This window comes from Bubalus kerabau, chromosome 2 (genome assembly GCF_029407905.1).
Source record: "Bubalus kerabau isolate K-KA32 ecotype Philippines breed swamp buffalo chromosome 2, PCC_UOA_SB_1v2, whole genome shotgun sequence".
Classification (NCBI taxonomy): Eukaryota; Metazoa; Chordata; class Mammalia; order Artiodactyla; family Bovidae; genus Bubalus; species Bubalus kerabau.
Window position 1 is genome coordinate 159,189,706 of NC_073625.1, and position 72,089 is coordinate 159,261,794.

The following is a 72,089-nucleotide window of genomic DNA, read 5'->3' on the forward strand; positions in this document are numbered from 1 at the left end:
GAGAGACAGGGCATGGTGAAGAGAGCGCGCAAATACTGAGCACAACGGAAGAAAGTAGTTGGAACCTAGTAGAGGGGTTAGGGATCCTAGCAGATGGACAGAATCCAGGTTGGGGTAACCTTGGGGCAGAAGCTACTAGTCATTGCCTGGTGTCTATCCACAGGAAATGAGAGTTTCAGGTACCAAAACTGGGTTTAGGGACACAGTGTCAGGCTGTAGAGAAGGTGAACTGCGGTGTAAAGAAAAGAGAATGACAAAAATATGGGAACAGGAATGAGATAAGAAGTTCACATCTGAGAATTAAGACTTAAGATGCAGGAGGAGTTGCAGTTCAGGAAGCAGAACAGTAATCATCACTGAGGCACCTAGTACTGAATATAATCAGCAGAGAAATCTGGGTGGTCTACTCTGAGACACTCATGCTACTTTGTTGAAAGTGAAAGTGTTAGTCCCTCAGTCGTGTCTGACTCTTTGCGACCCGATTCTATCCCACCAGGCTCCTCTGTCCATAGAATTCTCCAGGCAAGAATATTGGAGTGGGTAGCCATTCCCTTCCCATGGGATCTTCCCAACCCTAGGATTGAACTTGTATCTCTTGCATTGAATGCAGATTCTTTACTGTCTGAGGCACCAGGGGAAGTCCAAAGAGGGAAGTTTTAAAACTGAAAGTGTTAGTCACTCAGTCATGTTTGACTCTTTGCAATCCTACGGACTGTAGCCCACCAGGCTCCTCTCTCCATGGGATACTCCAGGCAAGAACATTGGCGTGCATAGCCATTCTCTTCTTCAGGGGATCTTCACAGCCCAGGGATTGAACCAGGTCTTCTTCATTGCAGGCAGATTCTTTACCATCTGAGCCACCACGGAAGCCCTGCCACTCTGTTCCAAAGTGCTAAACCTCACCTGATTGGAGATAGAAGATTGAGGTGCTTAAGAATTCTTCACACATGAGTGGCTCAACACAGAAATTGGGATGAGATGGGACTTATAGAAAAATGGCTCTAATGAAAGCCTTAGGGAAATAGAATCAAGGCATTGGCAATAGTTTAGGGAGTGATGTCACATTTGGAAGATATCTCCTGAGCATGAATTTTTTAAAAGAGTGAAACGAGTTTTTATTTTCAGCTAAAGTTTCTCATTTTATGACATTCATAAACCTTCTTTTTAGTATGAATTGTCTACTACATTATGTAGTGGAATCATGGGGCTTTTCCACCTCCATTCTTTCCAGTTTATAGTTTTTCATTTACAGTATACTACCAACCACATTCCTCATTATATCTTATGGAACTACTTCTTTTAAAACTCTGATTCTTGGTAGTATGTGTGTGTTCAGTCACTCAGTCATGTCCAACTCTTTGTGACCCCATGGACTGTAGTCCGTCAGGCTCACCTGTCCACAAGATCTGCCAGGCAAGAATATCGGAGTGGGTTGCCATATCCTATTCCAGGTGATATTCCTGACCCAAGGATCAAACCCACATGTCCTGCATCTTCTGACTGGCAGGTGGATTCTTTACCACTGCACCACCTGGGGAGCCCTGGTTGCTGGTACACTTCACCTTTTATTTGAGCCCCCTACAGGCATATCTCACTTCCCAGATGGCACAGTGGTAAAGAATCTGCCTACCAATTCAAGAGACACAGGAAATGTGGGTTCAATCCCTGGGTCAGGAAGATCCCCTGGAGGAGGAAATGGCAACCCACTCCAGTATTCTTGCCGGGAAAATTCCATGGACAGAAGAGCCAGGTGGGCTACAGTCCACGGGGTCACAAAGGGTTGGACATAACAGAGTGACTGAGCACACATGCATGCATGCATGTACAGGAGTATCTAAGTGACTATCTTCAATATCAACAATATCATCACCATTCTGTACTCAGACTCTATATTACTCTGAAAGTTGCAATTCTTTAAACAAGGATGAACTTTTGTGTTGCCATTCTTTTTTTTTAATTAATTACTTAATTTTAATTGGAGGCTGATTACTTTACAATATTGTAGTGGTTTTTGCCATACACTCATGAATCAGCCATGAGTATATATGTGTTCCCCATCCTGAACCCCTCTCCCACCTCCCTCCCCATCCCATCCCTCAGGGTCATCCCAGGGCACCAGCCCTGAGCACCCTGTCTCATGCATCAAACCTGGACTGGCGATCTATTTCACATATGATAATATACATGTTTCAATGTTATTCTCTCAAATCATCCCTTGCCTTCTCTTTTTTCTTTTTTACCAAATATACTCTTGGTTAAAATTGGAAATTAGATAACTTCTGTTTTGCTTGAATTATTTCCATACCCAATAAAATTTTGTCACTATTTTTTTTCCAATTATTCATAAAACTTTCTGGGACAGAATGCACTAATAAAAAACATTGTATCTCTATGGTGTTGGAAACCATTGTCGACTGTCTTTCTTCTTGCTGCTCATATTCAGTTGGTCACAAAGAAAGCTCTGTAATTTCTCTTCCTTTCTACTAACACTAACAGTGCCTAACTCCAGCTTTCACCATCACTCACCTGAACATGTCACTCCTGACTAGTTTGCCTGCTTCCAGTTTCTTATATATTTTTTAATCTATCCATATTCTGCTTACCTTTCTAAAACATATATGTCTAAATATTTCCTCTCCTTAAATATCCACTAGCTTCTAATTGTCTACAAGACCAAAAATATACTCTTGGTGTGGCACAAAAACTCCTTAGAGTCTAGCCCTAACCAACTTATTTTTCTGCTGCTTCTTTGATGTGACCTACTTTGGTCACATCAACATACTTGCTGTATCTCAATGTTGGTATGTCATGAACTTATTTTGATAGACTTCTGTCCTTGAGAACTCTTTTTCCTTCTTTTTTTATTACAAAGCCACCAACGTCCAGATCAAATGGTACCTCCTGTGGAAAGTCTGCACGTCCTATCCCTTCTCTCTTCCTACCCTCAGCCAATCAAGTCATCCTTCTTGCTTCCTGGTTCTTTGTATAGATCTCTCTTAGTAACATTCACCCTATCCCATCACATCAGTTATAATTCATACATTCTTTTCTTCCACTCAATCAGCTTCTGAAAACCATGCAACATGTCTTATTAATATTTAAAAACTTAATATTTAAAAGGTGCTTACCACCTGCCAGGTACTCAATATGTATTTATGTTAATAAAATGATTAAAAATAAATTAATTCACATAGAATTTAATGCCATGATTATGATAGTACTAGCCGTTAACCTAGTTCTCATCCATCTTTAAATGAATTGAAGATTTTTACAGAATTTAGGAGTTTTCATGATTTTTCACTGAGACAACAATCTTAACAAAAATATAGAAGCTATCTTCATACATACATATATATATTCAATACATACATATATATACATATATATGTACATACAATTATTCTGCTGAAGATCATTAACAGTCAAACATTATAATAAGCCTCCACTAAAGATTTAAACAGTACTCTGGAATCATTTATATACTTCACTGCATTGTGTAGATTTTTCATGTTGTGTGCCTTTAAGATAACCTTGAATTGGTATGTCCATGGTAACCAGAACCATGTAGAGTCTAAGAAAATGTTACTGATTCTCTCTTTGAATTTCAAGAAGCACTTCTCTGTGATGCTTAAAGCCTAAATTACTAGATTTTCCCTCTTTGAAAGTCTCTTTTAAAGGGATTTTTCTAATATGGAAATTTTTTCTTATAAAACAGCAAAAATTACACAATGGAGATCTTACATTTACAGTGGATAATCTATTAGCTGCAATCACAAGCTTCATATCTTGTTAAAAAATACCTCTCCTAGACTTAGCAAAATTACCACATTTAATTACATTGTAATGTAAAAACAAATATGAAGGGACCTTGATTTAAAAAAGGGCTATGGGATTCTTTTCACAGCCTATCATATAGTCTTTCAAGCTCAAATATGCCAGCCAGAGCAGCAAAGCCTGAAAGAATAAAGGTATGATTTGGAAGGCTCTATAAATAAAAAGTTGAGCATAGTAAAACTGAGACATTCATTCTTTTTACTGATTTTACAGAGGGAAATGGACACTATTTCAAAAGATTTTTATGCATCCATAGATGAGAGCATTGAAGTTTGTTACCAAAGAAAGGATACTCAGAACCAAACCGGACTGTTGTGTATGATATTTACACTTGATACTAGTGAATGCTTAATAAATGTCAAGAACTACTTTTCACCAGGGTTAGGTCAATCCATCCTCACAATAAATATTGGTGGTAAACAGTATTATTATCTCCATTTACAGAAGAAGAAATGGAAGCACAGAGAGGTTAGTAACTCTCCCAGGGTCACATTTCTAGCAGTTAGCAGAACTAGGATTAAAACTTAGGAAGGTGCATTTCCTTTTCTAGGAGATCTTCTGGACCAAGGGATCAAGCCCTTGTCTCCTGCACTGGCAAGCAGATTCTTTACCATAACACAGGGAGCCCAGCCTGGAGCTCTGTGATGACCTAGGGAGTGGGATGGGGGAGAGAGGAGGGAGCCTTTCAAGGGAGGGGATGTATATATAATTATGGTAGATTACTGCTATAAGCAGAAACCAACACAACATTGTAAAGCAATTTTCCTTCAATTAAAAAAAATTAAAAACAAACAAACAAACTATGAAGCCTGCTCCTGATCTCACATTTTATACTTAGGACTGCACTTGCAGGGAATATTCCTGAAGGAGTTTGATGCCATGCTAGACAGAACATAGGTCTGAAACTTAAGGTAAATCTTATTATTCATAGATATGAGGCTCTCTTTTCAGAAGGAAAAAAATGTCAAGCTTTATTTGAAAATTGATAGTAAGGCCAAGTTTTTTGCAATGGAGGATACACTTTATAGACAGAGAAATAATATTTTTATTGATTTCTTGATCACAGCTACTAAGAGAACTGAATAAAATTTTTTGGCCACTAGGGGCCTGGTGGGCTACAGCCCATTGGCAAAGAGTCAGACACGTGGAAAATGCACGCAGCAACACAGCTATTTGAAATAACATATGAATTACGTAATTTCAGTACAGATTTAATTTAAATTTTGATTATTGTGGATTATAGGGTTTTTATGTATGAAGAAATTAAAATTGTAGAAGAAATACACTGAGTATACAAATAAATCTATTCTGGTTTATGTATGTAGCATCAATCCCTTTAAAATTGCACCACTAAAATAGATGACATTTGAACATATTGGCACTGAAAATATGAGACATTTTCCACACATGTGCAAACTCACACACACACAATTATCTGAAAACAAAGTTTCATTCCCCCTACACAAACTGATACATGAAAATCTTATTTACAAAATAGATGAATAACAAGAGTATTTTAGAACTTAGATCTTTTTACTTCTAATCCGTTATATCTTCTATGAAGAAACATTATCAAAACGCATTTATAAAATATTATTGTTATCTGAAGTGATGCATTAAGAAAAAGCATGTTGAGAGCAATGAATGGTTTTTCACATTTTTCCAAGAGGATGCAGACACTGGATGAGTCAGGAACATGTGGAGGAAGACATGGACCTTCCCACAACCTCATGTGAATGTCTTCATGAAAACACAAGAAGATGTAGGCTTGAAGGAGACTCACAATTCAATGACTAGGCTTGGGCCTGTTTCTTATTGTCTGCGGCTTTTCCATAAACTATTTTAGAAGGAAAATGATGTATTTTCCACTTTGCATCCAGCTTATTTCAACTTCTTTGTGAGCACATTTCAAATCAAGTAAGATATGACACTCAGCTTGAGTTACGAACTTCAATAGCCAAGGCTTCCATAAGGGGAAATTGGTAAAAATAGTTATTCTAACTTTTTGGGTTTTATACACAAAAGCATTATAAGGTCATGTAATATCTCAAGATAAGCTCTTAGGAATAAATTCTTACAAAAGTTAACATGTTAGATTTGCTCACACAGAAATAGCTTTTACAATTCCCTGTTAGTTGCATTGTATTCTGTGATAAGAACCACCTCTATCCATAATGGTTAAAGGGCCATTGTAAGAAAAGATGGAAACAGAGAACCTGAAATTTCAACATTGCCCTGAAGGTCAGTGCTCTTTTGTTCTCAGGAGTCTCACAACAGAACTTGTGTGTTTTAATATGAGCTGACTAACATCTATGCATACTCTACCTTTCACATCAAGGTGCAATTGAACTCTTGGTGCAAGAGATAGCAGGATAGATGCCCCCACTCCTCTGCAACTTGACATGCATGAGTAGATGGGGATCTACCAAGGTCATAGAGTTCATATAGGAATATCAAGAACACCAGTTCTGACTGTCTAAACATACTTCTGCTACAAAGAACCTGCAGAGGACACAAGATATGCGAGATGGTGCTATTGCATATAAAGTGTCCATGTGAGCAGAAGAGAAGGTGACTACAAAACCAAATACTGATAAAACCACTGATAAAAGATGCAGGATATTACAGAGCAGGGAAGCACTCTTCAGGGGAACAAAGAAGAGAGGAATGCAATCCAACACAGGTTCAAAATATCAGCTCACGCTTACTCTGATTCTGTTGAGTTCACCTCCTCATTCCCTCAGTCCCTGGCCCCATTTGAAACCCTTCCAACATGGTGATCTCTTTGAGAGGATGACATTAAGATTATGGCCAAACTAACTGAGCAGAAACTAGTCTGGTTGCATTTTAGGTTTTACTACATGAAGCCAATTTATAGAATTATGGTTATATTATACACTTTCCTCTGATGAGCAATCATATGCTGATCTCTCCTGACTGTAATCACATTTGCTGCCTCTATTCCAGATGATTAGTGCTGGCTTTGTAACACAATACAGTGCTGTGATTGTCCTGAAACCACATTCATTATTAATCAAGGATGGTCATATGCCTGGATGACTCTATTCCAAAAGCATAAATAATCTATCAAGATTTGCCAAGGGGTGATTTTGCTTCCTCCATTGTTAGAATTATTTAAGATTTTTTTAGAACCATGCAATTTCCTTCTTTTTTAACAAAAATCATTTATTCTTCCACATGAGCCATCATTTTATAAATAACCTTCCTTTATGGGTAAAAATGGATCTAACTCAGCTTATCTTCTCTCTCTGTACTATTATGTGAAATGTATGTCTCTAAATGATTGAAAAAAATGGAGAAGAGCCTCATTTGTGGGCAGACTGATCAAGAGCTAGTGTACTGCATGTGCTTACATTTTCTACAGAAATGATCCAAGGGCAGATATGAGATTTTGCCCATCATTAGAGTTGTCTTTCTGTTGTAGAGTGAGGCTTTAATATGAGTTAAAGTTTTTTTTAAAAAAAACTTCCTTGGTAAAATAAATTATGGTCTTAAAAGACTGTACTCTTGGAATAACAGACTGAGTCCATATTGTAGGTACAAATGTGGTTTCTGGCAACCATGAGTTGCTTTCCAGGCAAAATTTTCTCCTCCAGAAACTTTGCTATTTGATATTCTCTGCAAGAAAATCCTTTCAGTTAAAAATCTGTAGGCAAAATAATAATAAGGGATCTGAGCTTCTAGGCATTCTAGAATTGTATATTCCTTGAAGGAAAAAAAAATAAAAACAAGAAGAAGGTGTTCTTTAGTTAATGAGTTAAAAGAACATAATAAAACATATGCATAATTTTGCTTAAAAAAATAAAAGCTGAATAAAACCAACTTGTCAAAACTACTTTCAAGTAGAAATGGCATCTGAAGTGAAACTTCTGCTCTATCTGCTCTACAAATCACTTGTAAAAATGCGAATTGTTGCTTTAATTATTGCTTTATCTTGTTAAATTCACCATGTGTTTTCTCAAAAAAGGTTCTTTTCAAGGAAAGATCGAACTCTCTTACCACCTCATGCTCTCCTGAAGTGGCATGGAAACTCAGAAGAATACTAATAATTGTGATAGTAAAAATAATAATATATGATTTATAAAAGGAAAAGTAACTTTCTTCTCTGATAACAGTTAATTCATATATATATATATATATATATATATACACAAACACACATAAATGTTGTCATTGTTCAGCTGCTAAGTCATATCCGCTCTTTGCAACCCCATGGCCTGTGGCACTCCCGGTGTCCCTGTCCTTCACCATCTCCTGGAATTTGCTTAAATTAATGTCTATTATATATAATATTAATATTTAACATTAGTGTTTTTAAAAAGTTCCTTTTCATTGGAGAAATTGAAGAACTGCAGCAAGCCATCCATGAAATAAAAATCTATGTTGAATGATATATATGCTTTAAAATATATGAAACATTATGCGAACCTCTTTTTATTTTTTTAATTGCATTATAGTTACTTGCTTTTATTTTTATTTATTTATTTTATTATTATTATTTTTTTTTTACTTTACAATATTGTATTGGTTTTGCCATACATCAACATGAATCCACCACGGGTGTACATGTGTTCCCTATCCTCAACCCCCGCCCACCTCCCTCCCCATACCATCCCTCTGGGTCATCCCAGCACACCAGCCCCAAGCTTCCTGTATCCTGCATTGAACCTGGACTGGTGATTCATTTCTTATATGATATTATACATGTTTTAATGCCATTCTCCCAAATCACCCCCCACCCCACAGAGTCCAAAAGACTGTTCTATACATTAGTGTATCTTTTGTTGTCTCGTATACAGGGTTGTTGTTACCATCTTTCTAAATTCCATATATATGCATTAGTATACTGTATTGGTGTTTTTCTTTCTGGCTTACTTCACTCTGTATAATAGGCTCCAGTTTCATCACCTCATTAGAACTGATTCAAATGTATTCTTTTTAATGGCTGAGTAATACTCCATTGTGTATATGTACCACTGCTTTCTTATCCATTCATCTGCTGATGGACATCTAGGTTGCTTCCATGTCCTGGCTATTATAAACAGGGCTGTGATGAACATTGGGGTACATGTGTCTCTTTCAATTCTGGTTTCCTTGGTGTGTATGCTCCACAGTGGGATTGCTGGGTCGTATGGCAGTTCTATTTCCAGTATTTTAAGGAATCTCCACACTGTTCTCCATAGTGGCTGTACTAGTTTGCATTCCCACCAACAGTGGAAGAGGGTTCCCTTTTCTCCAGCATTTATTGCTTGTAGACTTCTGGATAGCAGCCATTCTGACAGGTGTGAAATGGTACCTCATTGTGGTTTTGATTGCATTTCTCTGATAATGAGTGATGTTGAGCATCTTTTCATGTGTTTGTTGGCCATATGTATGTCTTCTTTGGAGAAATGTCTATTTAGTTCTTTGGCCCATTTTTTGATTGGGTCGTTTATTTTTCTGGAATTGAGCTGCAGGAGTTGCTTGTATATTTTTGAGATTAGTTGTTTGTCAGTTGCTTCATTTGCTATTATTTTCTCCCATTCTGAAGGCTATCTTTTCACCTTGCTTATAGTTTCCTTTGTTGTGCAGAAGCTTTTAATTTTAATTAGGTCCCATTTGTTTATTTTTGCTTTCATTTCCAATATTCTGGGAGATGGGTCATAGAGGATCCTGCTGTGATGTATGTCGGAGAGTGTTTTGCCTATGTTCTCCTCTAAGACAAACCTCTTTTTAAATGATGGCATTGCTCTTTATAACTGAAAGTTAGTCTAGCAATTTGAGAAGCCTTATTCATAAGACTTAACATTCACCAGCCTTCCAATCTCAACAACAGTAAAATAATTTCTGCTTTTGCTGAAATTAAAATACTAACTTCTGTAATCTCTTACAAAAAGGATTCTTACATATTTGAAGGACAAATAAAATATTGGATCTGCCAGATCCCACCTCAATTCACATCTTTCCTGGACTATTCATTTGATTTTATAGGCCAATAATGTGGCTTCCTTTAGTCTCTGGTTTTGTACTCTTTTCAGGAAGTAGAGGCTACCATCTATGAGCTCAAATGGGAAAGGTCACCAGGTAAAGCAAAGGTTAGAATGTCACCCATCTGTATCTGACTGTGTTATCATATAGCACCTGCCTATAAGATTTGGCAGTTACTTATCAACTATACCAGCCTCATTTCTCTAACTGCTTACAGTTAGTGTTCACCAAAGGGCATCAGATAAGGAATTAGATGCCAAGTCACTGGTAATTAAAGAATATATTGAACTTAGTTCCCTAAATAGAGTCCTCTGAAAAACCTTTTAACCAGATTTCATTTGAGCTGCAAACCTGAAGACTTTCACTAGGAATTGTCCCAGCCCCACCTTCGCACAGACTGGCTTAGAGTTATACAGGTGCCACTCCAAATGCTAGCAAGTGGGGATGCAAGACAATGAGCTACTTCCTGGACTTCAGGTCCTGGAGCGCGCTGGATGGACTGCAATGCATCTGTGGCAAGGTCATGAGCAGGTAGGTTTTATCTAGCTGGATAGGTAGGAAACAAGGTCAAGATGCTATAACCTTGTCTTTGTTTCTTTATATTTCACTGATTGGACAGGCCCTCTTAGGTTGGATGGATAGATAAATAAATAAAAGAACGGGCCCAGAATAAATGCCAGTTCCTTGATAGCTATTCTTTGTTTACACACCCTTCATCCATATTTAAACTTACAAACTGAAACAGAAACAACATGTTTCTACCTACCTAATGCAATTATTTCTTATATAAGACACCCTCACCATCTATTAAAAAAGAAAAGACCCCCAAATCCCATAAGTTTCTGTTTTCATTTTGAAGTAATGCTCATTCTTCTTCCAGTAAAGCCACACTCCTTCTTCGATATTTTTCAACTAAATATTATAGATTCACAACTATCAGTGAATCTAATTTGGGAAAGATTAGTTAATAGGTATAAATATCATTATAATAAAGCAAGAGAAACATATGATAGCTACTCTAATAGTCATTTTTGCATTTGAAGGTTGCAGGTGGTAGCTATAACCTTGTCTTTTAATATTGATTCAATGTTCTCTTTTCTCTCTGCCAGCCTCCAGGTGGACCTGGACCTGTCTCTTTATGACTCATACCTTCATTGTTAAAGGAACTTAGCTCTTAATTGTATTGTTATAATTCTCACTTAATTGGGTATAGAAGTACTAAAAGGCACTCCTGTAATGCTAGTTTCTAGAACTAGATTCATTTTCATTTTCACTCATTGATGATAATGATAATGAGAGAAGTCATGAACATTTCTACCCTTGGTTCTACATCCATGACTTTTGGCTAAGAAACACTGCATACTGGTAACAGCTGAAAGTACATATTGCATCTAATAGGAAAGGACCCCATCCTCAAAGATGTTATCCAACTGACTCCATACTTAAGCTTTTAAGAGGGCATTTCCTCATGCCATCAGACCATTTATTGCTGTATGACAAGGTAAATGGTAAGACAGGAAATCCTTTCTTAAAGTGTAGACTACTCTGTGACAATTAAGGCATTTAAAAATCTATGGATTATTATAAAATTTATATGTACAGGCCATAAAGTAGAAGAAAACAAGTTTGAAAAATAGAATAAATGCCTACTATACAGTTATGGTAATCAAAGCAGTGTAGTATGGATGAAAGGATAGATACATAGGTAAATGAAACAGAATAAAGAATCCAGAAACAGACCTGCACACATATAGCCAACTGATTTCTGACAAGAGTGCCAAAGCAATTCAATGGAAGAAGAACATACTTTTCAAGAAATGATACGGAACAACTGGACATATATAGGCGTGCATACACACACACACACACACACACACACATACACACACACACACACACAGTTAACTTCAACCTAAACATTATATCTTTTATAAAAATTACAAAAAATAGATCACAGGTTAAATGTACAAGGAAAACTATAAAAGTTTTAGAAAAAATAACACAGGGGGAAAACCCTTGGGATCTAGGTCTAAGCAAAGAGTTTGTGGAGTTGATAGCAAAAGCATGAACCATAAAAGGAAAAATTGATCACTGGACTTAATCAAAATGAAAACCTTTTTCTTTGTGAAACATCCTATAGAAGGTATAAAGATAAAAATTTTATTCTGGAGAAAATATTTGCAAACCACACGTCTGACAAAGGACTATTATTTAGAACTCTCAAAACACTGCAATTTTAAAAAGAAACCAATTATAAAATGGACAAAAAACATGAATAGCTATTTCACTCAAGAGAATACACAAATAATAAGTAGGTACATGAAAATATACTCAACACAATTAGCTGTTAGAGAAATAGCTAATACAGAATAAAACCTCAATGAGATATCGCTATACATCTATCAGAATGGCTAATATAAAAAGCAGTGATAAAACTAGATGCTGAGGAGAATGGAGAGAAACTAGGCCATAATTTTCCTGGTGGAATGGAAAATGATTCAGCCATAATGGAAAAGAGCTGGCAGTTTCCTATAAAATTAAACATTCAATTTCCATATGACCTAACAATTACACTCTTGAGCGTTTATCCCAGAGAAATGAAAACTTAAATTCACACAGTGTATACAGGAAAACTCATAGTTCCAAACTGGAAGCAATCCACATGTCTTTCAATAGGCAAATGGTTAAACAGACTGTGATGCATTCATACCACAGACTATTACACAGCAGCAAAAAGGAAAGAATTATTGATACATGCAACATGGATAAAATGCCAGGGAATTATACTGAGTGGAAAGAGCTAATCCCAAAGGTCATATGATATTTTATTTCATTACATTTTTGAAATAAAATTATAGAAATGGAGAAGAGGTGAGTGATTACCTGGAGTCAAGGATGGGAGTATGAAAGAGAGGTGAGTGTGGCTATAAAAGGGCAACATAAGGGATCCTTGTGCTGATGAGATATTCTGTACCTTGACTGTATCAATGTCAATATCCTACTGATGGCAAGAGCATAACAAGCTGGAAAAGCAAATCTATACCTAGATAAATATATCTAAGTATATCTTCTATTTGGTTCTAGGGGAGCCAAACTGCCAAGAGCAATTTCACCTCTCCTTGAAATAGGTGTATAATACAGTCAACCTACATCAGACAGCTATGCAGTCAACCTACATCAGAAGCTGGCTGGTACTCCTGGGGCAAGGGTACCACACTGTAGGCTCAATAGTCGACTCTACTGTTGACAGACTACATATTCTGTGCACATGTTACTCAAGTTAGCCTTGGTGAAGAGAAACTCCTATTGTCAAGGTCATGCATAATCTCTGTCTCTCCATGTGGATTCTTTTGAGTTCGCTAAGCAAGTATTGGAGTTTATAAGCAACCACTGACTCTCATCCATGTCCTCTTGTACACCTGATTGTTGAGAAGTTCCTCTGCAGTGGGTGCTCTTTGCCATCCTTCCTTCTTTCTGCTACCATATAACATTTTTTAAAGCTTCTGTGTGTCATTTTTTTTTTTTGAGTCACTTTCATAGTTCATCCAAATGGGAATTCTTTTATTTTTATTTTGTTTTTTTACTTAACCTGACATTCTCAACTTTTAATTAGGAAACCTTACTCATTCACATTCTAGTGAACCAGCAAAAGCAAATAAATGTAATAACAAGAAACATGCTAATGTGGTTTGTATACCAATTATGTCCAAAAATAGCATCTTTGCCAGTAAATTAGGAGAAGGCAATGGCACCCCACTCCAGTACTCTTGCCTGGCAAATCCCATGGACGGAGGAGCCTGGAAGGCTGCAGTCCATGGGGTTGCTAAGAGTCGGGCATGACAGAGAGACTTCACTTTCACTTTTCACTTTCATGCATTGGAGAAGGAAATGGCAACCCACTCCAGTGTTCTTGCCTGGAGAATCCCAGGGACAGGGGAGCCTGGTGGGCTGCCGTCTATGGGGTCGCACAGAGTTGAACACGACTGCAGCAACTTAGCAGCAGCAGCAGCAGCCAGTAAATTATGCCTAAAAGTTTATAATTTCATGTCCATAGTATGCCTTAATATAAAGCTATTGGAAAAAATGTTACTAGAGTAGTTGTCTAGTCTTGAATCACAAAATATAGTTACTATATTGTATAAATAATATGTTCCAGGCATTAAAATTAATGCAAGGAAAACATAGCTTCATTTTTGCTTTCTCTTTGGAGTTTTCTAATAACATTTATTTTTACCTTAAATAATGATTCAGAGAGTAGATACAACGGTATCACCAAACTCACTTTATGAACATAAATAATGAGATAAATAAGCAGTTGGATATTTATGTCTGAGGCTGAGTGAGGTCTGGGCTGAAACTTAATAGGGGAAGTGATAAGCATAAAATGGTATTTAAAGTTATGAAACTGAAGAGGATCCCATAGGAAAGGGTGTAAGCCAAAAAAGGGAAGTCAAAGAACTAAGCCTTGAGGTGTTGTAAAATTTCAGTGTCAAGTTGTTCAAAAGCAACAGGGAAAGGAATCTGAGACAGGGCATCTAGACAGATGGTCAAATTAGTCTCCTGGAAGGCACGTGCAGAAAATGTTTAAAGGAGAAGAGATCAACTGTGTGATGTCTTATAAAGTGAAGCCTAAAAATTAATGAGTGGATCTACCAATGTGCAAGACATGACTTCATGACAGCAAGAAACCTTGCCATCCTCCCTTCCAAACAACTTCCCAAAAGAGCCATAGACAGCAGCTGGACTATCCATATGTCCATCATTCAATGGAATCTAGTCACTTAGATTAAATGACAAATAGAGATGTAATAGTGAAAATGAAAATAACAACTCTGTATTGAGTATTTACTCTGGCAGTGTTAGGCATTTAGAAGGTATCAACTTGGTTAACAAAGAGGTTACCAGCTATTGATTTGCAGTTGAAGAAACTGCCTGTGGGTTTGCCTATGAGGAAACTGAGGTCCAGAGAAATTAAATGATTTCTCTGTTAATAAACGGTAGAGGCAAACTTGAATCTAAATTTTCTTGATCTCAAAGTTTATGCCTTCTTCTCTACCATAATTAAATATTGACAGAGATATGCATCTAGTTACATGTATGTCATTATAATAATAACTCAAAAAAAAGAGGATGAAAAGATAAAAATCTGGAGGGAAAATTTTTTTGCTAGAAGTGTCAAAGCCACCTGGGAAACCTGTCTTCAAACCAGATAGTGCTGGCTACTAAACAACTTGGATGTTTTGAAGAAAAAAAAATAACTGCATTTATAACTAGCTCAGATATCTTTCCATGACATCATTAGGAGAACTGTCCCAGTTAATTAAAGGAAAACAAGCTTGTTTCCATAAATATACACATACTGACACAAACTTCTAGGATTATTAAGGATGCTAGATATTCTCCAATCATTGTCAGAAATCAAACTTCTATAAATAAATCAGCATGCATTTCTCTACCCAGGACCTACCTGCACCAGGATGGAACTGGGTTCACTGTCATTTAACAATCTCTCTTTCTTTCTGTGTCTGTCTCTTTCTACCTAACATTTATAATATTTCATATTCTCTCTCAAAGTATATTTAAAATTTAAACATATATTTATAGGGAGAATATGGTAAGAATATATTGCTGAGAGAGTTTATTGCTGAGAGAGATTCAGCAATAAAAGCTGTTTTGCTACTGTTTTGCTACTGCTATTTCCCAGCTACTGCTGGGAATCTTACTCACAGGTGCATTAGTTATTTTCTTATTCTAATCTTGCTACCAATTCACTGGGATTAGTATTTTGACAGGTTTGCTTTGTTTTTATTTGCAGTAACTTGCTGTAGAAAGTTTACTGTTTAATAATAAATATAATCTCACTCATGAACAAATCAAACTGATAAAAATATCTGATCAGAGTATTTTATTTCAACTGCAAATTCTATGCATTGTTAAAATGCATATGGATGATATGGATATGACTGACTGGTCTTTCTTTTCAATAAATCAAGTCATCTCTTGATTTATTATTTATATGAGTTGCTTCCAGTAAGCAGTCACTTAGTGCTACTGCAGATACAAAACTAAAGAAAATATGAAATGAACATATAAACTGTAGGAATTCACATCTGACCACATCAATTAATTATTTCACAGAAGAAAATGTTCATGGCTTTTATATAAAATATTTCAATAATATAAAAAGCCAAAGAAAGTGATTTTAGATTATAATGGTAAATTTGATGCTGGCATTGTTTCTAAAATAAAGAAAAACATGAACTAACTTTTGATTAATTACATAAAACAACTTTAACAGATATTTCATGTATTTATTCAGCAGATATGTATTTGGATTCTACTATGGAGAAGGCAATGGTACCCCACTCCAGTACTATTGCCTGGAAAATCCCATGGATGGAGGAGCCTGGTAGGCTGCAGTCCATGGGGTCGCTAAGAGTCGGACACAACTGAGTGACTTCCCTTTCACTTTCCACTTTCATGCATTGGAGAAGGAAATGGCAACCCACTCCAGTGTGCTTGCCTGGAGAATCCCATGGACGGAGAAGCTTGGTAGGCTGCAGTCCATGGGGTCGCACAGAGTCAGACACGACTGAAGCGACTTAGCAGCAGCAGCAGCAGCAGCAGCATGGACCAGGACTATACTAGGCACTAAGAGTGCAGCAGAAAAAAAAAGAAAAAGAACAAGAAAACCCCACACACTTGTGGAGGTTTAATTTCCCAAACAGCCTGTACCTGCAGTACTATTATCTCTGTTTTCCAGATAAGAAAACTGAAGCATAGAGAAATTAATCAGTTTGGCTAAGTTTGCACATCTAGTTAGGGGGCAAGTAGAAATTTGATTCTAAAGTTCCCCAATATTCTCTCTGTTTTCCACTGTGCTACATTAAACATGCTCCTCATTACATATCAACTGCCTAAAATTAACAAAAGATTTATAGATCTGCTTTTTAACTCTCCAGAATAAGCCACAAATTTAACACAATATCAATAAAAATGACATTAGCATTTCTTGAGTTAGACAAATTGATTATAAAATTTAGAAAGAAAGTAAACAATCAAGAATAGCCAGGAAATCCCTAAATAATACATACAATGTGAGCCAACTAGCCATACCAGCATCAAAAACATTACAAAATTTCTACAGTTAAAACAGTAGAGTACTTAGGATTAACTACACCAACAAAAAAGGGCAGAAAATGCAAAAATAAACCTAAATGTACATAGGTCTATCCCATAAAATTAATTACCTTTATGGATATACAACTTATATACCATGAAATTCATCCATTTAAAGTTTTAACTTGTTGTTTTGTAGAATATTCACAGAGTTGAGAAAGAATCACTACATTCTAATTGTAGAACATTTTCTCTCTTCTAAAGGTAACCCTGTACTCATTAGCATTCAGTTACTATTTCCCAACTCATCCCCAAACCCAGGAGACTAGACAAACACTAATTTATTTCCCAGTCTCTATAGACTTGCCTTTTCTAGACATTTTTCATGACATTATCCAATAAGTGGTCTTTTATAATGGGCCTCTTTCACTTAGCATACTGTTTTCAAAATTCATCCATGCCATAGCATGTATCAGTACTTCATTTTTTAAATTGTTGGACAGCTTTATATCATTTGCTATCCATTCATCACTTCTTGAACATTTGAATTGTTTTCATTTTTGGCTATTATGGAGAGCACATCTATGAAAATTCACGATGAGATTTTGTAAATACTTATATTTACAAAATACACTTTGTATTTTACATACATACACACACACACACACACTTCAGTTCAGTTCAGTTCAGTCACCCAGTTGTGTCCGACTCTGCGACCCCATGAATCACAGCACGCCAGGCCACCCTGTTCATCACCAACTCCTGGAGTTCACCCAAACTTATGTCCATCGAGTCAGTGATGCCATCCAGCCATCTCATCCTCTGTCGTCCCCTTCTCCTCCTGCTCCCAATCCCTCCCAGAATCAGAGTCTTTTCCAATGAGTCAACTCTTCTCACGGGGTGGCCAAAGTATTGGAGTTTCAGCTTTAGCATCATTCCCTCCAAAGAACACCCAGGACTGATCTCCTTCAGAATGGACTGCTTGGATCTCCTTGCAGTCCAAGGGATCTCAAGAGTCTTCTCCAACACCACACTTCAAAGGCATCAAATTCTTCGGTGCTCAGCTTTCTTTACAGTCCAGCTCTCACATCCATACATGACCACTGGAAAAACCATAGCCTTGACTAGACGGACCTTTGTTGGCAAAGTAGTGTCTCTGCTTTTGAATATGCTATCTAGGTTGGTCATAACTTTCCTTCCAAGGAGTAAGTGTCTTTTAATTTCATGGCTGCAGTCACCATCTGCAGTGATTTTGGAGCCCAGAAGAATAAAGTCTGCCACTGTTTCTACTGTTTCCCCATCTATTTCCCATAAAGTGATGGGACCAGATGCCATGATCTTAGTTTTCTGAATGTTGAGCTTTAGCCAACTTTTTCACTCTCCTCTTCAACTTTCATCAAGAGGCTCTTCAGTTCCTCTTCACTTTCTGCCATAAGGGTGGTGTCATCTGCATATCTGAGGTTATTGATGTTTCTCCTGGCAATCTTAATTCCAGATTGTGTTTCTTCCAGCCCAGTGTTTCTCATAATGTACTCTGCATCTAAGTTAAATAAGCAGGGTGACAATATACAGCCTTGACGTACTCCTTTTCCTATTTGGAACCAGTCTGTTGTTCCATGCCCAGTCTATTTGTTTAAATCTTTAATTTTATTCAGTATTTTGTAGTTTTTAGTATACAAGCCTTGCACTTAAGTCAATTCCTATTTTATTCTCTTTTTTTTTTTGGTATTAGAAATGGGATACTTTCATAAATTCATTTTCATTTTTTATATATATATTTTAAAAGTTTTTATTTGGAGGACAATTGTTTTACAATGTTATGTTGGTTTCAGTGATACAAGGTGAATCAGCCATAAATATACATAGGTGCCCTCCATCTTGATCCTCCCTCCCACTCTCCGCCCTATCCCACCTTCTAGGTAGTCACAGAGCACTGGTTTGAGCTTCCTGCGTTATACAGCAACTTCCCACTAGTTATATATGGTAATGTACATATTTCAGTGCTACTTTCTCAATTCCTCCCACCCTCTCTTTCCCCTGCTGTGTCCACAAGTCTGTTCTCTATGTCTGCATCTCTATTTCTGCCCTCCAAATAGGTTCATCAGTACCATTTTTCTAGATTACCCATATTTGTGTTAATAATACAATATTTGCTTTTCTCTTTCTGACTTATTTTACTCTGTATAACGGGCTCTAGGTTCATCCACCTCAGTTCAACTGACTCAAATTCGTTCCTTTCTATGGCTAAGTAATATTCCATTGGGCTTCCCAGGAGGCTCAGTGGTAAAGTATCCACCTGCCAATGTAGGAGATGTGGGTTCAATCCTTGGGTCTGGAATAGACCCTGGATAAGGAAATGGCAACCCACTGCAGTATTTTTGCCTGGCAAATCCCACAGACAGAGGACCCTGGCAGGCAATAGTGCATAGGGTCAAAAAAGAGTCAGATATGACTTAGCAATTAAACACCACCAACAACAATATTCCATTGTATATATGTACCACAAACTCTTTATCCATTCATCTGTCGATGGACATCTAGGTTGCTTCCACATCCTGGCTATTGTAAATAGCACTGCAATGAACACTGGGGTACATGTGTCTTTTTAATTATGGTTTTTTCCATGTACATGTCCAGGAGTGGGATTCCTGAGTTATATGATGGTTTTATTTCTATATTTTTAAGCAATCTCCATACTGTCCTCCATAGTGGCTGTATCAATTTACATTTTCACCAGTGGTGCAGGACGGCTCCCTTTCTCCACATCCTCTCCAGCATTTACTGTTTGTAGGTTTTTTTATTATGGCCATCTGACTAATGAGAGGTGATATCTCATTGTAGTTTTCATTTGCATTTCTCTAATAATGAGTGATATTGAAAAATTTTTCATATGTTTATTGGACATCTGTATGTTTTCTTTGGAGAAATGTCTATTTACATCTTCTGTCCATTTTTGATTGGGTTATTTGTTTTTCTGATATTGAGCTGCATCAGGTGCTTATATATTTTGGAGATTAATCCTCTGTCATTTGCTTGATTTTCAATTATCTTCTCCCATTATGAGGGTTGTCTTTTTATCTTGTTTATAGTTTACTTTGCTGTACAAAAGCTTTTAAGTTTAATTAGGTTCAATCTTTAACTTTTTTGTTCTTATTTCCATTACTCTAGAAGGTGGATCAAAAAGAATCTTGCTGCAATTTACAACAAAGAGTGTTCTGACTGTGTTTTCCTTTAAGAGTTTTACAGCTTCTGGCCTTAATTTAGGCCTTTTATCCATTTTGAGTTTATTTTTGTACAGTTTCATTCTTTTACATGTAGCTGTCCAGTTTTCCCAGCACCACTTATTGAAGAGATTATCCTTTCTCCATCATATATTATTGCCTCCTTTGTCAAAGATAAGGTGGCCATAGGTGCATGGGTTTATTTTTGGGTTTTTATCTTGTTCTATTTATCTATACCTTTGTTTTTGTGCCAGTACTATACTGTTTTGATTACTGTAGCCTTGTAGTATAGTCTGAAGTCAGAAAGGTTGCTTCTTCCAGCTCTGATTTTCTTTCTCAAGATTGCTTTGGCTATTTGGGATCTTTTTTGTTTCCATTACAAAATCTTGTAATTTTTTGTTCTAGTTCTGTGAAAAATGTCATTGGTAATTTGATAGGGATTGTATTGAATCTGTAGGTTGGTTTGGGTAGTATAGTCACTTTGACAATATTGATTCTCCCAATCCAAGAACATGATATATCTCTCCATCTGTTCGTGTGATCTTTGATTTCTTTCATTGGCATCTTATATTTTTCTGCATACAGATCTTTTGTCTCCTTCAGTTCAATCACTCAGTCATGTCTGACTCTTTGCAACCCCATGGACTGAAGCACACCAGGCTTCCTCATCCATCACCAACTCCCAGAGCTTGCTCAGACTCATGTCCATCGAGTCAGTGATGCCATCCAACCATCTCATCTTCTGTCGTCTCCTTCTCCTCCCACCTTCAATCTTTCCCAGCATCAAGGTCTTTTCCAATGAGTCAGTTCTTCACATCAGGTGGCCAAAGTATTGGAGTTTCAGCTTCAGCATCAGTCCTTTCAATGAATATTCAGGACTGATTTCCTTTAGGATTGACTTTTGTTTCCTTACGTAGGTTTATTCCTAGGTATTTTATTCTTTATTTTGCAATGGGATTGTTTACTTAATTTTCTTTCTGATTTTTCTTTGTTAGTGTATATAAATGCAAGGGATTTCTGTGTATAGTGTATGCAAGGGATTTTTGTATCCTGTGACTTTACTAAGTTCATTGATTAGCTCTAACAATTTTCTGATTGCATCTTTAGGGCTTTCTATGTATAGTATCATGTTATCTGCAAACAATGAGAGTTATACTTCTTATTTTCCAATCTAGAGTCACTTCTTTTCTTTTTCTTTGATTGCCATGGCTTGGACTTCCAGAACTATGTTGAATAATAGTGGTGAGAGTGGGCGCCCTTGTCTTGTTCCTGATCTTAGAGGAAATTCTTTCAGTTTTTCACCATGGAGAATCATGTCAGATTCTTTAATGCAGTTGTGTAGTGTACAGTTAATTTTTGTATAGTGACCTTGTATTCTGCAACCTTATTGAAATAGCTTATTCATTATGATCTTTCTTTGACTCAGGATTTTCTCTGTGTAAGATCAGGACTTCTGGGAATAGAGATATTTTTACTCCTTTCTTTCCAGTCTGGATACCTTTTATTTCTTTTCTTTTTTTCTTTCTTAATTGCCTTGGCTATAATCTCTAGTATAATGTTAAACAGAAATGTCAAAAATAGATATTCTTGTCTTCTTCTTGATTTGCTAACCTGTTTCTGATTGTTGTCTTTACTCTTTTACCATTCAGTGTCAAGGTAGCTATTTTTTTTATAGAAATCTTTTAGTAGATGAAGTCCCCATATTTTTTAGTTTGTTGAATACTGTTATTATGAAAGAGTGTTACATTTTGTCAAGTGTTTTTTTCCTGCAGCTACTCAGATGGGTTGGAAGAAGCACAAGCTGGAATCAAGATTGCTGGGAGAAATATCAATAACCTCAGATATGCAGATGACACCACTCTTATGGCAGAAAGTGAAGAGGAACTCAAAAGCCTCTTGATGAAAGTGAAAGTGGAGAGTGAAAAAGTTGGCTTAAAGCTCAACATTCAGAAAACTAAGATCATGGCATCCAGTCCCACCACTTCATGGGAAATAGATGGGGAAAGAGTGGAAACAGTGTCAGACTTTATTTTTCTGGGCTCCAAAATCACTGCAGATGGTGACTGCAGCCATGAAATTAAAAGACACTTACTCCTTGGAAGGAAAGTTATGACCAACCTAGATAGCATATTCAAAAGCAGAGACATTACTTTGCCAACAAAGGTCCGTCCAGTCAAGGCTATGGTTTTTCCAGTGGTCATGTATGGATGTGAGTGTTGGACTGTGAAGAAAGCTGAGCGCCGAAGAATTGATGCTTTTGAAGTGTGGTGTTGGAGAAGACTCTTGAGAGTCCCTTGGACTGCAAGGAGATCCAAGCAGTCCATTCTGAAGGAGATCAGCCCTGGGATTTCTTTGGAAGGAATGATGCTAAAGCTGAAGCTCCAGTACTTTGGCCACCTCATGTGAAGAGTTGACTCATTGGAAAAGACTCTGATGCTGGGAGGGATTGGGGGCAGGAGGAGAAAGGGACGACAGAGGATGAGATGGCTGGATGACATCAATGACTCAATGGCATCACTGACTCGATGGATGTGAGTCTGAGTGAACACCAGGAGTTGGTGATGGACAGGGAGGCCTGGCGTGCTGCAGTTCATGGGGTTGCAAAGAGTTGGACATGACTGAGTGACTGAACTGACTGAACTGACTCAGATGGCCATGCAGTTTTGTTCTTTATTAATAAAGTATATTACATTAATCAGTTTTGAAATGGTAATCCAACCTTGTGTTCCTGGGCCATAGTATATAATTCTTTTTGTATCTTGCTTGGTTGGTTTGCTAGTATATTGAGGATTTTTGCAACTATATTTATGAGATATACTGTTCTGTACTTTTCTTCTTTTTGCCTAATTTTGATATCAGGCAAATTGTGAACTTTGAGAATGAGTTGGGAAGCTTTCCCTCCACTTTGAAACTCTTTGAAAGAGTTTGTGAAAGATGAGTAATGATCCTTCTTTAAATGTTTGGTAGAATTCACTAGTCAAGCCATCTGACCTAGGTTTCTCTTTGTAGGATTTTTTTTTTTAATTACTAGCTCAATAGCATTACTTGCTATTTTTTTACTCTTATGATCTGTCCTTGAGTCAGTATCATATTTACATTTTGGGAAATGTAAAGAGAAACTTATTAAATGACACCACAGGAATACATTCAACAAAAATCAAGTGTTGGCAATCCCACTGGACAGATCATTTCCTTTCTTCAACAAATAAATCACAGAAGAAAAAACAAAACAAGAATGTGAGGAGGATAACCAGAGATTATTAGAGACTTAAGAGCCCCGTGTCAATTAGAATTTTGAATCTTATGTAGATCGTGATTCTAACAAGCTACAAAACAAAATGAGACAATCAAGGATATTTTTTAACACTAATAAAATACTGCACATTAGAGGTGTTGCAGGTTTGATTTTAGACCACTGCAATAAAGTAAATATTGCAATTAAGTTAGTTACATGAATTATTTGCTTCAGTGCATATTAAAGTTAGGTTTATGCTATACTCTAGTCTACTAACTGTACAATAACAGTATATATATATATAAAAAACAATAGCAGTATATCTAAAAACTGTACAAAAGTAATATAAACAAAAGGAGTATATCTAATGTATGTACCTCCCTTAAAAATACTTTATTGCCTAAAAAAATGCCAAAACAATTTAAAAAAGCATCAAAGATCACTGATAACAGATCACCATAATAAACATAATAATAATGAACATTTTGAAATATTGCAAGAATTACTAAAATGTTCCCTAGAGACATAAGTGAGCAAATGCTGTTGGGACAATGTCACCAACATAATTACTTGATGCAGAATTGCCACAAACTATCAATTTGTTAAAAACCCACAATATTAGCAAAGCTGAACAAAGTGAAGTGCAATAAAACAAGGTACGCAATAAAACAAGGTATAATTATCTTATAGTGACCTATGTCTTTAAAAGTATTCTTACATTTAGAGATACATACTGAAAATGATAAGATGTGAGGCATATGATTAAAAATGATTCAGGGATAGGGTATGTGCAGGGATAAAGATGAAAAAAATTGTCATAAGTTGATTATTAAAACTGGTGATAAATTCATGGGTTCCTTACATTATTTTGAATTCTTCCATAATATAGAGCTAAAAAATGGGCAATAAATATTTACTAACCACTAATGATGTACTCATCATCATGTTAAGCAGTGTGTAATAATGAAAGAACTATACATCATGATTTCTGACCATAAATTTTTGATCTCATCCAGGTGACAGTATTAAAAGTCATGAAGACTTCTCTGGTGGTACTGTGGATAAGAATCTACCTACCAATGCAGGGATACAGGTTCGATCCCTGGTCCATGCCGCAGAGCAACTAAGCCTGTACACCACAGTTACTGAAGCTCACGTTCTAGAACCCATGAGCTGCAACTACAGAAGCCCACGTTCCTAAAGCCTGCGCTCCACAGCAAGAGAAGCCACACAAGGAGTAGCCTGTGCACCACAGTGAAGAGTAGTCCTTGCTTGCCATAACTAGAGAAAGCCCACATAAAGCAGCACAGGCCCAGAACAGCCAAAAAAAAAATTTTTTTTTCTTTTAAAGTCATGAGACAACAAGTCAAAGGAATTAATAGTTAAAATATTTGGCACATATTATAGGTATCCAGAGAAGAATTAAATTCCTGAGGCCTGGAAGTGTTAGAGGAAATATAGAAGGGAAGAGATTCAAATCAGTATTTTAGAGGATGAGACAATTTTGATCAGATATAAGGAATAGAGAAAAGGCTGGGCAGTTTACGAGATTCTATAAAGGTTAATAAGTAAAAATTTCCTCTTACTATTTTGTTTGGGATATACTTCCCAATGCTTCATCCCTGGGCTCTTAAAAGCAAACTGAAGATATTTGAAGATTTAGGAGTTCTCCTTTGAAATCATCTCTGAATATTAAATTATGCAAATTTCATTGAATATATATAGTCCCTCTGTCATCATATTTTTAAAGGTCATCTGTTGTTCTCTTGCAGAAACATCATCTCTTTCCAGTAAAAACCAAATTGAACCACATATTTCAAATAAAACTAAAGGTAGAAGTCTCTCCCTAAACACACTGCCAAAGAAAATCATTATGCAAATCATCTAGGAGTTGAATATATTTTTACACTCACAGCAGGCAAATGCAAAATTAGCACACAATAGAAGGTAAAGTTTTGATCAATTCAAAGAGAATGCATGTCAAGAGTAACTAATGGTGGCCCCATTACACCTCTCAATAATGTCAGAGAAATATTTCTTCCAATTTTTCAGCTTAAGCATAATTACTCTAACCACTAAGTCAGAGTGGTTATTCTAACTTATTCTCTTGCTAGGAAAACAAACCAACCTATATGCTTACCCCAAATTATCTAGTAGAACAGGTTACAAGATATGAACCTGAGACCACAAGAGGATAACTAATTTACCTAAATCAACAGTAAATAATAAAGTCAGGAATACTAAAAATATAACAGAATGTAAAATGTACTTTATATTATGTATGTTTTCCCTTCTCAAATTACACTTTAATATTCATCTACTTTATCACATACCTTCATCTTACATTTAAGGACTGACTTCATCTGACAGGAAATAGTTTCACTTGATAAACTAGGGCATTTTTCAATCTATTATGAAACTACAACATAGAACATGAGTGGGCCACACATCAATCATGTCATATTTCCTGCTAATAGAATTACAGATTTGTTCAGGTACTGGATGATCATATACTTCTAGGAGGGTTAGATCCCAAGGGTGAATCTCAATTAATTTAGAGCAGTAGTCTCCAATGGAGAAGGCAATGGCACCCCACTCCAGTACTCTTGCCTGGCAAATCCCATGGACGGAGAAGCCTGGTAGGTTGCAGTCCATGGGGTCGCTAAGAGTCGGACACGACTGAGCGACTTCACTTTCACTTTTCACTTTCATGCATTGGAGTAGGACATGGCAACCCACTCCAGTGTTCTTGCCTGGAGAATCCCCAGGGACGGGGGAGCCTGGTGGGCTGCTGTCTATGGGGTCACACAGAGTCAGACACGACTGAACTGACTTAGCAGCAGTCTCCAAGGTGATGTTGCCATATCCAGGGTTACAGATATCAATATCATGAGAATACTTTGAAAACATCAAAATTATTTTCATAAAAGTACTAATGCACTTATTACTTTTTTCACTATGTTGACATATGAATTGATGGTGCAAAAGCAGTGTTGGTTTTTAAAACTGCTAGATCCTCAGCACAAAGCAAGGCAATGGCCCACACTATGCCAGAAACCACTTTATTGTTCACCACTAAAGATCCAGGTAGTAAAAAAAAGAAAAGAGAGCTTCCATGGTAGTCCAGTGGTAAAGAATCCGCTTGCCAATGCAGGAGACACAGGTTTGATCCCTGATCCACCTGCCATGGAGCATCTAGGCCCATGTGCCACAACTGCTGAGCCTGTGCTCTAGAGCTTGGGAATCACAACTATTGAGCCCATGGGAGGCAACTACTGAAGCCCGTGCACTGCAGCAAGAGAAGCCACCACAATGGGAAGCCTGCACACAGCAACTTCTAGAGAGTAGCCTTGCTTTCCTCAACTAGAGGAAAGCCCGCATGGCAACAAAGACAGCACAGCAAAAATAAATACACAAATAAAATTATATTTAAAGAAGAGTTAAAAAGAAAACCCAGTTTCACTTGAGAATTTCCTATATAAGTTCAGTTCAGTCGCTCAGTCGTGTCAGACTCTTTGGAACCCCATGGACTGAAGCATGCCAGGCCTCCCTGTCCATCACCAACTCCCAGAGCTTGCTCAGACTCATGTCCATCGAGTCGGTGATGCCATCCAAACACCTCATCCTCTGTCATCCCCTTCTTCTGCTTTCAACCTTTCCCAGTATCAGGGTCTTTTCCAATGAGTCAGTTCCTTGCATCAGGCAGCCAAAGTATTGGAGTTTCAGCTTCAGCATCAGTCCTTAAAATGAATATTCAGGACCGATTGTCTTTAGAATTGACTGGTTTGATCTTGCAGTCTAAGGGAGTCCAACACCACAGTTCAAAAGCATCAATTCTTTGGTGCTCAGCTTTCTTTATAGTGCAACTCTCACATCCATACATGACTACCAGAAAAATCACAGCTTTGACTAGACGGATGTTTGTCAGCAAAGTAATGCCTCTGCTTTTTAATATGCTGTCTAGGTTGGTCATAGCTTTTCTTTAAGGAGTAAGCATCTTTTAATTTCAGGGCTGCAGTCACCATCTGCAATGATTTTGGAGCCCAAGAAAATAAAGTCTGTCACTATTTCCATTGTTTCCCCATCTGTTTGCCATGAAGTGATGGGACTGGATGCCATAATCTTCTTTTTCTGAATATTGAGTTTTAAGCCAGCTTTTTCACTCTCCTCTTTCACTTTCACTTTCCTATATGATGTAGTTCAAATGATTGATTTTACTAAAGTTTGATTCTTGAATTCCTGGCATTTTTACATTCTTTGTGACAAAATAAACCATTAATATGTAATAAGTTTACTGTTACAAACATAAAGCACTTCTGTGCAATGATTGGTTCAAGGAAAAGCATTTGTATTACTGAATGGAGTATTGAATTAATCACCTTTTTCATGGAACAGCATTTTTACTTGAAAGATGATTCACAAGCAAACTATGGTTTCCAGACATTGGTATTTTGCAGATATTTTCTCAATAATAAATCAACTGGGTCTCTCATTTCAAGGAAATTAGTTGTTAATATTTTTCCATTATAAATTTTGAATTTTCAAGTGAAAATTCAAATTTTGGAAAGCATAGCCTCTGTTGTGAGCATGCACAGCTTCCCAATATGATGAAATCAGTGGTAATACTAAAAATGTGATGACAAGATATTTTGATATTGTATACGGAAATACATCAACATGAGAAGACCTGTATAACCAGAGAGCAAATAATTTATAAATGACCAATTTGACAGGCTAAAAAATCACGCATGTGTAAAATATCCATTCAAAGCACAAAATACACAAATAGGTTTTAATGTAAGGAAATTAATTGATAAAGCCTCAGATTCCACATTACAAATAACCTCTAAGATACTGAAACTTATTTTGTCATATGTAAAAACAATAGCTATAATTATCTGAAAAAGCGATTCAAGTACCCACCCTTTCTAGCTACATATGTCTGTGAGGCTAGGTTTTCTTTATATCCTTCAGTCAAAACATATTACAGAAGTTGAATAGTGGAACAGACATGAGAATTTAGATATTTTCTATTAAACCGTATATTAAAGAGATTTACAAAAATGAACAATAATCCTATGCTTATCATTAAATATATTTTAAAATATAGTTTTTAATATACAGTTTTTTTAATAATATAGTTTTTAATATGTTATCTATCTTAGTATGGAGAAGGCAATGGCACCCCACTCCAGTGTTCTTGCCTGGAAATTCCCATGGATGGAGGAGCCTGGTGGGCTGCCGTCTATGGGGTCACACAGAGTCAGACACGACTGAAGCGACTTGGCAGCAGCAGCAGCATTTTAATATGTAATGGGTTTACTATTATTTTGAGAGCAATTAGTAAATAAATATTTAAAAATTTCTTTTAATTTCTATTATGGTAAATATTGATAGATATACCACATTAACAAAGAATTTAAGAGGAGGTAAAGGAGTCTGAGGGCTTCCCTAGTGTTTCAGTGGTAAAGAATCCACCTGTCAATGCAGGAAATGCAGGTTCGATCCCTGGGTTAGGAAGATCCTCTGGAGAAGGAAATAGCAATCCACTCTAGTATTCTTGTCTGGGAAATCCTATGGACAGTGGAGCCTGGGTTACAGTCCATGGGGTCACAGAAGACTCAGATACAATTTTAATGGCTAAACAACAGCAACAACAAAGGAGTCTGAAGACTAAACCTTTGAGAACCACTGATCTAGAACAATCATGATAATTTCATTACCTTGAAAAGACTGGTCTAGAAATAGGCATATGACTTAATTGCTTGATGAGACTAGATGAAATTTCCTATTTTATAATACTAGGAAGAGATTTTCTTTCATTTTAAAAGGGACACCAAAAAATAAATTCTCCTTCTGATACTTTATATTGTTATATGAGAACCGTGTTTTTGTATTGGTGCTCTTGACCTTGAAAAGACAAGTCTCAGGACAGGAGCCAACAGTAGAGAACAGTGAAGCAGAAAGATTGAAGGATCGTGGGTCCTTGACCTAAATCATTTCTTGACTTCTTTTGTGAGAAAACAAACCCACTAATTGTCCATGACATTTTGAGATTAACCACTTGGGACCTGTGGATACGGTGGGGGAAGGAAAGGGTGGGTCGAATTGAGAAAGTAGCATTGACACATATACACCATCATGTGTAAAACAGATAGCTAGTGGGAAGCTACTATATAACACAGGGCGCCCACCTGGTGCTCTGTGATGACCCAGAGGGGTGGGATGGGGAGAGGGGAAGAAGGTTCAAGAGGGGAAAGATTATATATATATATATATATATATAATTAGGACTGATTCCCATTGTACAACAAGAAACCAATACAACATTGTAAGGCAATTTCCCTCCAATTAAAAATTAAAAAAAAAATTATCCTAAATGACATAGAATGTTTTGTTATGTATCTTATCTAATGTTTCCTTTTGCAACTGCTTATTTATAGTCATTCATTTGGAATATGTTTAACACCTATGCTAATAGCTAAAACAACTATGACTTGAGGGTAAATAAAATGATTTACTTAATAGGTATTTTACATAAATATGCACATTAAGCATTCAGATAAGTAATAAACCTTTTTTAGTTTGATTCTATACTCGTGAAGTTCTTTTCTAATTGTAATTTAGTTTCCATGAAGGTCTGCTTACATGGATAGACTGCAATAGTGTAACACAAGTAAATATGGCTTATATGACATTGAGATTTGTCTGTATAGTCCAAAAATCTTGATATGTATTCCAAATGTACCTTTTTTTGCTTGTGACCTTGGGCTTAATCTCAAATTTAATTTTATGATGATGCAATTTCAGAATTGAGTCTCTATTAAATCTGCATCAATATTTTGACTTTAATATCATAGAGATAAATATGTTAGATAAACTAGTAATAATAGTTGGAGCGTTTTATTTGCCAATTCATGATAATCAGAATTTATCTCACAGAATGTTTATCTAGGAAAGTTTCTCAGCGTTGGCACTATTGAAATTTGGGGCCAGATAAATCTCCTTTGCAGGTAGCTTCTCCCTGTGCCTCTACCTACTAAATGCTAGTAGCAAGTACCCACCACCCCAGGCCCCGATGTAACAACCAAAAATGTCTATAGACGTTATCAAGTGTCCCTTGAGGGGCAAGTTGCTTCCTTCTCCACTCAGAACCATTAGTCTATGAGGCAATCAAAAATTTTTCCTGATTTTGCCTGCCACAGATAGCATAACTCAGAAGCATGATTAGGTTTATTTGCTTTGGCTATCTTTCTTCTATTCCTTATAAGGGATTGCAAAGTTTTCCTATCCTTCCCTCTCCTTTTTGTCCCAGGTTGATGGGACTCATGGCCTTAGGAAAGAGAGTCCTTAATTAGTATTCCCAGGTGGTGCAGTTGTAAAGAAACCCCTGGCAAATGCAGGAGATGCAAGAGATGTAGGTTCGATCCCTGGGTTAGAAAGATTCCCTGGTATAGAAAATGTCAATCCACTAGTATTATTGCCTGGACAATTCCACAGACAGAGGAACCTGGCAGGCCTCAGTCCTGCCAGGGTCACAAAGGGTTGGACGTGACCGAGCACATGCACACACACACAGGAGATAAAGGGGAGGAAGAGAAAATGATTCCTAAGTTTTTTATAGTGGTATTAACTGTTTTTTAAAAAGCATCATTATGGCATGAACTGTTACATCTAAATATAAATGTCAGTAAATAATCACAACTGCTGGTCTACATGTATTACAATTGCGGTGACCCTTATCTATCTTTTGCTCAAAATTATTCCCCCAAGTCCAGCAGTGTTTCCATTCTTGTTAGACATTCAGTATGTATCTAATGAATCCATGAATAAAATTCTCATTACCTTAGCATTACAATGTGTGTGCATGTTCAGTCACTAAGTCGTGTCCAACTATTTTGCAACCCCATGGACTTTTGCAACCCTGCCTGGCTCTTCTGTCCATGGGATTTCCCAGGCAAGAATACTGGAGTAGGTTGCCATTTCCTTCTCCAGGGGATATTCCCGACCCAGGGATTGAACCTGTGTCTCCTGCATTGCAGGCAGATTCTTTACCACTGAGCCACCTGGGAAGCGCTAGCATGACAATAGCAAACCTGCTAATTACTAGCCTGTTAGTTTAAAAGTTATTCTTCTTGGAGGTGGAGATCATTTAACAATAAATACTGAATATTGCCATATAAAAACTTCTACATCAGGTGTCATCATTATCAAAAGATTCAGTCCAAAGGAGGTGATTAGCACCAAACAACAAAATGTTTAGCAATATATTATTGAATTAATAAGGGTAAATGTGAAGTCATATGGGAAAAAAGATAAAGAAAAAAAATGACAAAAACTAGAACATTGTGAGAATGAGGTGGTAACTGGATTGAATCTTTGAAGAGAGGACTTTTACAGTGTAAGGCTTTGCGATTTGAAGACACCTAGGAGAACTTCATTGAGTCTTATACGGGAAGGTATAGCTGCACAATGTTGTCGTGATGAACCCACTGTGATTACATAGAAATTAAACTTCAAGAGTAATCAAGAAATGAACACTGCTTAGAAGCCCAACCAACCAACCTATTAGGAAATAGCATCAAAAGGAATTCCAAATATTTCAATTTAAAGCCTAAAATGGAATCATAAAAATACCAGAAAAAATATAAGCAATTTTATTTCTAATTCTTAGAGTAGGGTCAGTGTTTTAAAAAATGATACAAAGCCTAGAAAGTATAAAAGAAATGAAAGATATGCTTTGTTTTATATATTAAGGTGTTCTTCATGGGAAAGCTACCATAATCAAACTCAACAGAAACAGTGGGAAAAATATTTGAAATACAAATGACTGACAATAAGTCAATTTCCTTCTTACACAAAAAGCTCTTACTAAACTTCCAATTTATCCACATTTTCATCTCTTCCTTCATATCCAATCTGTAAAATCCTCTCAGTCTCATATTGAAGTTATATTCAATTTTTTAAAATATAAATTTATTTATTTTAATTGGAGGTTAATTACTTTATAATATTGTATTGGTTTTGCCATACATCAACATGAATCCGCCACGGGTATACACGTGCTCCCCATCCCGAACCCCCCTCCCTTCTCCCTTCCCGTACCATCCCTCTGGGTCATCCCAGTGCACCAGCCCCAAGCATCCTGTATCCTGCATTGAACCTGGACTGGCAATTCGTTTCTTATATGATATTATACATGTTTCAATGCCATTCTCCCAAATCATCCCACCCTCATAAAATCTGACCACTTGTCACTACCCTGACTCCTATCTCTTGGGTCCAAAGCACCAGAGTCTCCACCCTGAATAACTGAAGTTACCTTTCACAAGATTTCCTGCACTTGCTTCCCAAACTGTCTCCCCCTCAATAAGTCAAGTCTCAATACAGCAACTGAAGTGATAACTGCCAGAACCAAAGTTATAGGTCACTTCTCTCTCAAAACCCTCAGACAGCTTTCTGCCAAACTCAGAGTGAAAGCCAAGGTTGCTTACAATGGCTTGCAATATGTTAAAGCATCCTGCTTGATTTGGCCTCTCATTATCTTGTGTCCTACAAGGCTCCCCTCACTTGCTCAGTTTCACCCACCTGACATTCTGAAGCCATATTTCCTCAGGGTCTTTGCACCTGCCCCTCTTTGGTATGGATGTCCTTGCTCCAGATGTCACATGGATTTCTCCTTCACCTCCTCAGGTCTTTCATGCAATGTCACCTTCTCTCTGAAGCCCTCCCTGACTGTGATGTTTAATAGTTCAAACTCATGCCTTGAATCCCTTGTTCCACTTTACTTACTCATTTTTCACTGGTAAATTTATCGCTTATCTTGGTGGCTCAGTATCAAAGAATCTGTTTGTAATGCAGGAGACTCAGGTTTGATCCCTAAGTTGGAACGATCCCCTGGAGGAGGAAATGGCAACCCACTCCAGTATTCTTGCCTGGGGAATCCCAAGGGCAGAGGAGCCTGACAGACTACAATCCATAGAGTCGTAAAAGATTAGGGCATGACATTGCAAATAACAAAAACGTTTTAATACTGTAGTATCTATTATGTTAATTTTTTCCTCCTTCTAGAATGAAAGTTTCATGGGGAAAAGCTTTTCATTTCTTTTGTTGACTTCTATGCGTCTAGCATTTTTAATGGAATGTGTCATAATACAAGCCATAAATAAATACTTAATGAATTTTGAGTGAAATTAAGGAGAAAAAAGAAAACTCAATAGAGCACATGATAGTTCAAAATTTAACAGAAATATGTTTATAATTAAAATATATTTTAAAATTTTGCCAAATATTAAATAATCTTATCATAGTGTGATGAAACAAGCACTTTCATGTACAGAGGCACAAACTGAAGAGTAATTTGACTCTATTTATTAAAATTAATATTCCACACTCTCATAGCCATGATTACTTAATTTAACAAAATCTTGAAACAACCTAAGTATTGAGAATTGGTATAAATTATGGAGCATAATGTAGAATTTAACAGAACAAAGTAGATATACAAGACAATATAGAAAAAGGTCCTAATATTATTAACTGAAAAGCTAGGTTCAAAAGAATAGCTACTGTAGGATACAATCTGTTTGCCTTAATGCAGACATATACTCAGATGCCCACATTTACATATATGTAAAATATTTCTGGAGAGCTACACACATACTGTTCCACACACATTGGGAGTCATTTGCATGAGGAATGCTTTATTCAATTTTTTTGTGAGGTCTAGTTGATTATTTGGTCTTCCAAGAAATTTATTTCAACTTACATTATGAATAATCTCTCTAAGCAAACATGTACATTTGAGTGAATGGATTAATGGTAGAGTGCCGGGAGCCGGCATATTGCATATTGAGTGCATATTGCATATTGCATATTGAGTGCAGCACTTTCCACAGCATCATCTTTCAGGATCTGAAATAGCTCAACTGGAATTCTATCACTGCCGGGAGCCAGCGTGAGGAACTCTGCCCGTGGCAAAGGTCATGAGGAAGGAGGCTCGGCATACGCAAAGGCGGGATCGAGCCTCAGGAGTCCCCCTGGAAATTCTCGAGCATCTACCCCCCAAACCAGAGTCTGCCTACTTTCTGCTTTGTGCTTTCACCTACACCTCTGACTTTACGGGGGCTATCCCCCACTACCTCTCTCTGAAAAAAGAGTTAGCTTACAGCTCCAGTTAATAATTCCCGGGTGTGACAGTGTTTCAACCTACAAACCCCTTTGGAAATCCTCTAGCCTGCCTGAATAGGTTTTTCCGGCCACATGTGATTGCTCAGAGCCTCCCAACTGTGAGAGGCAGGAGATGTTCTAAACTGTCTAAACACAGATTCCTTTGAGTAGTTAAAAAGATTGATTAGAAATTGTATTGGTGAAGGGTTTTTCACTTATTGGGCCAATGTTTGCTGCTAAGTCTCCATACCCCTTACCTACTGTGTCCTTGGCAGTGTATTGATTGATATAATGGGTGTATAGAAATGTAAGTAGTAGCCTCAATGTTTGTAACCTTGGACCCTTGAGTTAATTCTTTTCTTGATTGAGCCCACCTCACCTTTGCCCTATAGGAATGCAGCTTTGCCCAATGCTTTTTTGGAGGCTGGCGCCTGACTTTGGAATAATCACCTTTAGAGAAAAATAAGTTTCTTAAAATGTTAACTGGCCTCCTGGCCAGAAGATGATGTAAATCACCTAAACTTTTGCATATGATAAGTTTGAAAGCCTGGCTTCGATTAGGACCAGGAACTGCTGTCCTTGCACGACTCCACCCCTTCCCCCATTATCCTCTATGCACAACTTAAGGTATAAAACTACTTTGGAAAATAAAGTACGCCCCTTTTTTGTTCACCGAAATTTGGTCTCCCCATGTCGTTCTTTCTTTCACCTTCTGGCTGAATTTTTCCTCTGAAGCGGGGAAGCTCATCAAGCCTACTAATTTTGCCTGGGCTTCTAAGATCTGACCGGGGAGGCCTTAGTGTCTCCTCTCCTTCGGGAGAACGGGAGGACACCTGCGGCCTTCGTAGGTGACGTAAATTCCCTGCTTTGGAATTTTATTCAGCCTCTTTTCTTCACTGAATTCTCCTACTGAGCTATCCTTATTTCAGCCTCTTTTCTCCACTGAATTTCCTCACTGAGCTATCCTCATTCTATTACTCATTATATCTTTGATGAATATTTAAATAAATAGGTCGCCTACGCCGTCTCTCCTTCGAATACCCTGGATCAGCCGGGGCTGGACCCCAGCAGTAGAGTATCATATAAATTTCTACAGTCAAATTTGGCATTTGGAGAGTCTTTAAAAATCTGAAAAAAAGCCACTCAGTCGTGTCTGACTCTGTGACCCTATGGACTTAGCCCACAAGGCTCCACTGTTCATGGAATTCTCCGGGCAAGAATTCTGGAGTGGGTAGCCATTCCCTTCTCCAGGGGATCTTCGTGACCCAGGGATTGAACCCGGGTCTCCTGCATTGCATGCAGATTCTTTACCATTTGAGCCACCAGAGAAACCTTAAAAATCTGAGGAAACTAAAAAAAAAAGTCACAATTGTAGATTTTTAGAATTCCTTTTAGTTTAGAAGTATTTAAAAACCCTCAAAAAACAAAAGTATTAAAATATTCTGTATTTATAAGAAATAAACAGCTATTAGCTCACTATTATGTTTTTTACTACAATTGGTAGACTCTTCTAAATCTTGTTTAAAATATTCTCTCTGTTGTTCAACATCTGCTTCTATCTAGCTTCATTCTAGTGGAATAAATAATTGAAGACTGATCTGAACAGCAAATTTTGTATTCTGTGCACAGCATGTTAATCTGTAATTATACTGTTGCCTTTTCACTAAACTTGCTATAGGAAGTAGTTGACTTGAAGCTAATATTTAGTATTATAAACAATAAAAAAGATATAATGGAAAAGCTATGAAGCATATAAGGGGTCCCAAATAACCAACAGTGTCGCCAGTTTTCTGAATATCATGTGGATTTGATAACACTGAATGGAATAACAAGGTCCTTATTAAGTTTTCATTCAAATTTTTACCCTAAAAGAAAAGGTCCTAATTTTTCACTCCTAGGTCTTAGAGCAGTCATCACCTAAATACAGTTGACTATTGATAAAATGTCACAACTATATAATATTTGATGGTTTGAAGAAACCACATTTTTTCAATTGCCACATTGTCAAATTAAAAATTACAACTGTTTCCTGGTTCATACCATTTTAGTGAATTTTGCATAAAGTTGTGCCTGCAGTTGTTCAACAGTAGCTCATGAAGCTAGTATGGAGGGAACAAAGGAAGAGCCATATAATAAAGACTCAGGAATTGACATACATCATGCAAGGTAGATAGGGAGAGAAAATTATTCCATTCCAGAAGGGCATTCAAACATGACAGAATAGGGAAGTGAACAAACCAGAACAAACAGTAACTCTACAGAGAAAACAGCCTTAACAGTGAGCTTAGATCAAAGTTTTTCAGAAGAATCTATTGCAGAGATGCCTGAAGCAAAATGTACCTATCCAGGCTGAAAGCTTTGTGAAGGTCATGGGCAGAGGTCTGCAACCAGTGGCTCATGGACTACATCTATGTTTACACAGGCATGACTACTTAAGTGCTTAATTGAACAGTATTTAAAAATTAGAAGTCACATAAAATGCTGTATTTCTAGCTTCTTTTGAAATCAATGCATGTTCTCCAGTCATAGAATGATATTTTTGCACTAAAACAATTGATTGACATGGAGGAGCAGCTGCCCCATAGAAAGGATACCTACTCTACAACTAGTTCCTACCCTGCAACTAGTTCAAATGATTCCTTTGGGGAAATTAGAAAGGGTTGACCTTTCTTAAAATAATTTACTACCATCATCCAGAAAATCTACAACAATTAGAAATGTAAACGGGGCTCCTTGGACTTGTTCAATGCATAATCAGCCATGACGCTGCTTCACTCAGTTATGCCACCTGCCTTCAGGGTACTTAGAAACACATGGGATGAAATGAAGAAGACAAAGCTAGACCAGCACAGGATCTATTCTTTTCGCCCCTCTGGTCAGAATTAGTGTCATTTTTCTCCTTTTTTTTTTTTTTTTTTTTTTTTTTGCTTTTTTTTCTCTTCCTTCCTCCCTTTCACTCTCCTTCCTTACACTTTTACTTCCCCCCTTTCCTTCCTTCCTTCCTCCCCTCTTTCTCTCTTGTGTGTGCATGCACATACACACACAGTAGTATTAAAGTTTTTTAATCTGCTAACTCATTTCATGTGATTATTAATAAAATATTTATAAGGAGGTAAAATGCAATTGATCTATAGTTCATTTTATTTTGCTAATATACCAAACCAAAAAATAAAAAACAAATAAGTTTTCTTTCAAAAATTATTTCAGAAGCCTGAGGGGAAATGTACCTAAAGTATGTCCCTCTTATATACTGCCTTAAAGAGTACAGATCATATGCCACTTTTTCTTTCAACCAACTCTCCATATGCTGCCTGGGAAAGTATTAGAGGAGATACAATGAAGACACTTGCCTGAGGTATGTCTATCCAGACTACAGAGTATTCAAATTTTACTTTCCAAAACACAAGGGCATGAAATAAGGTTTACAAAAACAAGAAAAAAGCAGCATCCATATTCTTCGATTATCTGTTTTGTTTTCTTCTATTCTATCAGGTCTTGGCTAATATATAAGCTCCTCAGTGAGGCCTTACCTGAACACCCAAGCTAAAGTTGATCTCCCATTTGTCTCTATGTCACCCTACTTGTTTACTTAATAGCTCTAATTAGTGTGTATTTGATCAATCTATTTACTTAGCTCATTTGTTGATTGCCTGCCACATGTCAGACATTACTCCAGTCACTGGGAAGTCCAAGGTAAACCTGCCCACTAAGGTTTTAAGATTTATGTGGAAGATACACAGAGTAACAGGCACATAAGTAAAATCATAACACACTGTGGTAAGTGTAATCCTTAATTTATATTTCTATCTTTCTGTTCCACTGACTTGGAGAAGGAAATGGCAACCCACTCCAATGTTCTTGCCTGGAGAATCCCAGGGATGGGGGAGCCTGGTGGGCTGCCGTCTATGGGGTTGCACAGAGTCAGACACGACTGAAGTGACTTAGCAGCAGGTTCACTAACCTGTGTCTATATGGATTTTGTCTTCTATTATATCCCAGCACCAAGCACAGTGACTGGCTGAATGACTGTATTAACTTTTCTAGTGAAATGGATATCTGTAATAATATTTGAATAGGAGCCCCAGGGACTTCCCTAATGGCTCAGTGGTTAAAGAGTCAGCCTGCCAGCGTAGGAGACATGGGTTAGATCCCCAGTTCAGGAAGATTTCACATGCCATGGGTCAACTAAGCCTGTAGGCCGCAACTATTGAGCCTGTGCTCTAGAGACTGGAAACTGCAACCACTGAGCCCTCACGCCACAACTACTGAAGCCCACAGGCCCTAGAGCGCACGCTCAGTGACAAGAGAAGCCACTTCAAAGAGAAGCCTGCACACCCCAACCAGAGAGTAGCCTCTGCTTGCTGCAACTAGAAAAAAGCCTCCACAGCAACAAAGATCCAGCACATCTTAAAAATATATAAAATTATTTCAACTCTGGGAGATAATGAGGATAGGGAAGGATGGTATGCTGTTGTCCATTGGGTTGCAAAGAGTGGGATATTATTTAGTGACTGGACAACAATTAAAAAAATAAATAAATAGGAAACCCAGGATATCAGAATAATATCATCTACTTGGAAGCAGTGAGAATTTTGTCCCTGACACATATGAATTCATATAATGATCAATTACATATGTTATAACAAAGCTTGAAAGATAAATGAGAAACACTCTTACTGCCCAGAGAGCTCTATTGTTAATTCTGTAGTATATGTTTCCAGATTTTATTTTATGAAACACAAATTTACAAAGAACTTTGTATTTCTTCAATAAAACAATGTCATACTGTGTGTACTTCAAAACCTATATTTTTCAATTAACAATGTCCATTTTGACATTTCAGAAATATGAGGGGGGGTTTGCTTTATTTCTCTCTGAAAGGTTGACAGTTGAATACAATATAACAGGTATATAATTTTGAGTCATAATCAAACCAAACAAAAACTTATGAGCCATGATCTCCTATCTGTGCACATGAACTTTTAAAACAGAGTACATTTTCAAAGGCAAAGTGAGAGGAAAGGAGAAAATGAACACCCACTCAGCAAATCAGGGAGAAAACTAATATTATTGCTATTTCATGAAAATAAGTGACCCTGAAGCTACTCAAGTGGCTATTATCCCAGATGGAATGTCAGCTCTAACATTTCTCTATTTGGATTGTCTAACTTGTTTACTTGTACCCATATTGTTCCAGAAAAAAAGATTTCAAATGAAATGTCACCATCAACACTTCTCTACTTGAAGTATTTTCTTTTACAATTTATCCATGTGCCATCTCTGTCCAAAAACAAAGAACTTAGGGTAGATAACAAAGATAAAAAGCATAAATGAGAAAAATACATGTTGGAAAAGAAATAGAGCCAAGAACTAAGTTAGGAAACAAACCATATCTATTATGTAAACATTCAGTGCAGTTCAGTCGCTCAGTCATGTCCGACTCTTTGTGACCCCATGAACTGCAGCACGCCAGGCCTCCCTGTCCATCACCAACTCCTGGAGTTCACTCAAACTCACGTCCGTCGAGTTGGTGATGCCATCCAGCCATCTCATCGTCTGTCATCCCCTTCTCCTTCTGCCCCCAATCCCTCCCAGCATTAGAGTCTTTTCCAATGAGTCAACTCTTCACATTAGGTGGCCAAGGTACTGGAGTTTCAGCTTTAGCATCAGGCCTTCTGAAGAACACCCAGGACTGATCTCCTTTAGAATGGACTGGTTGGATCTCCTTGCAGTCCAAGGGACTCTCAAGAGTCTTCTCCCACACCACAGTTCAAAAGCATCAATTTTTTGGCGCTCAGCTTTCTTCACAGTCCAACTCTCACATCCATACATGACCACTGGAAAAACCATAGCCTTGACTAGATGGACCTTTATTGGCAAAGTAATGTCTCTGCTTTTAGATCAACATTATTTATAAAATTGAAGAATGGAAAAAAATGTGTTAATATCACTGGACTAAGTGAAAATATCTTTTATTAAAATGTTGCTGGTATGTTTATTAAGACGAAACCAGTGGGGGAAAAAACTTCATATGTTACTAGACTGGGTAGCTGTGAAATATAAGAGACTAGCACAAGCAGCCAAGATATAAGGTTAATATATGAAAGTCAGTTGTTTTCCAGTATACTAGCAATGAACAAATGGGATTTGAAATTAAAACCATATTCTATTTAAATAACACTCCCCCCAAATCTAACAAAATGTGTATAAGATCCATATGAGGGAAACTACAAAATTCTGATAAATGAAATCAAAGAACTAAATAAATGAGAGATAGTCCAAGCTTTTGGAGAGGAAGTTTCAATATTGTCAAAATGTCTGTACTTCCAACTTGATTTATAGATTCAATGCAATCTCAATCAAAATTCTAATAAGTTATTCTGCAGATTTTGACAAAATGATTCTCAATATTATTTGGAGAGACAAAAGACCTAGAACAGTCAACATAATATTGAAGGAGAAGAACAAAGTTGGAGGACTGATATTATGTGACTTCAAGAGTTGGTATAAAGGTATGAAATTGAGACAGTGGGTATTGGTAAAAGAATAGAAAACATAGATCAATGGAGCAGAATAGAGAGCCCAGAAATAGACTCACACAAATATAGTGAATTGATCTTTGATAAAGGAGCTAAGGTAATACAATGCAGCGAAGATTTTTTTTTTCAACAAATGGTACTGAACAATTAGACACCCACCTGCAAAAAAATTAATCTAGACACAAAAATTAACTCAAATGGAGTATAGACCTAAACAGAAATCATTAAACTATAAACTGCAGACAATAACAGGAGAAAACCTAGATGACCTTAGGTATGGCAGTGACTTTTTAGATACAACACTAAAGACACAAATAGCAAGAAATAGTTGATAAGCTTGACTCATTAAAATTAAAACTCTGAAAAAAAAAAAAAAAACAAAGCCAAGAGAATGAAAAGACAAGCCACAGATTGGGAGAAAGTGTTTGCAAAAATCACAGCTGATAAAAGATGATACACAAAATATACAAAGAGGCCTTAAAACTCAACAATAAGAAAACAAGCAACCTGGCTGAATAATGGGCCAAAGATCTGAATAGACATCTCATCAAAGATGGCAAACGTTATGTGTTCATGGAAATGCAAATTAAAACAGCAATGAGATACCACTACATATCCATTAGAGTAGCCAAACTCTCTTTGCTGGTGGGAATACAAAATGATTCAGCCATTTTGGAAGACAGTTTGATAGTGTCTTACAAAACTAAACATACTCTTACCACACAATCCAGCAATCATATTCCTTAGTATTTACCCAACTGGGCTGAAAACTTAGGTCCATATCAAAACCTGCTCGTGGATGTTTACAGTAGCTTTATTCATAACTCTTGGTAGTAAACAAAATGTCTTTCTGTAGGTAAATCGATAAACAAACTGGTATATCCAGGCAATGGGATATTATTCAGTGCTAAAAAGAAATGAGCTATCAAGCCATGATAAGACATAAAGGACATATTACTAAGTGAAGGAAGCCAATCTGAAAAGTTTTCTTAGTATATGATTCTAACTATATGCCATTCTGAAATAGGCAAACTAGAAGACAGCTGAATGATCAGTAATTACTAGCATATGAGGTAGGGGAGGAATAAATAGGCAGAGCATAAATGATTTTCAGGACATGGAAAATATCATAATGATGGGTAACGTGTCATTATTGTACTTGCCCAAACTCATAGAATGTACACCACCAAGGGTGAACCATTATGCAAACTATGTACTATGTGTGATTATGATGTGTCAACAAAGACTCATCAGTTTTAACAAACATACCGCTATGGTAAGGAATGTTGATAATGGGAGAGAGGTATAGGGTGTAAGGGAAATCTCTGTATCTTCTCTTCAGTATTGCTATGAATCTAAAATTGCTATAAAATAAAGTCTTAATTAAAAAAAATAGATATTTGTAATTGAGAAATACAAATATCTATTTTTTTCTGATAAATTGAGAAATGATCTTCTTCATCCAATCATCAACTAAACTCAGGCTGAGGTCCAGTTTTGGTAAGATTCAGTCTACCTGTGGTTTGCATCTGTTCCTGTGGCTGCCTTCAATAGACTTCTAACTGAGAATTTAGTGCCCTTGTCTCTTTAACACTAAGGAATTGGAAATTCCACTCTGCTTTTCAGAGCTATTTTAAGTTCTTGCTCTATACATCTTCAGAATATAGCAAAGTCTTGAGATGAAATGAGTTGTGTGCTTGGATTTCCAAATTTGTCATTCTAACCCACATAATTTCCAAAACTATGATTGCTCGTATGTGCCTTAGCAGCAGCTCTCTGTCTCTTCACACCCATATTCTTAGCCTTATATTTATACCTAGAATCAACAAATATCTCCAGAGGAAAAAAAAAAAGGAAGCTATAGATCCTCAATCTACCTCTGAATTTACCTCTGATTTCTTTGGAATTCAAGTCCTTCTAAATATTTCTGCTTAAGCAGCTCTCTGAAACCTCAATTTTTCTTTTTTTCATAATGTGCCTGGCTTTTCTAGTTGTGACAAATACTTCACCCTTCCTGAAGCAGAAATTCTAATATACCTACTGCATTTATTTAGAGGACTCCTAAAATTATACAATCAAATTTTAAATCTTTCCTATGCTACAGATTTGTTTTTCTAACTGCCTTCAGAACATTTTTATTTTAATGTGTTTAAACTTATCCCTTTATTCTCCTGAATCTCCTGTATCTGTGATGACTTAATCAGATTTCTGATCACTACTATGTTGGGGGATAGGAGATGGTTGTGTATTAAATGGGGGAGTTGTGGAAGTCCTCATTGAGAAGGTGACCTTTGACCAAATACCTGACTGAGAGAAGGAACAAGCTATGGAAACTTCCAGGGGAAGCTAAGATGGCTATAGCAAGTTCAAAAGCACTGATATAGGAGTGTACCTGATGGTTTCCTATGGTGGCAAGGAGTCTATGTGGCTGGGGCTGAGTGAGCAAGGGGGAAAGTAATAAAGAGTGTATTCAGACCAGGACTGAACTAAGTATCATATTTAATTCATTTTCTTTTTTTTTTTTTTTAATTCATTTTCTTTCCACTCTTCACATCCAATAAAGATCATGTCCTTCAGGTTCCTGGGAAATATTCTTCATATACATGCCTCATTTATAACTCTATTACCACCACTTTCATTTATCTCTTGTTATTCACAGATAACTGCAAATTGGAAACAGATCTTCCCAGTCTTGGAATTCCCCACTTCAGTAAATTTCAAATAAAACATTCTTTTCTGCCATAACCATGATCATAGTCACAATATAAGACTTTAAAATTTCCTAACTCTGGATTTTTCCATTACTATACATGAATCAGAGAAGGCAATGGCACCCCACTGCAGTACTCTTGCCTGGAAAATCCCATGGATGGAGGAACCTGGTGCACTGCAGTCCATGGGGTCACTAAGAGTCGGACACGACTGAGCGACTTCACTTTCACTTTTCACTTTCAAGCATTGGAGAAGGAAATGGCAACCCACTCTAGTGTTCCTGCCTGGAGAATCCCAGGGACGGGGGAGCCTGGTGGGCTGCCGTCTATGGGGCTGCACAGAGTTGGACACGACTGAAGCGACTTAGCAGCAGCAGTAGCAGCATACATTAATTGGTCAGTTGAAGAGAGGAAAATGCCCATTTTTCTATAAGAGGTGATTGGGATATTTGAATATGAGTAAATACTCTATTTTAATGCCTTCCAACAATGTTAGAAAAAAGTCTGAAAATTTTGAAATCTTTAGATCTATCTAAAAGTCAAAAGGATTTGGTGAGTATAAGACTGGGCTAGTAAATGAATAAAGTTTTCAACTTCCTGTTGCTGGGAAAAATCTAAAAATAACCATTTAGCCTGTCAGTTCAGTCGCTCAGTTGTGTCCAAGTCTATGTGACCCCATGGACTGCAGCAAGCTAGGCTGCCCTGACCATCACCAACTGCCGGAGCTTGCTCAAACTCATGTTCATTGAGTCAGTGATGCCATCTAACCATCTCATCTTCTGTCGTCCCCTTCTCCTTCTGACTTCAATCTTTCCCAGCATCAGGGTCTTTTCTTTATCATCATCAGTCAATTCTTTGCATCAGGTGGCCCAAGTACTGGAGTTTCAGCTTCAACATCAGTCCTTAAAATGAATATTCAGGACTGATTTCCTTTAGGATGGACTGGTTGGAGCTCCTTGCAGTCCAAGGAACTCTCAAGAGTCTTCTCCAACACCACACTTCAAAAGCATCAATTCTTGGGTGCTCAGCTTCTTCACAGTCCAACTTTCACAGGCATACATGACCACAACTTTCACATGCAACCATAACCTTGACTAGACGGACCTTTTTTGGCAAAGTAACGTCTCTGCTTTTGAATATGCTATCTAGGTTGGTCATAACTTTCCTTCCAAGGAGTAAGCGTCTTTTAATTTCATAGCTGCAGTCACCATCTGCAGTGATTTTGGAGCCCAAGAAAATAAAGTCTCTCACTGTTTCCATTGTTTCCCCATCTATTTCCCATGAAGTGATGGGACCAGATGCCATGATCTTAGTTTTTTGAATGTTGAGTTTTAAGCCAACTTTTTCACCCTCCTCTTTCACTTTCATCAAGAGGCTCTTTAGTTCCTCTTCACTTTCTGACATAAGGTTGGTGTCATCTGTGTATCTGAGGTTATTGATATTTCTCCCGGCAATCTTGATTCCAGCTTGTTCTTCATCTAGCCTGGCATTTCGCATGATGTACTTTGCATACAAGTTAAATAAGCAGGGACATGGCAAAAATTTCACAAAAAAAGCACAGTACTCTGCTCCTTCAGACAACTACTTCCTAGAAAGCATCTTGAATTTCACACTGATATTAATTTCTTTTTGTATATACATTTTGCTGATGCTTACAGTTTTCACAAAATACACAACCTTTTTCTTTTAGTGAGAACGTGTTTTAAGACACACAAGTGTACTTGTCCACATAGCTTCTACTTCCTGAATCTTTCACAAACACAAAAACTGGCTCTGTAAGCGCCATATATATCCTTTGGAAAATATCCATGTTTTCAGTTAAATGAAACAACATCAATATGCCTTTTCAGCCATGGGTTTGGATCATTTGCCTGTAATTTGGCACATTTGAAAATCTTATCATTCATCTGTTTGCAAAAAAAATAATAGTTCAAATGCTTAATAAAAAGCACAAAATTATCTTTAACAAAAATCACAGAAACTAAAAAAATATGTTTGAAAACAACAGTGATAGGAATCCGATTTCTCAGGGAAATGTTAGAACACTCCAATTTTTTTTGTAAGAGAGGCAAAAAATGGCTTCTATGGTTAACACTGAATTTTTTCCTTTGGAGCAGAAAAATTGAAGCTGCTTCAGCAAGGGAGAGAAGGAGGGAAAAGATGAAAAACAATGGTGGGTAAATTCTATACCATGTATTCTAGATGTTAATTAGGTTCAAAAATATTTGCAATATATTTAAAGAATGAAATGTGATGGGAGTTAAGCAATGGGCATAGAATATTTATTAGAGTAAGTAAATTAAAAATTTTCTCATGTGGTTGATGCAAATTTTGTGAATCTATTCAATTAATAGAAACACTTCTTAGTCTGTTTCTCACTTGGGTAAATACAATTGACAACTTGATTTTTTCTGTAAAGAAATGTGACCAAACAATGGTCACTGCTATTATTGTAGTTGCTACATATACCTTGTATATAAGTATACATGTATAATGTAGAATATAACATTCTAACATAAGGCATATTTTAAAGGTTGCATGAAAACAACTGATTTCTTCATTTTTTGCTTGTTTAGATTTTCAGAAAACTTTTACTGAATCTGAAGAAAAAGGAAATTTAATTTTTCAGGTGAACTTTAACTTTTGTGGTTGGTTTGGAAGTCTGCTCAAATCTTAAATTTTAAAAGTGCATTGGACAGTTAAGCCTTGGCTTATGAAATGGATATGTAAAAGTATGTTCTATTGTATCAAAAAAAAATCTCAACTTAAAATATTCCCCTGTCCTGAAACACATCTAATTTGCTTTACCTGTCACAATGTAAAACCCAAGGCTATCGATGAAAAAGGAGTTATTGTATGTATATGAAGACACAGCATAGTGCACTGAAGTCCAGGCTGAGGCTAGATGAAATAGGAAGAAAAACAGCGAAGTAGATTCTGAAAGGTTTACACGTCTAAATTCAGGGGAGCTGATTTGGGGGCGGATGTAGGAGCCTGGTGGGCTACAGTCCATGGGGTTGCAGAGTCGGACACAACTGAGCGACTTCACTTCTATCAGAGGGAGATTTTCAAGGACTGAGGCATCATTGGGCAGAACAAGGTGGAAAAACCATTCTAGGTGAGAGTGAAGAAATGAAGTCATAAGGAAAAATGAAAAGCAACTGTGAGAGGATAAGATCTTGGAAGATGATATCTCCTCTTTGCCATGATTATTTAATATTGAATGTAAAAAACATGAAAATTAAGAAAGTCTCTCAGAAACTACACCATTTACAAACCAGTATAAGTTAACTTTCTTAAAGCTTTCAGCACTTAAAACTTACCTTAAGTCAAGTCCCTAACACTATTGTGAATGAAAATATCTCCTGCCATATCAATAAACAGAAATGTCAAAGTATTCAGAGATTTCGGCTTCCGAACATGAATGAGGGCTCCCAAAATTGTGATCAAACAGATGCTGCCACCCTCCATGGTGATTGCTGATGAGCTGGGGGAAGGCAAGAAGCAGCCATCTGCCACTCCTTAAGTTGAACAAGGAAACAAGATTTGGGCCCATCCTGGAATGTGAAGTTAAGTGGGCCGCAGGAAGCATCACTACAAACAAAGCTAGTGGAGGTGATGGAATTCCAGTTGAGCTATTTCAAGTCCTGAAAGCTGATGCTATTAAAGTGTTGCACTCAATATGCCAGCAAATTTGGAAAACTCAGCAGTGGCCACAGGATTGGAAAAGGTCAGTTTTCATTCCAATCCCAAAGAAAGGCGATGCCAAAGAATGCTCAAACTTCCGCACAATTGCACTCATCTCACATGCTAGTAAAGTAATGCTCAAAATACTCCAAGCCAGGCTTCAGCAATACGTGAACTGTGAACTTCCACGTGTTCAAGCCAGTTTTAGAAAAGGCAGAGGAACCAGAGATCAAACTGCCAACATCCGCTGGATCATGGAAAAAGCAAGAGAGTTCCAGAAAAACATCTATTTCTGCTTTATTGATTATGCCAAAGCCTTTGACTGTGTGGATCACAATAAACTGTGGAAAATTCTGAAAGAGATGGGAATACCAGACCACCTGACCTGCCTCTTGAGAAATCTGTATGCAGGTCAGGAAGCAACAGTTAAAACTGGACATGGAACCACAGACTGGTTCCAAATAGGAAAAGGAATACGTCAAGGCTGTATATTGTCACCCTGCTTATTTAACTTATATTCAGAGTACATCATGAGAAATCCTGGGCTGGAAGAAGCACAAGCTGGAATCAAGATTGCTGGGAGAAATATCAATAACCTCAGATATGCAGATGACACCATCCTTATGGCAGAAAGTGAAGAAGAACTAAAGAGCCTCTTGATGAAAATGAAAGAGAGTGAAAAAGTTGGCTTAAAGCTGAACATTCAGAAAACTAAGATCATTGCATCCAGTCCCATCATTTCATGGCAAATCGATGGGTAAACAGTAGAAACAGTGGCTGATTTTATGTTTTGGGGGCTCCAAAATCACTGCAGATGGTGACTGCAGCCATGAAATTAAAAGACATACTCCTTGGAAGGAAAGTTATGACCAACCTAGATAGCATATTCAAAAGCAGAGACATTGCTTTGCCAACAAAGGTCTATCTAGTCAAGGCTATGGTTTCTCCAGTGGTCATGTATGGATGTGAGAGTTGGACTGTGAAGAAAGCTGAGCACTGAAGAATTGATGCTTTTGAAGTGTGGTGTTGGAGAAGACTCTTGAGAGTCCCTTGGAGATCCAACCAGAAAGGAGATCCAGCCAGTCAATCCTAAAGGAAATCAGTCCTGAATATTCATTTTAATGACTAATGTTGAAGCTCAAACTTGAATACTTTGGCCACCTGATGCGAAGAGCTGACTCATTTGAAAAGAACCTGATGCTGGGAAAGATTGAAGCTGGGAGGAGAAGGGGACGACAGGGGATGAAAGGGTTGGATGGCATCACCAACTCAATGGATATGTGTTTGAGTAAACTCCAGGAGTTGGTGATGGACAGTGAGGCTGTCATGCTGCAGTCCACGGAGTCACAAAGAGTCAGACACAACTGAATAATGGAACTGAACTGAACTGAGGTGCAATGAAAAGAATGAATTCAGTGAGCCCAGAGGCTTGCATCTTCCCATACATATTATGCTAAATTCCTTAACCTGATATCTGATCTTTGATGTTCTGACTGTGTTCCCCCTTTGTTACAAACTATATAGCCTGACTTCCCCCTCCTGCCTCATTGGAGCAGTTTCTCAGAACTAACTGAGGTGCTGTCTCCCAGGCTGCAGTCCTCGTTTTGCCCCAAATAAAGCTTAACTTGCAACTCTCAAATTGTGTGTATTTTTTGCTGCTGCTGCTGCTAAGTCTCTTCAGTCATGTCCGACTCTGTGCGACCCCAGAGATGGCAGCCCACCAGGCTCCCCCATCCCTGGGATTCTCCAGGCAAGAACACGGGAGTGGGCTGCCATTTCCTTCTCCAATGCATGAAAGTGAAAAGTGAAAGTGAAGTCACTCAGTCATGTCTGACTCTTCGAGACCCCATGGACTGCAGCCCACCAGGCTCCTCCATCCATGGGATTTTCCAGGCAAGAGTACTGGAGTGGGTTGCCAAGGCCTTCTCCGCATATTTTTCAGTTGACACTATAATCTACAAGGCAAAGTCTGAAATCCAAAATGTTATGAAAACTGATATTTTATTGATAACTCGTTTGATGGCAAAGTCTAGCTTGGCACTGACATGAAGGTACCTGTAGTCTTTCCTCATCTTTCCAGATGATACTATTCATAGGTTTGACTGCAGAAATGTTGATGCATTTGATTGGAGTCCTGCCCTACTGGAGGATAGAGTTGGTTTATGTGTTATATTAAATATACAGGTATTAACTTTTAAATATTGAACTCTTTCTGGAGTCTGAAACACATATGGTTTTAATATTTGTGGACCCATTAGAATCAGTTAAATAATACCAATTCTTTTCTGTTTATTTTTGAAAGGTAATTGTTTTAACCTTTAAATTAATGCTTTAATTCCCTTTAACTTCTTTTGACATTGCTTTATGTCCATTTTAAAGATATTAAGTCCAAATTTGGACACAAAACTAAAGTGAACATGTGACCAGTTATTTATTCCTCTTTCCTCATTTCTGAACATCTTGAAGTATTACTTAAAGGACTATAGCACATTCTATAAAAGTAGATGACACAGATACACTTATTCCCCAGTATCAACTCAGAAATAAACAGTATCCAGTTGGTACTTTGCATAGAGTATTCTGTCAAGAAATATTTGCTGAATTATTTAAAACATGACTGATTATTAAGTACTATTCTTATTTGTGCAATGCTCTTATGTTTACTTTTTAAAATGCTGTATTTTTAGGTATATATATTGTGATTTCTCTATATCCTCATTCAGTTTGTGCAATTCCTTTTTCCCCCTAAGTATGACTCACTAAACTAGTTTCTCCAATAACTTTATTTTTGATGACTCCTCTTTATTGAGGTTATTTTGAACTGTAAGCATAAGTCTTAGGATGACAGCTATTATTCTTAACTTACGATCATCTTCAAATCTAATGTGTGCTTTCACTTTTTTTTATTTCCCAAAGGAATTAACAAGAAAGGCATAAATTGATGCAAAATAACAAGTGTTTAAATATTCTGAAACATTTATTTTGTACTTAATCCCACTACCTTCATTCTGCCAAGAAATAACAATAAAGACATATTCTCAATATTGATAACATATTTAATGTCATAAAACATGACGTTAATACTTCAATTATGTTCCATTACAACTGGAAAATAAATGTGGTCTCTTCCCTTAAGCGACTCATGGTCCACTGAGGAGATAAACACGCATACATATAATTACATACTTGGGAGCAATCACACAAGTATGTTCAAAGTACCATACTTTGGAAAAGTTTAAAAGGCAAGTACTCCAACAGAACAAGACTGAACTCCTCATGATGAGAGGGACAGAAGTTTGAAGGATATGAAATAGCCATAACAAAGGTACTAGCAATGGAAAAAATTAAATAGTACACAAACACATAGAAACATGAGGGGAACTTTAAAGAAAATCTAGGACAACTAGTATAACTAGGGGAAACATATATGGGCCAAATCAAAAGGGACCATCTGAGGCTCTAGTAGGACTTCAGGCTTTGTCTAAAGACACTGAAGCAGATTAATTCAGAAACTTTGCATCTTAGATATTTCTGGCTACATTATTGAGAACAGATGAGTGGTTCAGGCACTGATTTTGGAGTGGAGTGAGAAATACCAGTTTCTGCACTGAAGTCATGGCTGTGAGCAGAAAGGGACAGGAATGGTGAAGAGGACAGAACCCCCTGTGAACAGAGCATTGGCAATTTGGAATCAGTCATGACGGGAATACTTACACTATAGAAATCAGCAGACTTAGAAACTGGCTCCCCTCATCTCTAACCCTCAACAGAGTCTTTTTAAAAGATTTACCGGCATAGCACTGAACATGTATTTGGAATAGAAACAAATTTATATTCCACTTTTCTTTGGTTTATAAAGGCAGTTATATGTTAGCAGCACTGACACCACATTGGCTATTAAATAATATTAATTATTTGAATTCTTAAAAAAAAAAAAAGCTATTTCTTCTTTCTATTTGTAAGGAGAGAAAGAGGAAATAATTGAGTTTCAGGGCTACTGTATGACTGGGAAAAATGTCAAAGAGGCCTCTGCAGGTCCCTGGATTTCAGGCAACTTCTGGGTTGCCAAATATGTTTTATTTGCTCAGAAGAGGATTTATAGTTGGATTTGCATACTGAATCTTTTAGTTTTATAATATGAAAAAATAAAAGAAGTACACTCAAAGAAAAGAGTTAGTTTTAAGAATGTTGCCTTAAATATTAGTCCCTATATTCAAGAACAAAGGTTAATACTATAATGGAGTGAATTTATTTTGAATGTAAGTATATATTACAATTATTGGTATACAGTTCTATATAAAGTCACGCAACAAATAGATATATTTACATTGTGGGCCTGACTCTTCCATTCTGGACAGGAATAACTTTTTTTTTTTTCATTTTCTGTCTGATGGTAGATGCATTTATAATAGATCAGCTGATGTAATTTATCTAAAAATATAATCAGTCACAAAAAGGGGAATTTGATACTGAAAGTAACTTTAACAATATACATAAAGGACTCTCTTTTTCCTACCATTTTTCCCACATTAGAGACATTTAATTTATTCATGTTATAATTGTCCCCTTTATTCTTTATTCCTTTCTCCCTTCCTCTCTTCTTCCCTTTCTCCCTCCCTGTCTCTTTATTAGATCTTAAATTAATATTCTGAGTTGATAATATCACAGGGTGAAATTTTTAAAAAATAAAATTAAAGTATATGAGGCCCAGACTCCCCACTCCTCATTCTTTATCCTCCTTGTCCCCACTTCACTGCCTTCCTGATAATGAAAAGTGTGACATATATTCTCATTTTTGTTTCAACCACACTATTATCTATAGCACCTGTGAAAATAGCTTTTGTTTAGCATTTTAAGTATCAGCTTGTTCCCTTACTTTTAGTAAGGATAAATATACAGTATAGGAAATGACCTATAATATCCTATATCCTAGTCCGTTCAGACTGCTATAAAACAAATTATCCTAAACTAGGTATATAAACAGCCAGTTGTTTATATTAATTATAAATTGTTGTCTATATTGTTGTTTATGTTGCTTATAAACAACAAAATTTTATTTATCATTGTTATGAGGGCTAGAACATCCAAGTTGAGTGCATCAGCAGATTCAATGTCACAGGGCATGCTTTCGGGTTTTTTCTCTCTATGTCCTCACATGACAGGAGGGACAAGTGAGCCCTGGGGATCTCTTGTAACAGGGCACCAATACCATTCATGAGGGCTCTGCAGTCTTGACTAATCACCTCCCAAAGGCCAGGAGTTGCTTTGATGATTCAGATTGTCTGCCTAGACAGTCATATCACCTGTGAACAAAGATAATTTTATTTCTTTCTTCTCTATCTGCATATCTTTCATTTCCTTTTCCTGTCTTGTTGCATTAGTGAGGACATCCAGTACAAAGCTGAAAAGGCGTGATGAGAGGGAACATCCCTGTCTTATACCTGATTTTAGTGGGAAAGCTTTGATGTTAGCACCATGAAGTATGACATCAGGTATAAGGGTTTGGTTATTTATTTATTTTTTGGTAGCTGTTCTTTATCAAGTTGACAAAGTTGCCCTCTATTTCTAGGGTTTTGAGAATTTTTATCATTAATGGGTTTTGTATTTTGTCAGCTTTTTTTCTACATCTATTGATATGATCATATGATTTTTCTTTTTTAGCCTGCTGATGAAATGGATTACTTTAAGTAATTTTCAAATGTTGAATCAGATTTACATAACTGACATAAATTCCACTTGGTTGATAATGTATATATTTCTATTTGTTAAAAAGATAAAACTGTGTCTGATGATTTGGATCAAATGGATAAATTCCTAAAAATATACAATTCTCCAAAATTTACAAGAAAAGAAGTAGAAAACTTGAATATTAAATACCTTTTAAACAATTTGAATTTGTTATACATTTTCCAACAAAGAAAAATCTAGAAAATTTGACTGATGAATTCTTCCAAACAAGAAAAGAACAACACTAGTGTTATTCAAAATCTATCAAATAATAGAAACAGCGAGAAAACCACAACTGCTTTTAGGAGGGCAACATAACCTTGCTTCCAGAACTAGCAAGAATATTATAAGCAATATTACAATCCTGAAGAAGGCAAGAACTTAGGAGAATCAATGAATAAAATTGAAAGTCCATATTGCAGAAGTATAGCAAATGAGAAAGAGGAGGAGGTAAGACTGAAGGGAAACAGTGACCAGACATAAAGGATCCTATAGGCATGGAAGGGGGTTCTGAAATTTAGTGAGGGCAATAGACATTGGTTTATTCACATTAATATATGCAGCCTATGAGATTTCAAATAATAATTAAATTTATCAAGGAGAAGCTTGACCTAATATCACTGTTTATTTATTAATTCCTTTAATATTCTTAAGAAACTATATTTATGTCACTTTTGCAACAAACAAAAGTAGAAAAGACTTGATATTTTCATTGTATATCATATTGTGATCAATTTTAATAATATTTATTTCATAGTACAAAATGATTATTTTTAATTGAAATATAGTTTGATTTACAATGGGTTTCCCTGATGGCTCATATGGTAAAAAATCTGCCTACAATGTGGGAGACCTGGGTTCAGTCCCTGGGTCAGGATGATCCCCTGAAGAAGGAAATGGCAAACCACTCCAGTATGCTTGCCTGGAAAATTCTGTGGACAGAGGAGTCTGTCAGGCTACAGTTGATGGGGACTCAAAGAGTGGGACACAACTGAGCGACTAACACTTTTACTTTTTACTTACAATGTTGTGTTAGTTTCAGATGTATAGCAGAGTGATATAAACTCCTAACTTATCCCTCCCTCCCATACCTTTCCCCTTTGGTAACCATTAGCTTTTGTCTGTGAATCTGTTTCTGTTTTGTAAATTTTGAGTTCATATGTATCATTTTTTTAGCTTCCACATATAAGTGATTTCATATGATATTAGTCATTCTCTGTCTGGCTGACTTCACTCAATATGATAATCTCTAGGTCCATAGTCCATATATGTTGCTGAAAATGACATTATTTCACTCTTTTTAATGGTTGAGTAATATTCCATTATAAATATATGTAACATATAATATATATGCTATATATATACACACATATCATATGTATAGCAACCCACTCCAGTGTTCTTGCCTAGAGAATCCCACGGACAGAGGAGCCTGGTGGCCTGCAGTCCACAGGGTAACAACAAACAGTCGGACATGACTGAAGCAACTGAGCACACACACACACACACACACACATATGCATATATATCATATACACATACATACATATACCAGTCTTCTCTATCCATTCACCTCTTGGTGGAATTTAGGTTGCTTCTTTGTCTTGGCTATATAAAGAGTGGTGCAGTGGACATTGGGGTGCATGTATCTTTCAAACTGAGTTTTCATCTTTTCCAGATATACACCCAGGAGTGGGATTTCTGGATAATATGCAAGTAAACCACCACCACCACCATGGTACCTCTACAAAATGAATTTTTTTTCTTTTTTTTTTAATTTTATTTTATTTTTAAACTTTACATAACTGTATTAGTTTTGCCAGATATCAAAATGAATCCGCCACAGGTATACATGTGTTCCCCACCCTGAACCCTCCTCCCTCCCCATACCATCAGCACATATAGCCTATATTACTAAAAAGCACATCACAATAATTTGAATTATCTTATCTAACTGACTGCTCACCTCCCTACCTCACAGTCAGTGTGAGTTTTTAAAGTAGGTTCAATAAAATTTCCTTTCTTCTTTTTCTTATCTGGCACCCTCTTTTTTGTTCTCTCCTGACTCTTTTCTTCCTTCTTTTATGGAATACAGCCTTGTGGCCCACATATATCCAAAAATATCAAAGAAAATTTCCCTTACTTCTTGAATACAGTCCAACTAAGATTTTTTTAATGACTCAAGAAAAATATGTATCATATTAACTTATTAAGATAAAGTGTTTCTAAAACTCTGGAGTCAAACTATGACTCCAAGAATAATTCTGAAACTTCAGGCTATGTTTAAAAACTCTGGACAACATTTGATTCTATCTGCCCACAAAAATACATTACCTTTTAAGAAATTGCTGAAATCAGTCATGACTAACATTGGTGAGATAGTCTTGGTATAAGCTGTGCTAAGCAAGCAAATTAACCACACCCCTCTGAAAAAAATTGCAGTTTCTTAACTCAGTTAAGAGTCTGTCTCCTGCTTTTACAAAGTATATGTGGGTCAAGAAGACTTTCTAATGATTTACTTCGAAAGATGACTCAAGATTTAGACTTCCTCTAGTTGTGTCTGTCATCTTGGGGTCTTTGCTCTTCATTTTCACTGATAAATTAATAATAGGCTGTATCCATTATTTGCACAGATAAACAGAGGTTAAAAAATAGTGCATCATTTACTTTGCCTCTAGGCTAATCATATATAAAAACTGCAGCTCTTAAAAGGCTTTTCTCCTCTCTGGGAATATTTTAGAATACTTTGCAAAATAAGACAAATATTGAACAAAAATATACAAAAGTCCACTATCTTGCTCAAAAAACAATGTATAGTTATTTCTTCAGCAATATATATTATGGAAACTTACAGCTTAGTATAACCTATTCTCTAATCTACATTTAAGAAATCTATCATCTATGGATTACAGAAAAATTGAATCTGCTTTAGTTTACTAAAAATTAAAAGTTATAATTTCTATGGCTCAAACAAATAAAATCAATCATCAATCACAAAAACAACAAAACCTAGACCCAGTGGCTGTCAAAACAATAATTTAATAAGGGAGTTAGCATGCAAGTTCATTCTCTTATGAAAAGCCAGTTTTCCTCTGCCCTCTACAAGGCATTGTCAAAGTTAGAAATTTCAGGCACTAATTGCCTGAGTTTAGAAACTCTGGGGATTTATAAGTGTCAGAAGGTCAAAATATCAGGACAGGTAAGTGAAGTCTTGTTAGCATGAACTGGCAATTGAATTCTGGTGCTGCGGATGTTTCATACTAAATGAAAGGATGAAAAAGGAAAATAACCCAAGGGAATACTGAGTTAAAAGCTGGTGGCAGCAGGAGGGCTTGGAGCAAAGCAATCATTAAAAGGCCTTTGCGTTTGGCTTCTTTAAAAGAGCTAACAACGCTTGCTGACTACGTGCCTCATGGTCGCATTCAGGTTTTGGTTTTGATTCTCCTGCAAAGTTAGCTTACCTTACATGTACACCCAATATGCATTTTTCCAAGCTACTCTTATATACATGAAGGTTGCTGCAGACACAGGCAGAAAACCCTGTATATGGAGATCTTACAGAATACGTTTTCCTTTCTGTGTTTGGCCTTTTAAATATTTCTGCTAAAACTCAAAATGATTTTCTTACACACTCACTATCCTCTGTTTTCTTTCCAGTGAGCTCAGTTTCTGAACAACCTACCTTTCTGAACAGTCGGCCCTGGAGGTGCTGTATCCTTCACAATTTCCCCAGCCCCTGGTGGGGTTGGGGGAGAACAAAGTCAAGAGACAGTTCCCCAGAAAATACACCTATGTTAGAGCTGGGAGGCAGAAGGCCAGCATCAATGGAGAGCAGTTCTGTCTTAACCAATTGAAAGTCAGTGCCTTTTAGGAATCAAACTGCATTTCAAATTTATCTTTTGATTTTATTCGTAAGAGTAATATGCTCATAAAAATGGGCTTCCCTGGTGGCCCAGTGGGTAAAGTATCCATCTGCAATGCAGGAGGCCCAGGTTTAATCCCGGGGTTGGGAAGATCCCCTTGGAGAAGGAAATGGCAACCCACTCAAATATTCTTGCCCAGGAAATCCCTGGCAAGGCTGACAGGCTACAGTCCATGGGGTTGCAAGAGTTGGACAAGACTTGGCAACTAAATCACAATGCTCATAAAAATTAAAATCAATATAGAATGTAAATCCTTTCCTTGAATACTCCCTCAACCTAAACATCTTGATATGCAGTCTTTTTCCAGCATTATCATATGAGTATGTAATCATATTTGTACAAATATACATACATCTGTACACTCATATAATTTTTGTAAATTGGGCTATAGTTTACATAAAATAGAATGCACACATTTTAGTGTACAATTTAATGAATTTTAACAAATGCACACTCCTGAGTAATCACCACCCCAGTGAAGATATAGAATATACTTATCACCCCAGAAATTTCCCACTTGCTCCTTTCTAGTCAATTCTAACAGCCCCTTCTCATCACCCCAGAAGTAATTAATGCTTAGATTTCAAACATCATAGATGGTTTTGTCTTTTCTTAAACTTTATATGCTTTCTGGTATTATTCCCTTTGTTCAATATAATGTTTTTGATTTTCTACCACTTGTTGCCACATGTATCAGTAATTCATTCCTTTTTTTGGGAGGGTGAAGTATGAATCTAAGTTTTTTAAGATCTTCCTATTAACAGACATTTGCACATATGTCATTTTCTATACACAAAGGCAACTGTACTTTGCAGTTTTTTGGTGGCTTTCTTTTCATTTTTTCATACAGAATTGCATCTAGGACATGCTTTCTTAAATGTCCCTGTGACTTACCTGATTCTTTACTAAGGCTGCATAGTTTTTCTTCATATGATGCTCTACATATTATATACTTCATCTACTTATAATTATCTCCTCTCAATATTAAAACAGTTTTGCAAATTAACGTTACCCCAGGAGCATTTGTGTACAAATACTTCTGTGTACTAAATACAGAATGTCTAAATAAAAAACCTATTACTCTGCAACCTTATTACCAAGATATGACCATACTTAAGGTGTTTATTTTTTTAAATAATAAGCTGGTAATTATAAGACAATTACTTTGATATGAATACATATTTCAATTTTATTTTTATTAACTTTAAAAATACTTCTTAATTCTCTGATATAAAAGATGAGAAACTTAGTATTTTTGTACTACTCCTTCCATTCTGTCTCCACCTCCAGATACATATTTTGGTTATGTAGTTATTTTTATGTTATAAACATCTTTACATCCTGTTCCTCAACAATTTAATTAGTCATACTTATTTTATCTAGAATTTGCTTCTATAAATTAAACACATATAAGAGCATTTCACATCTATAATTGTATAAATTTTATTCACTCAAGAATCAAGCAGTAAAAATAGGACAAAAGAAGCAATAATTGTAACCTTAATTCAGTAAACCCTTTCTACTTAAAGGCAACAATTCCAAGTGTTAGAGAGTGAAGTAATCCATTTTGTCTATTTTTCATCAGCTTTCTCAAAAAATTTTATATAATAAGCAACTAGAATTTGCATTTTATATTAACTATTATTTTTTGGTATTCCTGTTTCATTTTATAGAAATATCTTCATACAGATTACTTTTTCATGCAAGGTGAATGATAATTAGCTTTGAGCTTTCACAGTTTAAAATATTAACTTGCCCAGATATTTGAAAGTTTGGAATCGAATGGAGGGGTCTGATGCCCTTTGGTTTTCTGTCCTTCACAGTGAATGTCCATTTAATCTCTGAATGCATTCAGGTTTTTTCCCTTTTATACATGGTGTTATCAAATTTCCAAGATCCACCAAGGCTATTCATATATCCTGCCTGTCGTTTAGTATACATTTCTATCTACACACTACTTCTTTTTTATTCTCCTTTATTTAAAGTGTTATCTCTCTTCCATTTTTCTTGCCATCAGCCTCTGCTGCTACTGCTAAGTTGCTTCAGTTGTGTCCGACTCTGTGCAACCCCATAGATGGCAGCCCACCAGGCTCCCCTGTCCCTGGGATTCTCCAGGAAAGAACACTGGAGTGGGTTGCCATTTTCTTCTCCAATGCATGAAAGTGAAAAGTGAAAGTGAAGACGCTCAGTTGTGTCTGACTCTTAGCGATCCCACGAGTTGCAGCCTACTAGGCTTCTCCGTCAATGGGGTTTTCCAGGCAAGAGTATTGGAGTGGGGTGCCACTGCCATAAGATCCAACAATTCCATTTCTGGATATTTATTCAAAGGCAATGAAAACACTAACTTGAAAAGATACATGTTTCCACATGTTCACTATAGCATTATTTACAATATCCCAGGTATGGAAATAACATGAGTGTTCATCAATGGATAAAGAATATATGATGTATATACATGTAAACCTTTAAATTTAATACCGCTGCTGCTGCTGCTAACTCGCCTCAGTAGTGTCCGACTCTGTGCAACCCCATAGACGGCAGCCCACCAGGCTCCCCCGTCCCTGGGATTCTCCAGGCAAGAACACTGGAGTGGGCTGCCATTTCCTTCTCCAATGCATGAAAGTGAAAAGTGAAAGTGAAGTCGCTCAGTCGTGTCCGACTCTTTGCGACCCCATGGACTGCAGCCTACCAGGCTCCTCTGTCCGTGGGATTTTCCAGGCAAGAGTACTCAGATAAAAAAGAAGGAAACCTTGCCATTTGTGACAACATGGATAAGTTTTGATGGTATTATGCTAAGTGAAATAAGTCAGGTAGAGAAGGACAAATACTATATGATTTCACTTAACATGTGAAATCTATAAAACAACAAACAAACAAAGCAAAACTCAGGTACAGCAAATGGACTGGTGATTATCAGAGAGGAAGGAGATGGGGGTGGGCAAAAGAGGTGAAAGGAGCTAACTGTATCATGACAGATGACAGTGACTTACTATGGCAATCACTTAGTATGTTGTACACCTGAAACTAATATAATTTCAAATACCAATTTTACCTCAGTTTTAAAAATCCACAATTATAAGATCTATTTCCTTATTTAAAAATCAAGCATTATACCTTACAAAAAGAATACCTTTCTGTAGCTTTGAATTCATTGAGTATAAACTCTATTTTTCTTTCCATTTCTTTAAGTACAATTGTGCTTTGACTAAGGACATTTATCCTACACTAACTAGCAGTCTTTGGGATATCTTCCACTGATCAAAAGTGAAAGACAAACAGGCAACATTTACAAGAACTCCAAGGTACATAAGTCTGTTCATATGAACGAAAGACTGAAGTCTCACTGTGTGGTGTTACTAATGGCCCTCAACTGGGCAACCTTCTGAAAAGTACAATTTTTAATAAAAGGCAGTTTACTTTTCTGTAGGTAATAAAGAAAGGAGAGGAAAGCAAACACGGGGGAAGGTAGTGGAAACAGCAGCTGCTAAGTGCAGAAACTGAAAATGCAAACCTTAAGCAAATTCTTCAGGTCACTCACATAAATACTGTAAAAATATAGTCTCTGAAACCATAATTTGAAGCCATGGCTGGTTTTAAGGGCAGTTTTGTTAAGGTTAATATGTAAGCCAAATTATTTGATATACAGTATTGCAATGAACTTCATATATTCTGAGCTAAAATAACTTCATAATAATATGGCAACAGCTTTGGCAACTACTCCAGACATCAAGCAATTAAATAAAAAAGACTCCCAGCCTTCTCTTTTACATAGTCACTAATTAGTTCATAAGATAATCTTTTGTTTTTCCAACGTTCTAAAATTTAATCTTTCTAATGAATGACTTCAACTATAAAGCTGATGTCATTTTAAAAAATATTGCTGAGACACTCTCTTTTTAAAGGTTATTAGAAACCTCGCTTCAACCAACGGAGAAGGCGATGGCACCCCACTCCAGTACTCTTGCCTGGAAAATCCCATGGACGGAGGAGCCTGGTAGGCTGCAGTCCATGGGGTCGCAAAGAGTCGGACACGACTGAGCGACTTCACTTTCACTTTTTCACTTTCCTGCATTGGAGAAGGAAATGGCAACCCACTCCAGTGTTCTTGCCTGGAGAATCCCAGGGACGGGGGAGCCTGGTGGGCTGCCGTCTATGGGGTCGCACAGAGTCGGACACGACTAAAGCGACTTAGCTTCAACCAAAGTAGTTAGAAGACACTTCTTTCCCCTCACCCCAAAAGAGGAAAAAGATTTATTCCTGAGACAAATTGAACAAAAGAGGATGTGGCTTGGGGCATATCAGGCCTGGCAGAGGGAAATGGTGAGGAACCAGACTGAGACTAGGGGGATTAATTGAACAGCTGCAGGTTGAACAGCTGGTCCTGTCCCCTACTCCTTCCAGCTCCCTTCCTTGTTTGACTCAAAGAGCACAGGTAACTAAGCTTATTACCAACACACACACACACAGCCTCAGCAGCAGATCACTGGAAGAATTCTTTCTAGAGAAACTTCATGGATCCAGACAGAAAAACTAAAGATTTACCTATTATCAAAAGCGAACAAAGCTTAGAAGAGAAATGTGAAAGGAGACCAACGCAGGAACCCACAGAATAAGAAAAGAAACAAGTAAGGGAGAGGAGCTATTGGGAAAGAGGGAGGGATGGGTGGAGGGAAGTCAGGACTGAGAAAAGTAGGGAGGGAGAGACAGCAAGGAGGGAAAGAAAGAGAAAGAGAGAAGAACAAGCAGCCAGGGAAACAGTAGAAGCCCCTGGAAAGTAAAGTATGGCCAATTCAGAAAGATAGAGTAGGAGGATCCTGAGCTCAACTCCTCCAATGCACAGCAAAACTACAATTACACAAAGAACAACTCTCCCTGAGAATAACGTGGAGACTAACAGAAAAGATCTTTCTCCAACTAAGGATGTAAAGAAAAGACCACACTTAGACAGGTAGGAGGGGCAGGGACCTGGTGTGGTCAGAGCCCACACCCTTGATGTGGGAACCCAGAAGCAGAAGGATATTACAACCGCAGGGGTCCTCTCTAGGAGCAAGGTTTCCAAGCCGCACACTGGGCTCCCCAGCCTGTGGAGCTGCACTGAGAAGATGAGTCCCTGTAATATTTGGCTTTGAAAACCACTGGGGCTTACTTCTGGAAGAGCTAAAAGACTGAGAAACTGAGATGCTGCTCTTGAAGGATTTATGTAAAAACTCTATCATTCTGAGTACCCAGCACAGAGCAGCAGCTTGAAAAGTACCTGAACCATATAAAGAGACTCATTGATTAATTTTACGGCATTTACCAGAGGGACAAAGATCTGGCAGAACTTTCTCCAAAGATGGAAGAGTTCGCAGGCATTGTTTCTGTAAGTTATGTGACATTTCCAAAGTCCAGTCAAAGTATAAAGTGTGGGCAGTTTTGTGAGCACTTCACCAGACAAGTACAATAGGAGAAAATTTAAGGGATTTGAGATGTTCATAAAAGTGATATTAATAGAAATAATGAACCATTGATCTAAGCTTTAAGTGAATGCAGGATAGAACTGATAGATAAATAATAAAAGGGTCAATGGATCTATGATCAAGATGAGATAGAAGAATTGGCATATTGAAAGTAAACTGAACAGAAAAATAAGGATCTTAGGAACCTCTGTACACCTCGAGATCAGCTGTGATTCCTCCATTATCACCATAAGCAAGTCTTGTTAGCTCCACAACTGAGGTATTTCCTGAGCCTTCCACTTTTCACCTATCCTCTGCTGAAACACTCATCTATGTACAGTAGGCCACCGGGACACCTCTAACAGGTGTACTGCTCTTACTCTCGTCTCCCTGTTCTCATAATGCAGCCTCTACATAGAAACTAGAACGATCTGCTCTGATTATTAAGAGAATTAAGTATTCTCTTAATTGCTCCCAATCACACTTTAAATAAAACCTAAATTTCTACCAAACCCTCCAATACTCTAGATTATCTTTTCCTACAGACATTGCTGATTTTGGTCTCTTACCACACTTATTACTGTTGAAGAATTAATTAAGAGACCAGGGTGCAAGACAGGTCATAAAGCTAGGGCTGAAGTCACATAGAATATGAGTGAGGCACGATGCAATGAAAGGCTCTCAAGAGATATGTACACTTAATTGACCATTAATTTTAATTAAATGAATTAGGAAGTAACAGAAGCATACTGTACTATAAACCCTCTAAAGATAGATGACATCTGATTCATATTTGTATCTATAGCAGTTAGCACATTGCCTGGTAGAACAGGTACCCAATAAATTTTGGTTGGTTGAGTAGATGCATGAATGCTTCATTAATGCATGAGGTTTTATTGGATGGATGTATTAGAGTCTATTGTTCTTATCTGCTGGGTATCTATCTATTCCTACTGATTTTGTTTTGGAAAATAACAGTCTTCATTTCATGAGGTCTTGTTAGAACTATCAGCCAAGGAGTCTCACCTGCTCCTGGCCATTGGCTCAGTCTAAGCCAATCAGAATTCTTTAGGGAATTTCAACTTTGACCAGAATGATGTTGAGACACCAAAACTATAAGAGCTGATTTTGTGTCAATGTTAACACATTAAGAAGACTTTCCCTTAATTCCTGCCCCCAGTATCCCTGCAGGACACCCTGATTTCTTTGCTTTTTGAGTGATGTTTCTTCAACTTTTTCTTTACTATTTTGAGCTGCATCATAGGCTTTTAATAAGGTCATTTTGGGCATAAGTTAAGCAGAGCTCTTTTTTCTTGCTTGCAACCAAATAATGCTAACTAAAAAGTTGAAAATCTAATGCAACTACTAGAAAGCATGTTTACTTTAATAACTATTGAGTACTGCTATCTACAAAAAACAACAGTGAGTACCAAAAATTTAAAACATATTTCTGAAACAGTTCTTATCTTCAAGTAACTTAGGATATTTTTAGGGAAATGAGGAAGATTAACAAATAAATTTAATTCAAGAAAAAATCAGATTAGTGGCATGATACAGGTAAAATGACAAGGTAATTGAGAAAGGGATCTTCAGTTGGGGAAATAATGGTAGAATCAACAGTTGCCTTATGCTTAGGATTTATGTATGCTGACTTTAGGCATTCAGGATCAGTGTAAGCAGGACACAGATGGGAAACCATGAAGTATGTGTGATGATCAGTGAGTAAATCTATTTGCTACAGCATGGGTTTCATGGAGGACAATAATAAAAAAATTAGGTTGCAAGGAGTAGTTTGGAGCTGAAAAATCAGGCTGAAAGAAGTGTAGCTTGTATTTTGTCTGCAATAGGAAGCCCCAACATTATTTGTTTAGAGTTGTTTGGAAAAGCAAGGCTTGTAAAGTCATACATGATGTGCTGGAGCAAGGTTAAGAACAAAGCGAAGAGACAAATTTACAAGGCATTGTGATAGTTCAATCAAGGTATAATTAGTACCAAAATGAAGAAACTTTCTATCCAATTGATGAAAGAAACAAAGGTAAGAAAAAAAAAAAAAAGACAGTGAGGCCTTTAACTGAATAAGGTGCTAAAATGAATATAAAATATCCCACAGCTCTGTATTTCAAATCCACATTTTCCTGCTTTCCCTCTCCCGAGTTTCTGTCATTCATCTCCAGCTGCGCACACAAGCATCTTCACTCAGATAGGTCAGCACTGTCATAGACTAACATGCCCAAAATTGGTATCTTTTTTATCCTCTACCCCACACGTGGCCTCCCATTCTTTTTTCACAAACTTAGAAATATCTCTCCCTCTTCCTGTCTTTCAGCTCCCACTAATCTCTATATCACATCAGTCAGAAAAGACCTTTATTCACTTATGCCTGGTTCACTACATCTGCTTCCTGATAAATCTCCCTGTTTCCATTTCTCCCCACTATGTAGCAGGACATCAATAAACTCTGCCTAAAGTTGGTAAATTAATCTGAGAAGCACAATGCAGCTTTCACTGCCATATGGATCTGCTGAAACACTTAAAAATATTACTCTTATGCTCAATAAATTATGATGGATTGTACTTGCTCCAAATTTTATTGTTTCTGATTTCTTGAGGTCACTATTTTATTTGGGTATGTGTGTGTGCATGTGGAGGAGAGCAACTGTGGGCATGTGCACATACTAACAATAGAGCCAAAGGAGATAAAGGACCTGGGCTTCACCAGGGCCAAGGACCATATTTCCCAGTTATTAACCATTTTTTATCTCTCAATTCTAAGGAGTTATGAGGAGGAAAGAAATTGAAAAGACAGCTGCCATATATATCTACTAGGTGAGTACTGTAAGGTCAAAACCCTTTGCTTATCTGTTCATATATTCAGTTTCTTGATATTTAGGAGAGAAGGCAATGGCACCCCACTCCAGTACTCTTGCCTGAAGAATCCCATGGATGGAGGAGCCTGATGGGCTGTAGTCCATGGGGTTGCTAAGAGTCGGACATGACTGAGCGACTTCACTTTCACTTTTCACTTTCATGCATTGGAGAAGGAAATGGCAACCCACTCCAGTGTTCTTGCCTAGAGAATCCCAGGGACAGGGGAGCCTGGTGGACTGTCATCTATGGGGTCGCACAGAGTCAGACATGACTGAAGTGACTTAGCAGCAGCAGCAGCAGCAGTTGAACTCATCCTCATAATGTCTAGTATTAATCCATATTACTCCAATAAAAGCCAATATCCTGTGGTAGTAGTAGATGCTTAAAAAATATCGGTTTAGTCAAGTTAATGAAAATCACCAAACACTAGAAAATTACCAAAATGCTAGAAAAGAACAAAATTAATTCTGTTAGAAAAGAAATAGCCAAGGATAGTTTAATATGATTTTTAGAATATATACTTGATGGGAGGAGAGTGATAGGTTTCTAAGTGCAAAGCCAGGTCTCTGCCATCTTGTTGCAATTCTGTGCACTCAGGGCAGGGTTAAGATGAAATGGTAGTGTTCCCAAATTTAATGAGTTCAGAATGAACATAGATTTATGGGTATTTAATGCTGACACTGCTTACAGTGGGTACAGGGCAATAGGATGACAAATGTGTTTGTTTAAGATAGTCTGCATATGAATTTAGTAATTAGGAGATTTGGAAGTTTTTTTTTTAATTGAGTATAGGTAGTCCACTTAGAGATCTAAGTTTTTACAAAGTCTTGCAATAGATTCATAATAAACTCAGGCTTAATTCTATGATTCATTATTCAAATATCTCCATGTTGGCAGATTCTGACTTCATCGTTTTTAAAACTTGACATTGTTTCAAACATCAAGGCTGTCTTAAAGCAAAAATAAAACAATGAAAACTGTAAACAAAGCCACTTTTTTATGTTTAAAAAGTATACAGCATTGAGGTTTTATTTTTTACTAAAACAACTGATTGTTATTTTTCTGTTCTTTAAGCCTTTTTCTTTTCTTATCTATCACCAAAACATAATTCATCAGAACTACAAGGACAGATTTCCTTGCAGTTATATTTCTTCCTGAGGAAAAAGAAACAGCTCCCTGGCTGTGATAAACTTGATTTACAGTGCTTTTGCATATAAACCTAAGTTTTGTGATAATAAAGCTGCTATAAACCTCTTTTTTAGTGAAAACCCCTTCAAGCTAATATTTATTTATTTATTCACTCTGTGTCCAAGCCCTCAAAATTATATGTAGCATGTTTCATGGAAAATTTTGAATCAATGATGGGCAAACAGGAAGGTCAGTTTATTTTTATGAATATGCAAATATATGTATTCATAATACTGGATGCTGTTTTTGTTCAGTTGTTAAGTTGTATCTGACTCCTTGTGACCCCACGGATGCAGCAAGCCAGGCTTCCCTGTCCTCCACTATCTCCCAGAGTTTGCTCAATTTCATGTCTATTGAGTCAGTGATGCTATCTAACCATTTCATTCTCTACTGTCCCCTTCTCTTTTTGCCTTACATCTTTCCCAGCATCAGGGTATTTTCAAATAATTGGTTCTTCACATTAGGTGGTCAAAGGATTGGAGCTTCAGTTTCAGAATCAGTCCTTGCAATGAATATTCAGGGTTGATTTCCTTTAGGACTGACTAGTTTGCTCTACTTGCAGTCCAGCGGAATCCCAAAAGTCTTCTCTAGCACCAGTATTTTAGCATCAGTATTTTAGCACTCAGTCTTCTTTATGGTTCAACTCTCACATCCATACATGACTACTGGAAAAACCACAGCATTGACTATATGGACTTTTGTTGGCAAAGGGATGTCTCTGCTTTTTAATATGCTGTCTAGGTTTGTCATAGCTTTCCTTCCAAGGAACAAGTGTCTTTTAATTTCATGGAACAGTCACCATCTGCAGTGATTTTGGAGCCCAAGAAAATAAAATCTGTCACTGCTTCCACTTTTTTCCTTTCTATTTGCCATTAAGTGATGGGACTGGATGCCATGATCTTAGTTTTTTTTAATGCTGAGTTTCAAGCCAGCTTTTTTACTCTCTTCTTTCACCCTTATCAAGAGGCACATTAATTCCTCTTCACTTTTTGCCATTGGAATGGTATCATCTGCATATATGAAGTTGTTGATATTTTTCCCAGCAATCTTGATTCCAGCTTGTGATGCATCTAGCCTGGCATTTCACATAAAGTACTCTGCTTAGAAGTTAAATAAACAGGATGACAATATACAGTCTTGTACTCCTTACCCGGTTTGGAACCATGTCAGTTGTTGCATGTCCAGTTCTAATTGTTGCTTCTTGACCCACATACAGGTTTCTCAGGAGACAGGTAAGGTGGTCTGGTACTCCCATATCTTTCAGAATTTTTCAGTGTTTTTTATGATCCACACAGTCAAAAGCTTTAGTGTAGTCATTGAAGCAGAAGCAGATGTTTTTCTGGAATTCCCCTGCTTTCTCAATGATCCAACAAATGTTAGTGATTTGATCTCTGGTTCCTCTGCCTTTTCTAAATCCAGCTTGAACATCTAGAAGTTCTGAGTTCATGTACTGCTGAAGCCTAACTTGAAGGATTTTGTGCATACCTTTGCTAGCATGAGAAATGAGCATAATTGTATAGTAGTCTGAACATTCTTTGACATTGCCCTTCTTTGGGTTTGGAATGAAAATTCACCTTTTCCAATCCTGTGTCCATTATTGAGTTTTCCAAATTTGCTGAGATAGTGAGTGAAGCATTTTAACAGCATCATCTTTTAGGATTTTAAATAGCTCAGCTGGAATTCCCTCACCCCCACTAACATTGTTCATAGTGATGCTTCCTAAGGCCCACTTGACTTCACATTCCAGGATGTCTGGCTCTAAGTGAGTGATCACACTATCGTGGTTATCTGGGTCATGAAGATCTTCTTTGTACAGTTCTTCTTGCCACCTCTTCTTAATATCTTCTACTTCTGTTAGGCCATCCTGTTTCTGTCCTTTATTGTGCTCATCTTTGCATGAAATGTCCCCTTGGTATCTCTAATTTTCTTGAAGACATCTCTAGTCGTTCTCATTCTATTGTTTTCCTCCATTTCTTTGCTCTTTTCATTTAAGACGGTCTTTGCTATTCTCTGGAAGTCTGCATAAGGCTGAGTACTAATATCCTTTCCCTTATTGAAAGTGAAAGTGTTAATCACTTGCTCAGTCGTGTCCAATTCTTTGAGATGCTATGAACTGTAGACCTCTGTCCATGGAATTCTCTGTCCATGGAATCCTCTGACCATGGAATTTTTCAAGCAAGAATACTGGAGTGGGTTACCATTCTCTTCTCCAGGGGACCTTTCTGACACAATAATCAAACCTGGATCTCCTGCATTGCAGGCAGATTCTTTACCATATGGGACACTAGAGAAGTCCCTTTCTGCTGTTGGGGATTCTCAATTGCTAATGTCAAGGATAAGTGCAGGAGACAGACCTTTGTAAATCACAAAGATAATAAAATTGTTATGTAGGTAAGGTCTGTAAGAAATGGCACTTGAGTTGCTGCAAAACCACATGAAAGAAAGAGAGGATACCTTGCCCCAATAAGTAGCTTTTACATTAGAAATTAAAGGATGAGTAGGAATTAAGAAGGGGAAATATAGTGACTTTAAGAAGAAAATTTAAGACAGATGGTGGAACATCTACAGAAGTCATGTTGTAAAAGTCCAGTATTTTCCAGGAACTAAAAAAGTTCATCACAGCCAGAGACAGAATGAGAAGTTTGAGACAGGATTGAGGAATCTAGGACTCTGGCACATTTCCTGATTGCTCATCTCTCTTCATACACCTCCAAAGTTTGGAGTCATCCACAACAGAGAAAAGAGTATTACAGTTCAGCTGGAGCTTATAGAGTGAGTACTGCAAATGTGTCCCTGTTCAACTGGAGCATGGGCAGGATCATAAAAAGTGGTGAATGTCACAATGATGACTATTGCCCTCAGACTTCCTCCCTTATCCCTGAGGTAAAGTTGGAGGAGCAGGGAATTGGAATTTTAAGTTTCTCATGGAAACCAGAATCAAAGAAGAAAGAAAGTGTTAGTTGCCAGTCGAGTCTGACTTTATGCGATCCCATGGACTGTAGCCCACCAGTCTCCTCTGTCCATGGAATAATCCAGGCAAGAATACTGGAGTAGGTTGTCATTTCCTTCTCCAGGGGATCTTCCTGACGCAGGGAACGAACCCAGGTCTCCTGCATTGTAGGCAGACTCTTTAACATCTGAGCCCCCAGAGAAGCCCCCAAACTTCTTCCCTTTACCCTGAGGCAAAGTTGGAGGAACAGGGAGTTGGAATTTAAGTTTCTCATGGAAACCAGAATTAAAGCATGTCCCAAATCAATGGCTGCCCTTGTCATACCCCAGACACACATACACCAGATCTTCCAACATGTTGGCGTGAGAGGAGCAAGCCATCCCACAGCTGGGCACTTATCAACAATCCCATGGCTGCAAGGGTAAGCCAGCCTCCGGCACATGAGCAGCAGCAGACATCAGAGCTCTAAGGATACAGCCTTGGAATTAGCTACTGGGGTGCGGGTGGGGTTTGTGTGTGTGTGTGTGTAAACTAATTTCCCAGTAATTTTTAAAATCACAGTTATATGTAGTATGTATTCCTAACATTCTTTGCTCAATTATCGTCAAAGGCTAAGGCAAAGCAGGGCTTCCCTGTGGCTCAAACAGTAAAGAAGCTGCCTGAAATGCAGGAGACTCAGGTTCAATCCCTGAGTTGAGAAGATCCCCTGGAGAAGGAAATGGCAAGCCACTCCAGTATTCTTACCTGGTGAATTTTGTGAAAGGGGGGTCTGGTGGGCTACAGTCCACAAGGTTGCAAACAGCTGGACATGACTGAGTGGCTAAATTTCACTTTTTCACTTTCAAGCCAAAGCAGAAACAACACTCAGTTGTGGTTGTATCTGGTGGTGAAAGTAAAGTCCAATGTTGTAAAGAACCATATTGCATAGGAACCTTGAATATTAGGTCCATGAATCAAGGTAAATTGGATATGGTCAAACAGGAGATGGCAAGACTGAACATCGACATTTTAGGTATCAGTGAACTAAAAATGGACGTGAGTGGGCAAATTCAATTCAGGTGACCATTATATCTACTACTGTGGGCAAGAATTCCATAGAAGAAATGGAGTATCCCTCAGTCAACAAGAAACCAAAGTGCAGACTTGGTTGCAGTCTCAAAAATGACAGAATGATCTCGGCTCATTTCCAAAGCAAACTGCTCAGGATATACATCTTGAATTTGACTGGCTTAGAATTCTTGGTGTGTTGAATGAGTATTTTGCTTTCCTTAAGGTATTCAGCTTTATCCCCAGTTTACAGCTGGAAAACTCATTCTGCTCTAAGGTCTAGAAAAAGTAAAAATATAGCATAGAGTCAGGTATTTAGTGAGTAAAGTAACCATGACAAAAACTCCTTGGCCTTGAGCTTGTTCTAATATCAAGCAAAGTCATTGTGCTTATAGCATTATCGTTTTAAATTAAATTAGATAAATTTAAAACTAAATAATTATCACTCTTCAAAGCTCAGGAAACTGGCCTGATTTCAGACATTAAAATGTTTGTACTTTATTAATATTGCATCATACAAATTAGCATATATTATGCCTAGCACTTCATAGCTTTGTTCTTTTGAAAAATTTTTAAACCACCCTTAAAGTTATTTACTTAAGGCAGATGGTATTTTCTGCCCTTTCTTTTTAGTAAAAGATTATTTGATCCAAGATAATGAGAAGTGTTCCTTTGAGGACTGGAGTCTCATTTATTCCCTCAGATAGAAGCATACATCAGAGGCATATTTCAAGACTTTGAATTGCTTGGTCAAGTAGCTTGTGCATGGTTGGTATTTGTTGGTTAGCTGGTTTATTGAAAGAAGAAAAGTGAAAGTGAAGTTGCTCAGTCATGTCTGACTCTTTGCAACCCCATGGACTGTAGCCTACCAGGCTCCTCAGTCCGTGGGATTCTCCAGGCAAGAGTACTGGAGTGGGTTGCCATTTCCTTCTCCAGAAGATCTTCCCAACCCAGGGATTGAACCTGGGTCTCCCGCATTGCAGGCAGACACTTTACCATCTGAGCCACCAGGGAAGCTGGCTTATTAGTAGATTTTAAATCAAACACATTTAAAAGTTTGGGAAATATTAATGAAAAGGAATATGATTGGTGAGCAAAGAGAAATAAATAGGAATTTAGGAGATATGGAATCTTGAATTGTACAACTTTCACTTCTAGAAAACAAAATCTTTTTAACGACTTTAACTTAAATTCATAAGGTGGAGTAATGCTTGAGATGGCACCTAATACTAGAAGCACGAAATTAAATTATTTCTTTTTTTAAATTTTATTTTATTTTTAAACCTCAAACACTGTATTAGTTTTGCCAAAATGAGTATTTTTGAATGATTATATGCTTGTTTCCTTATTTGTTGTTATTGTCTTTGTTTAGTCACTAACTTATGTCCAATTCTTTGCAAACCCATGGACTGTAGCCAGCCAGGCTCCTCTGTATATGGGATTTC